We start from the raw sequence: 60,095 nt of genomic DNA, 5'->3' as shown, positions 1-60,095 counted from the left end.
TAAAGATTTTATTTTCTTTTCCTTTTTCTCCCCAAAGCTCCCCAGTACATAGTTGTATATTCTTCGTTGTGCGTCCTTCTAGTTGTGGCATGTGGAACGCTGCCTCAGCATGGTTTGATGAGCAGTGCCATGTCCGCGCCCAGGATTCGAACCAACGAAACACTGGGCCGCCTGCAGCGGAGCACAAGAACTTAACCACTCGGCCACGGGGCCAGCCCCAATCCCAGGGTTTTTGTGAGCTGAATGAGGACCTGCAAAAATGTCCTATGATTAGGCAAGCCTACTGTGAGAGTGAGAAACAAGCCTAAACTCTATTTCCATTTTGTAGCCTGGAATAAACCATATATGGTCAGGTGGCAGGGAATTGTAACATCAGAACTGAATTTCTCACTGGTCTGCTGAGAGCTGGGTTAGTAGGTATTTCTTGGGAAAGAGTGGCCAATTAAGATGGGAAAACTCTGGCTTAAACCATAGGTAAATTAAACGGGATTCTCTGCTTCAGCCCTAATCAGAAACTTTAATATGCTAGAATGTACATTCCCAAGAGGGTGGTCATCAAATGCAGGATTTCCGTGTTGACAAATAGAAATGGCAAGCAACAGGATATATTGGAGCATGTGAGGAAGCCATTTGGTGTAAACCTAATTCAGCCTTTGCTTTTCCAAAAGGGCCTGATGTGGCCATTAAGCATGCATTGTATATCTGCTTTAATCATTTACTACAGCAAGAACAAATGCCCTTAAGATAAAAGTGCAACTTCCCCCACATTGGCATTTCCTTAAGGATAAGCACCTCTTCCTAGGCTAGGAACTGATTGCTGCACTCATCTTTGACCACCCAGTTCATCTGTGACCACCCAGCTTGAGACAGCAGACCTGCCACCTTGCTGTGTCCACCGAGACAGCAGACCTACCTACCGTGTCCATCATCACTGTGCTGACAGAGCAGTCTCACGACTATTGTAAAAGGGACATTTCAGTCCTATGTGAGACATCCTCTTTGGGGGTATATAACCACTCTGTACACCCTACTTTGGTGCCCTTTCTTCCTTTGGGAAGGAAGGCCCCGGGCCACAGTCCTCACATTTTAGCTCAGAAGAAACTCACCCAAATTTTCATTTATAGATTGGTTATGGATTATTTTCGTTGACAGTGTCTTGACCGAGTCCTTTTTACTGAGAGCATCCCCTCTCTGGATTCCATGGAATACACTTTGGGAAATACTCATCTAGACTAATCAGAGTTTTACTGATGAGGTGATGGTGGCCAAAAGAAAAGGTGACCGGCTAAGTTAGCTGGTGGGGTTCCATCCCAGAACACCTGTCTTCCGGACCAATGCTTCTTTTCCCAGCATTCAACATCTAACCACAGGTACAAATCAACTATAGATTCTTGGGGAACATTCATAGGACTTAAGGAAAATTTTTTTTTTCCAATTTAATTTTGAGGGATTGCAGTGGAGGTAAGAGAGAAGGGAGTAACAGTGGAAGCCATTCAATGCCAAACCCACTTTTAAAGAGGATCAAGACAATTTTGGCCTCAAAATAAACACCATTTTTTTTCTCAGTGGACGTGGCACCCATGAAGACTAGACGTGCTCCTGTGTAGGAATGTTCCACCTGGTCCTTTTGAAAATATAACCTGCACAGGACAGGTGGGAACACCTGGGACCTCAACCCTCCCCGATTTACCTCAAATTGACCCTACAGAGCCAGGAGAAGCCCTACAAAACTGATTCTGTATATTCTGTCCAAGAAGTGAATTTACTAAAATTTGCTTGATCTCTGGGCCTCTGCAAGGAACTGAGGAGTCAAAGATGAAAGAGCATAATACCCGCTCTGAAGGGATTTCCTGTCTGGTAGGGAAACAGATATTGCACACAGCCAGAGTGTGACAGGGCTATATGACAAGGTGAATACAGTCCCAGGAACCGATGGAGGGCAGTGTTTACAAAGCCTTTCGAATTTCACCTTGCTAAGAAGCTTGCATATTTTAGCTTGTGGGCAATGGGGAGCTATGGAAGATGTTTTCAGTTTTAAACAGAGAACTCTGGCCCCAGAACGCTCTGTGACTCCGTTTTCCCATTATCAATTCCCCTTCCCGCTGCCCCCTCCCTTGACCTCTTCCTTGGTTAATAACTTCCCGGTGTGTCCACCCCTTCCCCCACATCACGAAGGGCCTTCGTCCTGGGAGGGGTCCTAAATCTGGCCCTACCCGCCTCCCCATCGCGGGCTCCGCCTCAGGGCTGGACCTCACTTGTAATGACCTCATCACCTCAACACAACTGTAACAGGAAATCGATGCTAAGGCTGCGGGTAGGTCCTGCCCAAGTTCTTAAGGACTGGGGCAATGGAACAAGTTCGCGGTGGCTCACCCACTGCCAGATGAACCAGCGTAAAAATTAACACAGTGGCCTTTAGGAGCCTACTCCAAAATTTAGATCATTTGGGGGTCTAGCAAGTCTCTCGACAGACGCGGGCTTACAGACTTCCATCAGCAGGCTCCACGTTTACTGAGCACAACTATCAGGCAAGGCGCACAGGAACTCCAGTGAGGTTACCCCACTCTACGGACGAGGTCACTGAGTCCCAGGGACGCAAAACGACTTACTCCACATCTCCGCACTAGTAAAGCGCTAAGCCCCAAGAACCTACAGGGGAGACCGTGACAGCTACTCTGACCTCGGAGCTGCGCGGCGGAAGTACCGAGGCAGAACTGAGCATGCGCAGCCTTTGCCGCCGCAGGCGGAGTCACGTGAGCGGGGCGGGCTCCCAGGCGGGCGGAAGCGGAAGGGTGACGCCGAAGGCAAAGAGCCCTGCCCCGGAAGTCCCGCCCGTCTTTGGAGCCCGTCCTCGGAAGTGGTGCTGTTTGTAGCGGGCGTGATGGCTTCAAGGTTACTTCGCGGAGCTGGAGCGCTGTCCGCGCAGGCCCTGAGGGCCCGCGGTCCCCGTGGAGTCGCCGCCGTGCGCTCTATGGCATCTGGAGGTACTCGGCCGGCCGGGCGCGCTAGCACCGGCGCCGTTGCCCTCACGGGGTGGGGCTAGAGGCGGCAAAGCGGGGCTGGCTGTTCAGCTCCTCGGAGCCCTGGTGACCGCTCCACGGCCCCAAGTGCCTCGGGCCCGCGGGCGTCTCCCTGTTATTCCCGGCCGCCTCTGCTCGCCCTCGGAACTGATCCTGCTGCGAAAGAATCCTAAACGGAGGTGCCGGGTCACCTTGGGGAACGGAGACTGCAACCGGGATGTGGGAGGCTAAGCCGCCCTTCAGATCTGCGCCCACCTCATGTTGGAGGATCCCCACTAGCAATCTGATTGATCTGCTTTTAGAAAAAAACGTGAAAAATTGGCCTCCGTGGTTGAAGGAAGAAAGATGCCCTGTGCTGCCACTTTTGGGGATCATGACTCTGGTCCTTAGGGGACAATGTGTATGGGTAGCCTTTAGGAGTTTATGAACTGTGTGCAAAGGTTTATGTATGTGCGTGTTCCGTCGTGAGCAGTTCAGACGACATCCTAATTCAGTATCTTCCTTTAGGTGGTGTTCCTACTGATGACGAGCAGGCGACTGGGCTGGAAAGGGAGGTCTTGATGGCTGCACGGAAGGGATTGGTGAGGAGAGACCTCTTTCTTTGTCTTCTTGGGAGCTCACGGATGGGATCAGAGCAGTCTCCTCTCTGGGAGCATTTGATCCAGGAAACCTGGCTTGTGGGAACAGTACCGCTAGCCTCCAGAGGGTAGAGGTCATTTGACATAACGGTTCAATTCTTGTCTTTTCAGGACCCATACAATATACTGGCCCCAAAGGCAGCTTCAGGCACCAAGGAAGACCCTAATTTAGTCCCCTCCATCACCAACAAGCGGATAGTGGGCTGCATCTGTAAGTACCTCACCACTGTTTCCCTATTCATTTATTTAATATATCCTACTATACAGGATGTCTACAAGCTGCTTCAAATCTTTTGTTTATGTGTATAAAGAGGATATGTGTGTAAATGAGTTATTCTAAGGGTCCTGGCAGTCAAGCCTCATTAGCCTGAGTAGGTCATCCTTACTGTAAAGAGACATAGACTGTCTTTAATACTGGCTCATTGGAGATGCAGCATGAAGGAGTGCTCATCCAGAAAATATTTACTGTACTTCCTCTTTGCCAGAGACCGTTTTAGGCATTAGGAATATATACCAGAATGGACTCTGCTTTGGGATTCTACATATGCAGGGGAACTGTTAGAACTATAGTGACTCTGATATGAGGTCAGTTTACTCACAGGTAAACTCAGGGCCTCAGTTTCTTTATCTGAAAAGTGGTGAGGAGAGCTTGAACTGATTCCTTAAGATGTCAGCCATAACTTTGTGTCTCAGAGGTGGCTGAGGATGAGATTAATATTGAAAGTCTCCCCTTCTAGGCTGGATGACCTTCAACCACCTTTTTCCTTTCAGGTGAAGAAGACAACAGTGCTGTCATCTGGTTCTGGCTGCACAAAGGCGAGACCCAGCGGTGCCCTAGCTGTGGAGCCCATTACAAGCTGGTGCCCCACCAGCTGGCCCACTGAATCTTTGCACTAACTTACTCAAAATGTGCTATAAAGTTTCTTCTTTCCAGTAAAGACTAGCCATTGCATTGGCTCCTTCTCCCACAGTTGGCTGATCTTCTTTCTTTCCTGTATTTTTGGGGAGGCAAGGATGATTCTTATATTGGGAATAGCTATCCGTGAATATTGGCTTGTCATCCAGTTGCGTACACTGAGATTGACAATCTTATAATACAATGATTGGGACCACCTGGAATGGGGAAGGTGTGGGTGTGGTGTCAGGTTGACTGGACTTGTAATAGTGGCTCCCTCATTTAACTTTGCCACTGGGGGCATGCTCTCTGAGGGTAGGTTACATCTACCAAAAAAAGATAAATACGTTCTGAGGTGTTAGAAGTAATAATAACACATATAAACACAGTGCCCTTGTGAGGAGAGTTTCAGAGACTTTAAAGTGGTTCATGGTTCATGGGGATACCATCAGCAAAATCTAGAATATGGGACAATTCCAGAAACCAATGACGAGTTTCTTCAAATAAATTGCATGGAGAAAAAAAAGGTAGAACCTATCAAGTGAAATGGACATGAGGGAGATACCAACCAAGAACAATGCAGGGACTTTGGATCTTGATGCGAAAAACCAACGGTAAAAAAAAAGAAGAAATTGAACTCTGGACGTGCAATATTTAGGGATTTATTAAATTTTAGATGTGTTAATGAAATTAGGTTTTTTTAATGCTTTAGAGATACATACTGAGGTTCTTAGAGGTGACCTATGACTGGGATTAGCTTTAAAACAGTGGGAAGAAGGGGGAGAGAGAAGTTGGTCCATTGTAGCCAGGTACAAGAGGGGTCATTGTTTCTACTTTTGTGTGTTTGAACTTGACTATAATAAAAAACAAACAAACAGAGTTGAGGGGGAAAGAGAAAAAAAATCCAATTCAGCCACTTTGTACGTGTTAACACCTTGGACAATTAACTTCTCAAAAATATTTGTAAAATGGAACTAGTACCTTTGCATTTTGTGTTGGGATTAGCCACAGAGGTGGCTTTAGTTACTGTCTCCACAAAATTGGTTCGAACTAGCTCTTTCACTTGAACTGATGATGAGAGGTGAAGAGAAAAGCCCTTTCCCCTAGTCTTGCCTTACCTGCTCTTAGAGTCAAAGCTGCTGCCTCCATTCCTTGCTGTCTGTCATTCTCTCATTTCCAGGAAATGCCCAGGCATTTATCTGCCATTCAAGGCCCTTCCCTTTGGGAGAGGAACACCCTAGATAGCCATCTGTTTAATCTGCCCATACCACTCCCACCTTCAGTGCTGTTCCAGGCGAGTTTCCCAATAACTTTATCATGAAGGCTGCTCTGGTGCTCTGCTCTGAATGCCTCCTGCATTCCTTCTTTTTCACTGCTTCCCTTTCCAATCAAAACTCTGCTTAGGGTAAGCTTTTGACCCCTACATCATTAATCTGGTCTGTCTTCTCCTCCTCCATCTCTAAGCCCCCCTTCTTTGTCTTTTTTAAAATTGTAACCAATTCTCCTCTAAAGAAAGAAAAATCTCCAGTACATTTCCAGACTGGTAGGCAGAATAACAGCCCCCTAAAGATGTTCATGTCCTAATCCTAGAACCTAATGGTCACGGAGTAAAAGGGAATTAAGGTTGCTAATCAGCTGACCTTAAAATAGGGAGATTATCCTGAGTCATCCAGTGGGCCCAGTAATCACAAGGGCGGCTGAAGAAGTCAGAGGGAGATGTGACTGGAAGAATGGTCAGAGAGATGCCATGTTGGTTTGAAGATGGAAGAAGGGGGCCACAGGCCAAGGAATGCAGCTAGCCTCTAGAAGCTGAGAAAGGCAAGGAAATGATTCCACCCTAGTCTCCAGAAAGAACTGCAGCCCCGCTGACACCTTGATTTCAGCTCAGTGAGACCAGTGTTGGACTTGTATAGAACTATAAGATAATTGTGTTGCTTTAAGCCACTAAGTGTGCAATAATTTATTACTGCAGCAATAGATCGGCTAACTCCTGCCTCCTAAGTTAGTGGGTCTCAAATTCAGCTGCACATTAGAATCACCTGGGGATGGATTACAACTCCCAACGCCCAGATCACACCCAGACCATTAAGCAGTCTCTGGGGGTGGAACCCAGGCATCAGAACAGTAAAGCTCTCCAGGTGATTTCCACTGCAGCCAAGGCTGAGAACCTCTGTCTTGGGCTAACCACTTACTATGAGTAGCTCTTTTCCTTGCCTCTTGGTAACTGGGAGCCCCAGGGGCACAGAGGAAATGTAATGTCCCCCACTAGGAGCACCAAGCCTTTGCTTTTTGCGTAGAAGTGGGCTTCATCTGAACCTTTGGCCACTTAGCAGTTTAGAAATTGGATCCCATCTCCCCTGACTAGGGAAGAATACAGGCCTCACTCTAATGGTATTAAACAATCTGCATGTACAGAATAAGAACTTTTTTTCTGGAACTACTTGAGTGTAAGTTGCTGATCTGATGCCCCCTCACACTTGAGTGTGTATTTCTTGCAAAGACATTGTCTTAAGTACCTACAATATGACCATCAAAATCAGGAAATTACAATTGATACATGTCTACCATTTAATCCTCATACCTTACTCAAGTTTTGCCAAATGTTCCTATAACATCCTTTATAGCAAAAGGATCCAGTTCAGAACCACGTGTTGCCTTTAGTTGTCATGTCCCTTTCATCTCCAGTCTGGAACAGTTCCTCAGTCTTTCCTTGACTCTTGAAAATTCACCAACACCTTGAGTTTGTCTGATGTTTCCCTCTTGATGGGATTCAGGTTATGCACCTTGGGTAGGAGTACCACGAGGTGGTGCTGCACCTTCTCAGAAGGCATGTCGTCAGTTTGTGCCACTGCTGATGGGGTTCACTTTGATCATTTGATTAAGCTAATGTCTGCCAGGCTCCTCCACTGTGAAGTTACTCCTTAATTATGAATAAGTGTCTTAGGGGGCAGTACTTTGAGATGCCAATACCCTATTCCTCTTTGAACTTTCAGTTTATTAATTTATATCAGTATGGACTCATGCTTTCTTATTGTATGCAGTGGATTATATTTCATAACTGCCATTATTTAGTTTTTGATGTTTAACCAAACTTGTCCAGTGGGAGCTTCTTCATGCTGGTTCCTGTGGCCTTTTGATGTGTCTCTATCATTCTTTGAGCACTTCTTTTCTGGCACAAAATGTCCCAGGCTCATCTTCCAGGCTGTCTGTAAACCCATGAGGTAGGTGCTATTATTATCACCCCATGTTAGAGATGGGCCAACCCTGGAAGAGCTCAGGATTATGCAGCTAGTTAGCTGTGGTGGCAGGATTGTAAATCCAGACCAGGTAGCTTCAGCCTGAGCTCTTTTTTCTCCCTTTTTATTGGGAAATAGTTTTAGATTTACAGAAAGTTTGCAAAAATAGCAGAGTTCCTATTTACTCTTCACCCAGTTTCCCCTGTTAATGACATGAGATGACTGAAACCAGGAGATTCATATTGATAGTGCTCTTCACTAATTTTGCTGGGTTTCCCAGTGAGGTCCTTTTCCAATCCAGGATCTCGCATTGCATTGTGCTGTCATATCTCAGTCTGCAATCTGTGACAGTTGCTCAGTCTGTCTTCAAGAACTGTCCCTTTTGAACAAGAGCATCGGTCCATTAAGTTGTAGAATGCCCACAGTCTGAGTTTGCCTGTCTGTTCCTGGCTACAGTGAGGCTACGCAGGAAGAAAACAGGTGACATTGGGCCCTCTCAGTGCATTGTATCAAGAGACAGTGACTGACTACTGGGGATGTAAACTTGGATCATGGGGTTAAAGTAGTATCCACTAGGTTTATCCACCAGAAAGTTACTGTTTTTCCTTTTGTAGTTAGTAAGTATTGTGGGGAGATAGTTTGAGGCAATGCAAATGTCCTTATTTTTGCTTGCTAATTTTTGCCTGCAACAATCACTACTATGGTGTTTGCCTAATGGTGATTTTCTTTTTCCATTATTCCTTCTACATTTATTAATTGGAATTCGATTGTAAGGAAGAACTGTCCCTTCTACCCCATGTACATATTTATTCAATTATTTATATCAGAAGGGACTCATGGATATTTTATTCTATGGCTTATAATCCATTACAGATTTGGCCACTGGGCCCTCCTTCAAGTTGGTTCCTGGGTCCTTTAGAGAAGCCCCCCTCTTTTTTGAGCACTTACTTACTTTGTGGTACCATAAGATATTCCAGGCTCATCTTGTTCTTTCTCTGCCCTAGATCTGGAATTTCTCCAAGGAGCTCTGGTTCCTTTTATTGAAGAACGGTATTTAGAAACCAAGATCTGGACACTATATGTGCTCATTGCTACCGAGGTGTCCCTGCCTCTGGGCCCTCCCAGCAGACAGGGCTAGCAAATATACACATATATTTCTAACCCTAGCACTCATACACAGATGCATATTTATTTCACTATCTATCTGTATTTATATGAAAAACCATGAGTCCATACCTCCCATCCCAGTCCAACACCACAAGGTTCATTCTAACCTTACCACCTTCTCATCTGTGGCTTTTCTCCAACAGTGAGAAACCTGGCAGGGCCAGAGTTCTGTAACCATACCATCCCTGCTGGAAGAGAGAGGAGTAGGGAGTATGTTGCATCATGCTTGGCGTTAAAGGATGGGATTTTGACACTCATTTCCAGCAGAGAGAACAGCATGCATAGAGGCCGGCAGGCAAAGCAGGCCATGACGATACATAAGCCTAAAACAGAAGGAACAGACCCCAAAGGGCCAGAATTAAATGCACCAACATGTAGTTCATGAAGGTGATTTCACCAGCATCACATCATTCAGTTTTATTTCACCAGGCAGTGGAGAACCGCTTGATGGTTTGGATTAGGAAGTGGCAGAACCAAAGCTACCTGGGCTTTAGATCCAAGAGCAAATGGAGTGGGTGGGGAGAATGGAGCTGTGGTCATGAGCTGGGATATAGTGGCCACCGTGAAAAGAAATGACAGGCAGGAAAAGTACAGGCAGAGGAACCAACAGGACTGGGTAACCGACAGAATGTAGAGAAGGTAAGCAAGAGGGAGGAGTCACAGCAACAAGGCTCCAAACCTGTGTGGTTGGGAGAAGGTGGTACCATGAACAGAACCCCTAACAAAGGGTTCTCTATAAATTGTTTCCCCTGTTGAGGGCAGGTACATGCCTAACTGCTCTATGACCACAAAGCCTCACAAAATGCCCTCAAAGTCAGGCCTGACTCAGTCATCTCTCCCTTCCTACCTGGTCTCCTCAGTTCTGGGCTGTTCCTCAGCCCCACCAACTCCAACTGCCTTTGACACACAGCTATAACCATCCTCCCATGGCTGGCTGGCCATCACCCAGGACACAGTTAAAAACCCTTTCAAGGCCCTCCACATGCTGGTCCCAATCTACCTTTCTGGTTTATCTTGCCTCATAGCCAGGGGAGACCACTTACCTTTCCATGCTAACTTGGCATCACACAGGTCCATGCCCTTCTCTCCAGTCCCAAGGGACCCCCTGCCTGGAAGACCCTCCTCTACCTGGCTAACCTCTCCGGGCCCCGGGCAAATTAGCCTGCCTCCCTGGCTGGGTTAAATACCCCTTCTCTTGGCCCCCCAACCTTTGTACCAAAATGACCCGTTTATCTTCCTCCCTTGACCTGTACATTTTTGGAGACAGATATGTCTTGTTTACCATTGGCCCCAAACACACAGCACTCTCCTGGACATACTGCAGGTGTTCAAATGATTGACAAAGAAGGAAAGGGCAGACACTCTCCCAACTCTCATTTCTCCCTGCTCCCTCTGCATCCACTGCCCTTCCTCTCCTTGCTGCTCCACCCCTTCCTTCAGCCCAGCTCATCAACAGCCTTGTCCATCTCCCCATCACTCTCCTTCCTGACCTGTCTGAACTCTGAGCCTACATCACTGTTGGTCTGTCGGCCTTAGGCACGTCTGAGCCGGGCAGAAGTACTCAAAAGCACAGGTGAGGATGTGGATGCCCGCCTGCCACAAGGCTCTGTCCAGGGATAAGGGAGAGGAAAGCAGCTTTGTTCTTTGTTTCCAAGTTCTCTGCTCCCAGTGGATTTCAGGAAGCAGATAATGAGGCTGGGGAATTCTGCCACCAGGTTGAGAGCCCAGCCTCCTGGGGCCTCCTGTGCCACTTTACCCTGCCAACCACTGAAACCTTCAGGCTTCTGAGCTGGAGCCAGTGCCAGGTGCGTCCTTGCTGGTCCTTTCTCTCAAAGTCTCCAAGGATGGATGAGCAAACAACAGCAGGAGAAACCATGAAAAAATAGCCACACACCAGGCCTTGTCCATAATTATTACTATAATGATTTACAAAAAGTTTTTTTCAGGCAACTGTGTTAAATTATTGTACATATCTGGGTGAGGGAGGTGAGGGTCCTGGCCACAGGCTAAGTGAAGACCTCTTTTGTGGGAGAGCTGGGAGAAGGAATGTGTCCCCCTCCCGGCCTCTAGGTCTGACTCCTGATGAAGTGGCTTCTCCTTCACAAATGAAGCCATTGACCCTTTCCCATCCAGGGTACTGTGGTAAAGGAGAGGGAGCGGCAAGTCCGTGAAGTGCTTTGAAGGGGAGAGCACAACAAACTGAGGCTGCCTGAACCCCGTGCATCCTCTGCCCTGGCTCCAAGGGGTCTGACCCTGGGTTAGACCCCCTCACTGGGGATGGAAGACTGCCCAGCCCTCAGTTTACACCAAGGCATCCACCCAGGAAGACAGAAGGACAGTGTGAAAGGTCAGGGATGCCTAGGCGTCACCCTCTGGGCTACCCCGTCGGGTCAGGCAGAGGAGGTGGCATAAGAGGCAATGGTGTACCAGGGGAGCTGTTGGCTGCCCCTCCTCCACCCCACGCCCCAAGGCTAGTTACACAGGCATCCAGGCACTCTGGCCCTGAGAGGGATCCTGTGGGAGGAAATGGGGGCCTTTGGGCGTCTGGCCTTCACCCTTGGAGAAGCAGCCCTGAGAGCCAGAGCAAGGAACCATAGGCCTAATGGCACTGCCAAGGGGGACCCCAGAACAACCCAAAGCTGGGCTCTTCAATTCCTATATTCCAGCTCAAGACTCCCATCCATGCAGCTAAATGTTTTCGTGTGTGTGTGAGTGTGGAGGGGAGGGCTGCAGGGAAGCACCGCTGCACCACCTGCCCAGGGTTCAGGGCATGCAGGGGACCCTAAGGCCTAGCAGGTGAGCCCAAACCAGAATGGTTAAGGACTCTGGCTCCCCTCTTCTCCCATTCTCCCAAGATGCTACATGCTCCTCCTTGGGCACTAGAAGGTTTTACGATGAATAGCTCGGGAGCCATCCTCTTCATACTCCTTTTTGGATACCCACATCTTCTTAAAAGTGTCCAGGGAGGCCAGGATGGAGCCACTGTGAGGAGGGAGGGATAGCATTCTTGTGGACCTGAGGCCTGAGCCAACCGCCCTCCCTGGGCAGTCAGAGCTCCATTTCCCTTACCTGGGAGGGAAATCCACCCACCTCCACCTGTCCTGGGCCAACCCTGGGAGAAGTGTCCAGGGCAAAATGGTCTCCTCCCAGAGCCCTCCCCGTGAACCCCGCCTCACCCGATCCACGTGGAGTACAGCCGTTCCTGAGGGGCGGAGATCTAGAGGAGCAAGTGGCAATGTAACTGCCCCGTCCCCACACAGCAGCCCCTGTCCCAGCCTTGGGGGCCTTTCTGCCAGGGCCGGAGGCCAGACAGCAAGTGCATCAGCTGGGAGCAGTGGGAACAGCTGAATGGGGAGAAGCAGGCTGCGCTGTGAGTGAGAGGGCGTCTAGAGGCAGCACTTGCCCTTTCCTCCCAGGGTCAAGGTTGCCCAGCACCCCCAGGACACACAGGGACTCCTCGTAACCTCACCTTGATTTTGACATCTTTTGGGGCAAGCTTCTTCACTTCACTTAGTAATCGGTCGCCGAAACCTGTGAACACAAGCTAGCTGAACCCAGGGTCCACATCTGATCCTCTTCCCACTATTCTCCCGTATCCGACCTCAGGTGCCCCAGCTGCTATGGCCCTTCTTCAGCAATTCTCCCCGGGATTACAGGCGGGCACAAGCCACTCCAAGGGCAGAAAAGATCAGCACTGTGCCTGCAGGGCCCAGCTTCCTCGGAGGCAACGTGAGATGGAACCCAAGGCCCACAGCTCTGCCTGACCCCTACCCTCCGCCTCACCCAACACTCCAAAGGCAAACAGCAAATCCAGAGAAAATGCTTGCCATTTCACCCCACCAGATGGGCAAAGAACACACAGCGGTGGGAGGCGTGGGGGACTCACATCCCTAACTGGTAGGGTGTAAGAGGCACAACTTCTCAGGCAGGATCTACCAAATACCAAAAGCACATGCCCACCCTCTGAGTCAGCAATTCTACCCCTAGACTTATCTTTTAGGTGTATTCCCATCATGCGAAATGACAATGAATGAGGTCATCGATTGCAGCATCTTTGTGATTGGAAATGATTAAAACCGTCCCAAAGGCCATCAGCAGGGCAATGGTTAAATGACACATACATTCAGTGAAATACCACTCAGCCATATCAAAGAATTCACACTGATAGGGAAAGAGCTCCCAGATATGGGGCTAAGGGAGAAATACACGAACCTGTATAAAACACTACATTCTGTGTAAAAAAGGAAGGGGGGAAATGCACATTTGCTTATATGCACAGAGATACTGCTGAGAACACACCAGAGACACTGATAGTCCTGTGACAACGAGGGGACCAGGTGCCTAGGATGGTGGAGAAGACTCCATCTAATACATTTTAGACCTCATGTAAATGTATCACCTATTTACAAAGTAAATAAAATTTAATTTTAAATCTCTCTTAAAAGAAAAAAATGCTCACTGACCACCAAAAAGCCAATAGAAAATGGGCCATGTCCCAGGCTGCAGGGAGTGGGGTGCAGTCTGAGGGTCCAGCTGCCCTTGGCCTCTGAAGTCTTACCACCATCTTCCAAACCACGGTACCTTTGAAAAGTGTGGAGCCACCCGAAAGCACGATGTTGGCAAACAGCGTCCGGCGAAGGTCCATGTCGGACTTGTGGATGGCGAAGGCCAGCACCTCATGGAGTCCCTCACTCTCATCCCCTATCAGGTCCGGCTGGAAGAGCAGCTCGGGGGCCCGGAATCGCGCTGGCCCCACCTTTGGAACACAAGATTGAGGCAGACAGGCCTCTTCCTCCTCCAGGTCCCAGCATCACCGCTGCCACCCAGCGCCACGCCTGGCAACTTACATCCAGGGTGCTGCCGTCCGGCAAGGTGTACTGCACCTTCTCTGTCTCCAGAGCCTCATCCTTCTGCGGGTTGATGGACAGGTAGCAGGCTCGCTGCAATGGGCAGGGACACAGCCCTCAGAAGGCTGCAACCAGGACACCCGCACCCCAGGCTCAACCTCATGCCTTGGTCCCGCCACCCCCTATCCCCAACCCACATCATCTCCACGCCTTCCTGCCCTTTGTCACCTCTTTGATGGTCCGGACAACCTCAAACTCAGCTGAGGTGTGAAAGTCAACTCCCTCTTTGCGTAGCAGTAGCCGGAGATAGCGGGAGACGTCGCGGCCGGCAATGTCCACCCGCATGATGGAGTGTGGCATGGCAAAGCCCTCGTAGATGGGGACAGCGTGAGTGACCCCATCCCCCGAGTCTAAAACCACTCCTGTCGTGCGTCCTGTTGCGTACCTGTTACCAGGTCAGCATCCCTTCACCTCAGCCATCAAGGCACGGGGACCTCCTCACCCCTGGAAGGGACCCTGGGACATTTGCATTATCTGGTCTGAAAAAGGGACACGAGAAGTCCCTAAAGGAAAAGTCATCAGGGGGCTTTTTCTACAGGCAAGTTGGACAGCTGGTCACTTCAAGCAGGAGCATGGCCATGGGGAGGATGGGGACTCAGGGGACCCCAGGGCTTAGGGACCACTCACAGGCTGAGCACGGCCTGCATGGAGATAAACAGGGCAGGCACATTGAAGGTCTCAAAAAACACCTCTGCTGCCTTCTCCCGGTTCTTGCTTGGGTTGAGCGGAGCTTCCGTTAGAAGAACAGGATGCTATGAGAGATGCCAGAGTTGTGGGAATGTGCAAAGGCAACATGCTAGGCCCTAAAAAGATCTTTTCAGAGAGCCAAAACCCCGCTGGGAGCACACATAGTTGTAGCCCGCTATCCTTCCCGAGGGCACTATCCTGTTATCTGCCAGCAGGGACTCTTCCAAAGATCCAGCTCTCTCTGGAAAACTCTGCTTGGCAGTACCCACGTGCACACAATGAAGAGGCAGCAGGCCCTAACGAAACACAGAGGAAACATGGAAGCCTGACCAGGAAGGAAGCGGAGCAGGGAGAGGATGCGGCTGGGAACTGAGAACCGGCGGGAGGGGCCGCCGCCACACCTCCTCCGAGAAGGTCTGCAGCTGATCCTTGGAGTAGACGTACTGCCAGATGCGCTCCATGTCGTTCCAGTCTCGCACCACACCGTGCTCCATGGGGTAGCGGATGGCCAGCAGACCCCGGTGCTCCTGGGGAGGAGGGGGGAAGGCCAGCTGTAGCACCAGGCCCCTCACTCAGCAACTGCTTTCTGCCTTCCTGGAAGCTGCCCCTTCATCTGCCCTGAAGAGAACCACTGCTGCTTACTGGGTGTCCCCATGCCTATGGCAGGTCCTGAACTCAGTCAGCACTAGCTCACCGGTCCAACAGCTTCTCAGGCTCTGAGCCCAGCCAGCTTCAACAGGCCAGGGACCAGAGAGGGTGGCGATGTGCTCCCTCCCATCCTACAGTCCTCCCCCTCCTCCCCTGGCCAGGCTTCCTGGGCTTCTCTATCCTCACTACCAGCATATGCTCCCCCTTCTCTCCTCACACACTGCCCAGCTTCCATCTCCACTTCACGGTTACTGCTGTCAGCACCAGCCTCCTCGTGGCTGACCCAATACAGTCTCCTCCTGCGGTCACTTGTGCCTACCGCTCCTCCCAATTCTTCAGCCAGTGCTCAGGTCTCTCGCAGGGAGCTGCCCTTTGATGTCCCCCCATAGCATGCCCCTTCTCACCAAACGCCTGGGCCTCTCACCCATAGCTGTGGATCCCACTCACCCCATCTCCAAGGAGCCCCATGCCTGCACCTCCAGCTCAGGCCTGCCAGACCCCAGCACCCCACACTGTGTTCCCCAGGTGCCTAAACTGCACTTGTATGTTATTTCCTGGCCTCCCAACATTTGCTCCTCCTCTGAGGGCCTCATCTGGCCATGCAGTCCCCTGGCAAGTCACCCCAGCTAGAACACAAGAGGTGGCCCCCACAGCTCTCATTTGGATCAGTCATCAAATCCAGGTGATTCAGACTCGTAAGTCACTTTTTAATCAGTTCTTTCCCTGTAGCTTCCAAGTAGCTTCTAAAAGATAGGGCATGAAGTGGTCTGTTTCCATCCAGGAACCACGGCTCCATCTCACAGAGCCAAGGTTCCACGGCACAGTACTTCAGAGCTGGAGCCTAGAGAGCCCAGGAGGGCACCCAGCAGACGGCCCCAGAGAACAGCGGTACTGCTCTGACCACCAGCCAATGCTCCCGGGACTATGAGGACCCCAAACCCAGGCAAAGGTAGGCTCCACAGGTATTACCTCTGCTTTTGGTCCGATGAAGAGGTCCCCCTCCAGGGCTCCAGCCATCACCCGCATGTGCTTAGGGCGCCCGACACTGTGAGGACAGGTAAAGTCAGCGAGGTGGGCAGGGGGCATGGCTGAGCCCAGTCGAGGAAAACTGAAGTCCAACCCCAGTGGTCAGGAGGGTAACTGGACTCCAAAGCATCGGGATGTGGCCACGGAGCAAAGGTCAGAACCCAGGCCTATGGGACATGGGACCACAGAGCGGGCCTTGGTGGGACGGAAAGCTCAGGGTCAGAAGAAAAGGTGTCCCTTCCATTCCCTACCCTCCCTCCCAGAGAGGGCAGAGGGCTCTGGAATGTTACCCCTCACGGCCCAGCCCTGGCAGTCAGCTTCTGCAGCCACAATGACTCAGCCCACACTCTCGATTTCAGGAGGGCAGGGCTGCCGCCACCGCCTGCAGACCAAGGAAGGATGGCCCCAGGAAGTCAGGTCGTGGATCCCTTGTGCACCCCTGTCATTCCTGCGTCTTCCCACTGCCAGGGCTTCCAGAATAGAGACTCACTTCTTGGAAGACTGGCCGAGCTACTATTCCAAAATTTGACCCAAGTTCCCTGCACATCAACAGGAACTTTTAATTACACCCAAGTGGAGCTCAGAAGAAAGCTGAAGCCCTACTGGATGCTCCATGCTGGTTCTGTCCCCAGACCAGGCCTGAGGTTCTTGGTATAGCCAGCCACTTCAGGGGCCTTAGGACGCCCCACCCCAGCTGAGGCCAGTAACTCCAAAGCTTCCAGATTTGGGAAGTGGCACTGCCAAGGGAAAGCTTCCCAATGGGCTTGAGTGGCCGAAGGAGCCCTCCAGCTTTCTCCGGGTTTGCCCCTCCCTCTTACTCCTGCCACCACTGGCACCATTCAGGGAAAGTCACCCCTGACTGAAACAAAATATTTTCTAGAGTCTGAAAAGACAAGCCCTGAAGAAAACCTTTCCTGGAGGAAGCAGTGGCTGTGCATTAACTCCCTACTCTTTCTCCTTCTCTCGGAGATGTCTCCCTTTTATCCTTGCTGCTGCTACCACGCCCTGTCCCCAGGGGCATGCTGGAAGCTTCTCCTCCTCCCTGACTCAAGGAGGGACCAAAATCAGAGCCTCCAAAGAGGAAGGGGAGGCCTTGTCTTATCCTTCCTGAGCCCTCGGCAGCTTCAGCCTCACAAATCTGGTGTTTTGCCTTACAGGTGGGGACCAGAGTTGTCCTCAAAGGGAACCGTGACACAAGGCCAATGTTCTCCCAGGAAGCAACGAAAGAGTCAGGACCACAGCCTGAGCAACACTTACTAGTTTGGGAAACAGTATTTGGGAATCTGGTCTCCTGCAAAGCCAGCCTTGATCACCCCCGAGCCCTGCAAGGAAACACAATGTTCAGCTCCCAACACTCCCCTCCAGATGAAAGAGTGCCCTGCAGCAGAGGGCTGGCTGCCCGACCACGCAGCCCCACCACCCCCACCACGCAGCCTGAGGTCCTGCTAAGTGGGCAAGATCACCGACAAGTACATCAGTGGCTCAAAACTGGAGGCGATTCCCTCCCACTCCCCCAAATTTGACAATGTCTGGAGACTGAGGAGGGGAGTGGGAAAACGGATGCTACTGGCATTTGTGGGTAGAGGCTAGGGATGTTGCTAAACATCCTGCCAGGCACAGGCCAGCCCCTCACAACCAAGAACTACCCAGCCCAGAATGGTACTGGTGTGGAGACGGAGAAACCATGAAGTACATCCTCCTCTGCACACTCCAGGGTCAGCTCCAGGCAGGAGAAATCGGCCGCACAAGCTACTCCCAAAAGCCAGCTAGAAGGGAGCCCTAAGCATAGCCGCCTTTCAACAGCTCCTGCCTCCCTCCCAAGCAGACATGGACTACATACAGGACACGCGGGGAAGATCTCTGGGTGCATGGGCCAGCTGGCACTTCTCCTCACGTGGCTTCCCCAAAGACTACAGGCCAAGGAGAACTTGGTCCTCCACTGCTCCAGCCTGGAAGCTGGACTCAGGATCTTAAAGGGAACCTGGCATCTAGAAACCTCCCACCCAAGGAAGGAATCAGTGTCTCAACTCCTCCTCCCACAGACCTTCATCACAACCCTTCCAGTCTGCAGTGCAGAAATAAACACCTCCCAGTTATACAGGAGGGCCTGGAAGCCCAGAGGGACCAAGCAGGTTGCCCTCTGAACTCATAAACTTGTTGATTACCATAAGCGAATTATTTGCTCAGCAGGAAAGGAAGTGGCCTGGTCCTTCCTGCAGCTGCTGGAGAGCATCCCAAGCCCAGTTTCAGCCTTCTTATTAAACATTCCCTGCTGTAACTCAGGGAGCCCACATGGGCACTCCAAAAGACAGCCATGCAGGGATTACATGGGGGTCATGTGGGAGGGAGATGGATCCCAGAAACAGAAGTGAGTCATTATCAAAAACTCCAAGGCTCACACATCAGAGGCAAACACCCAGCCAGGGGCAGACTTAGATCCCTACCCTTCATTTTCTTCTCAAGGACCAGAAATTTCTGAGAGCAGAAATCCTTGAAGAGCAGCTGAAAGCATGCTGAGCCCAGAGCCGAAGGACAAAGCCACAAGGAAGCCAGACAACTTCCCTCTGGTTTCCAAACAACTATCCCAAACTGCTTATGGATCCTGGGAACCAAGCAGTCCTGAACTCTCTCCACTGCCCTGCCGGCTGTGGAATTTCTGCTCGGCACAGGAAGCACTTAAGGAAAGGGTCAAAGGAGCCAAGTGGCCCACCAGGTGGTGGTGGATATGTGGTTGACAGAGCTCAACCTGCATTTTCCCCCAGTCCTAGGAAAAAAATGCAGTAGGGCCTGTACACTCTGGAGGTCCTGCCGAGGGCGCAGCCCCTTGGGAAGCACTGTTGTACAAATCACTAGGCCAACCCTCTTCAAAGGATAAGGCCAGCAATGTGCAAAAGGGCAAACGCCATCCCTCCTCCACTAGGAGGGGCAGCCAGAGCCCGAGGCCGCGGAGGGGGAAAAGGGGCTGGGGTGGAAACCTGTCCATGGCTTCCCTCTTAACCCAGAAGGGTCCGGGATGCGTCCCCGGGCCTGACACACAGCTGCACCCGCTGGGACGCCCGGTTGTACTCCAGTTCTCCCGATGCTGACCAAGGGCCGCCAGACGGATGGGATCCCTGCCTCTCCCTTTCCTCCCCGCCCGCCTCGGGGAAGGCTCAGGCAGTGGCTCCACGGCGCCGGCGAGGGGCTGGCCCCAAGGCCCGGGCTATAGGGCCGGGTGGCACGCGGGCCCTCGGCGGGGTTGGCGGGCGGGCAGTGAGCGGAGGGCCAGCGAGACGGGCGGGGGTCCCTCGAGGCGCCGCCGCGTGTGTCCCCAGGGACGAGGAGCCCGCCCAACCCCCGGCTGCCGGGCCTCACGTTGTCGACGACCACGGGCTGGTTGGCGATGATGTCGTAGGACTCCATGGCCGGGCCGGGCCGGCCCTGCCCAGCAGGGGGGCTGCAGGAGGGACCGGCGGGAGAGCGGGCGGGCGGAGGGGCACAGCGGCGGCTCCCGGCGCGATGCCGCGCCCCTCCCACTCCCAACGCGCAGCCTACGCAAGCCCGGCGGGGCTGTCTAGAGGGCGGGCCCCTGGCCAATCACCGCTCCCACCTGGGCAGATTGACGGCCGGCGCCCCCGGGCAGGATGCGGGCAAAGGGGCGGGGCCTCAGGGTTCGGGCAAGCCAATTGAGGCCGCCCGGAAGAACTGCTGCGAGGCTTCCAAGGTAGGCTGCGCCGTGTGCGTGTGGGGCGCAGGGGTGGCGGGCGGATGATGTCAGGACTCTGCTGTTAAAGGGGACGCGGTCAGAGTCAGGTGGCTTGCGGATTCGCCTTGCTGAAGATGGCTTTCCCGAGCCCTGGGACCTCCGACCACGCTCCTCTATGAGCGCGCAGTCCCCGAGGAGGCCGGTGCAGGGTATTTCACCCAAAACACTTCCTCATTGAACACTGAGGATTTTTCCTTGTAAAAATCAGTTTCGTGGTAACTTGGTAGCTGGCCTTAATGGAGCACCTGCTGTGTGCTTGCGGAGCACTTCTACCCACTTTACATAGACTATGTTAAATCCTTGCAAATACTCTACTGGGTAGTTGTATTATGATTCCCGTTTTACAGATGTGGGAATTGAGGGGTTACTTATGTAACTTGCCCAAAATTATCCAGCCGGCAACAGTTGGGACTAGCATGCGAGCAGCCTCCAGCGCGCTGGGGTCAACGGCTGCAACGGTTCAAGATCCCGAGTCCGAAGTTCATTCACCACACAGCCATAGTTACTTGCCTCTATATATACCTTTCCCACTAGATTGTGAGATTAAATTTCGTAAAACTGAAGCACAACATCATACAGACAAGTACAGAAATCATAAGTGTACTCTGCAGTTGTTACAATGTGGACGCACTTGTACAACCATCACTGAGTTTAAGAAACAGAGCATGCTCAGCATCCCAGAAGCGCCCCCATCACTCTCAGTCACTGCCCTGTTCCTCCTCTGAAGTGACCACTACCCTGAATTCTAACACTACGGGTTAGTTTTGCCTATTTCAGAACTTTACGCAAGTGGAATCATAGGTGTGTATTCATTTGGATCTGGTGTCTATGCATTCGTAAAATGGGTCAGTGTGCAACCGTTAAGGATAACGAGGGAGTTCTATATAATCTGATATGAAACACAGCAGGACATACCGCTCAATCAAAGCGGAGAAGCCAGGCCCCGTGTCCAGCATGTTATATGTATGAATGTCTCTGAAGAGTGTATGAGGCACCTTCAGCACTCTGTAATATGGGAAAAGGACCGTTGGTAAATGTGCGTGAATGAAGGGAGAATTCTTTTTACAGAATAAACTTTTGTATTGTTTTTAACATGTTCATGTATATTACTTTTTTTTTCATTTTTTTAATAAAGATTTTATTTTTCCTTTTTCTTCCCAAAGCCCCCCCAGTACATAGTTGTATAGTCTTCGTTGTGGGTCCTTCTAGTTGTGGCATGTGGGATGCTGCCTCAGCGTGGTTTGATGAGCAGTGCCATGTCGGCGCCCAGGATTCAAACCAACAAAACAATGGGCCGCCTGCAGTGGAGCGCGCGGACTTAACCACTCGGCCATGGGGCCAGCCCCTTTGTCTCATTTTTTTAATTCTAAAAAATACATAACATAAAATTTACCATCTGAAACATTTTTATTTGTTTATTTTTATTTATTTTATTGCAGTTACATTGGTTTATAACATTATTTCACATTTTTGTTTTTTAAAATTGAGATATAATTGACATATAACATTATATTAGTTTCAATTGTACAATGTAATGATTTGATATTTGTATATATTGTGAAATGATCACCACAATAAGTCTAGGTAACATCCATCACCATACATAATTACAAATTCTTTTTCTTGTGATGAGAACTTTTATGATTAACTATCTTTGCAACTTTCAAATATGCGATACAGTGTTATTAAGTATAGTCACCATGCTGTATATTACATCCCATGACTTACTATTTTAAAACTGGAAATTTGCATCTTTTGATCCCCTTCACTCCCCAACTTCTCCGCAACTACCAAACTGTTCTCTTATCTATGAGTTCAGGGTTTTGTTTTGTCTTTGTTTTTTTAGATTCCACATAAAAGTGAAATTATACGGCGGTACCTGTCTTTCTCTGTCTATGCTATTTCACCCAGCACAATGCCCATCCATGTTGTCACAAATGGCAAGATTTCCTTCTTTGATGGCGAAATAATATTCCATTATATTTACCACATTTTCTTTATTCATTCAACCATCAGTGGACACTTAGGCGCTTTCCATGTCTTAGCTATCGTCAATAATGCTGCAATGAACATGGGAGTACAGATACCTTTTTGAGTTAGTGTTTTTGTTTTCTTTGGATAAATATCAGAAGTGGGATTGCTGCATCATATGATAGTTCTATTTTTAGTTTTTTGAGGAATCTGCATACTGTTTTCCATAGTGGTTGCACCAGTTTGCATTCCCATCAGCAGTATATGAGGGTTCCCTTTTCTCCACACCCTCTCCAACATTTACTGTTTTTAGTCTTAGTTATTATAGCCATCTTAACAGGGTTAAGGTGGTATCTTAGTGTAGTTTTGATTTGCATTTCCCTGATGATTAGTGATGTTGAACATCTTTTCATGTGCCTACTGGCCATCTGTATATCTTCTTTGGAAAAATGTCTGTTTATATCTCCTGCCCATTTTTTGATCAGGCTGTTTGTTTTTTTGTTGTTCAGTTGTGTGAGTTCCTCATACATTATGGAGATTAACTCCTTATCAGATATATAATTTATAAATATTTTCTCCCAATAGATGAGATCTGAGGTCCCCTACTATTATTGTTTTGCTGTTAATTTCTCCCTTTAAGTCTGTTTTAGTTGCTTTATATACTTTGGTGCTCCTGTGTTAGGTGCATATATATTCCTAAGTGTTATGTCCTCTTAGTGGAAAGTCCCTTTTGTCATTATATACTGCCCCTCTTTATCTCTGATTGTCTTTTTTATCTTGAAGTCTGCTTTGTCTGATGTACATATGGCAACACCTGCCTTCTTTTGCTTGCATTTGCTTCAGTATTGTCTTCTATCCCTTCACTCTGAGCCTATGTTTGTCTTTAGAGCTGAGATGTGTTTCCTGGAGGCAGTGTATTGTTGGGTCTTGTTTTTTAATCCATTCAGCCACTCTGTGTCTTTTGATTGAATTCTCCAGTCCCTTTACATTGAGTCATTATTGATAAATGAGGGCTTAATACTTCCATTTTATCTCTTGTATTCCAGTTGTTCTATATTTCCATTGTTTCCCTTCCCTTGTATTTCTGACTGCCATGTCAGTTTTGTAGTTTTCTGTGATGGTTTTCTCAGTTTTTTCTTTATTTACAAATTGTGGCTCTGCTCTGATTTTTTGTTTAGTAATTACCATGAGGTTTGCATAAAAGATCTCATAGATGAGATAGTCCACTTTCTGATGGCTTCTTATTTCCATTAGCCTAAGCAGGCTCCATCCCATACTTCTTCCCCTTCTGAGTTACTGTTGTCTCAGATTATTCTGTTTTGTGTTATGAGTTTGTGACTAAATTGAAGTGTTTGTAGTTATTTTCAATGCTTTCCTTCTCTTTGCCTTTTATGTTATAATTATGTGTTTGCTAACTTGTTTTGATAGAGAGCTGCAGTTTTCTGATTTTGTCTGTCTATTTATCTTCTTGCTCAAAGCTTTGTAGACCATTGTCTTTTTGTTTTAGGTATGAGGGCTTCCTTCATCATTTCTGGTGGGGGAGGGGTCCTGTGGTGATGAACTCCCTCAGCATTTGTATACCTGGAAAAGCTTTTATTTCTCCATTGTATCTGAAGGATAGTTTCACTGCATAGAGTATTCTTGGCTGAAAGTTTTTGTCCTTCAGTATTTTGAATATATCATTCCATTCTCTCCTAGCCTGTAAGGTTTCTGCTGAGAAATCCACTGAAAACCTGATAGGGGTTCCTTTGTAGATTGTTTTCTTCTGTCTTGCTGTCCTTAGTATTTTTTCGTTGTTGTTAACTTTTGCCTATTTTACTATTATATGCCTTGGACGAGGTTTTTTTGCATTGAGGTAATTAGGAGTCTATCGTCTTCAAGTATTTGTAAGTCCAGTTCTTTCCCCAGGTTTGGGAAGTTCTCAGCTATTATTTCTTTGAACAAGCTCTCTGCTCCTTTCTCCCTCTCGAATACCTATAATACTTATGTTGCTTTTCCTAAGTCAGTCAGATATTTCTTGAAGAACTCCTTCATTTTTAAAAAATCTTGGTTCTCTCTCCTCCTCTACCTGAAGCATTTCTATCTTTCTATCCTCTATATCACTAATTCTGTCCTCCATAACATCAACTCTATTTTTTTTAGGATTCTAGGTTATTTTTTCTCATTGATTGTGTTCTTCATCTCCAGAATTTCTGTTTGGTTTTTTTTTTAGAGTTTTAATCTCTTTGGTGAAGTATTCCCTCTGCTCATTAATTTTATTCCTGAGCTCATTGAACTGTGTTTCTGAGTTTTCTCGTAACTCGCTGAGTTTCTCTATGACAGCTATTTTGAATTCTCTGTCATTTAGAATGTAAATTTCTGTGACTTCAGGATTGGTTTCTTGAGACTTGTAATTTTCTTCCTGCTCTGTATTGTTACTGTAGTTTTTCACGCTGGTTGATGAACTAATCCTTTGCTGGCGCATCTGTGGTAGTATCAGGTTGCAGATTCCACCTGCTACAGCTTGGGGGAAGCAGGAATTGTGTTTCTGACCCCACCCTGTCTGCTGGAAGTTGTGTGGGTATGGTGGGTGCTCCTGTAGGCTTGGATAGCATTTGCGCATGCACCAGATTGCCTCCACCTCCGCTTACGTTGCGCTGGCTCCTGTACTTGGTAGACAGGGCTTCTTTGCAGGGTCTGAGCTGGGGCCACTTGTTAGGGCTGCTGTGGCATGGTGGGAGCTCCTGCTGGCTGGGAAAGCATTCATACGTGTGCACGGGACCACCACCACCTCTTCTTACAGTCACACTGAGGTACATTCCCCCTGGTGGGGTCATGGCAGCACAGTGGGCACTCCTGCCAGCAGGGAAAGCATTTGCACATGTGTGCAGGGCTGCTGTCACCTCTTCTTACATTTGTGCCAAGGTGCATTCCCACTGGCAGGGCCATGGTGCCATGGTGGACACTCCTGTTGGCCAGGATAGTGTTCACCCACAGTCTGGGCTGTGTCTGCCTCCTCTGGGAGTAGTGTTGGTCACTGTGTGAAGACCTGTGACCTGGCTTACTGCTGCCTGGAAGGGGTAAGGGGTGCTTACCTATCACCGCTGCTTCCTGGAGACCCGGGCCACCCACTTTCAGATGTATAGCTGTGTGGGTCTCTCACGAGTCCTGTTGTGCTGGGTGGGTATCTTCCATTAGTCAATGAATGTCTGTTTACTTGTAATTCAGAGGAGGAGAGATAAAGGGAACAGCTCACTTTGCCATGTTGCTGATGTCACTCCTCTGTTTTGCCCATTTTTTAATTGGGTTGTTTGTTTTCTTGTTGAGTTTTAAGAATTCTTTGTATATTTTAGATACAAATCCTTTATTACATATATATTTTGCAAATATTTTCTCCCAGTCTCTGGCTTGTCTTTTCATTCTCTTAATACAATTACTTTTTAAAATATTGACCTTGTATCCTACAGCCTTGCTAAACTCATTTATTTGTTCTTAGGATTTCTTAGAATTTTCTACACAGATAATCAAGTCGACTGAGCATAAAGACAGTTTGACTTCTTCCTCTCTAATCTGTATGTGTTTTACTTCTTTTTATTGCCTTATTGCATGGGTAAATCCTTTAGACCAGTGGTGAATGACAGTTGTGAGAGTGGTCATCCTTGCTCTGATCCTGAGATTAGGGAGAAAGCATTCAAACTTTTACCATTATATAATGATGTTACTTGAGGTTTTTTATAAATGCCCTTTATCAAATTTAGAAAGTTCACTTTATTTTCTAGTCAATGGGAGTTTTATTCTGAATGGTTGTTAGATTGTGTCAAGTGCTTTTTCTGCATCTATTGTGAGAATCACATGAGTTTTCTATTAATATTGTAAGTTACATGGATTTATTTTTGAATGTTCAACCAGCCTTGCATTCCTAGGATAAACCCTGCTTGGTTATGATATATTTTCCTTTCAAAAATATGTTGGATGACATTTGCTAAAATTTTATTAAGAATTTTTGCATCTATGTTTATGAAAGATATTGGCTTATAGTTTTCTTTTCTTGTGATATCTTTGTCTGGTTTGGTATCAGGATAATGCTGGTCTCATAGAATGAGTTGGGAAGTGGCCCCTCAATTTCAGTTTTTCAGAAGAGTTTGCGTAGAACTGGTGATATTCCTTAAATATTGATAGAGTTAACTAGTGAAGCCATCTGGGCTTTGAGTTTTCTTTCTGGGAAGGTTTTTACCCACAAATTCAATTTCTTTAATATAGAGCTTTATTCTTTTTCTTTTCTTTTTTTTTTTTAAACATTCTCTTTATTTTTTTTAAAGATTTTTTTTTTCCTTTTTCTCCCGAAAGCCCCCTGGTACATAGTTGTATATATTTTAGTTGTGGGTCCTTCTAGTTGTGGCATGTGGGACGCTGCCTCAGCGTGGTTTGATGAGCAGTGCCATGTCCGTGCCCAGGATTCAAACCAACGAAACACTGGGCCGCCTGCAGCGGAGCACGCAAACTTAACCACTTGGCCACGGGACCAGCCCCGAGCTTTTTTCTTTTTTAAAAAGAAAAGCAATTTATTTTCTACAGAGCTGTTCAGGTTATTTGTTTCTTCTTGAGTAAGAATGTCAATTTGTGTCTTTCAAGGAATCTGTCTATTTTATCTAGCTTGTCAAATCTATTGGCAAAAAGTTGTTCATAATATACCTTTATTTTTCTTTTAATGTCTGTAGTATCTGTAGTGTCTACTCTCTCATTCCTGATATTGGTAATGTGTCTTATATCTTTTTCCCTGATCAGTATAGCTAGAGGTTTATATATTTTATTGATTTTCTCAAAGAACCAGCTTTTGGTTTCATTGATGTTTTTCAATGGTTTTTACATTTCTATTTGTAATAACAACAGACAAAGAAGATTTTGCAGCAGAGACATAGATGACTTGCAAAGCCTAAAATACTTTCTGTCTGGCTCTTTACAGAAGAAGTTTATTGACTCCTGCTCTAGACCTGAATGACTACATAAATATAGATGTTTTTCTTTCATCCCTAGATACTCAACGAATCTGCCTGGAGATAAGAGAACTCAAGCAGAGAAAGTCTGATGATCCCTCAAAGGTAATTGGTAGATTACACAGGAGCCCTACTGTGCACTCAGGTTGCAAAGCAGCTCATATTCTCTTCCTCTGGTGATGTGAGGAGATAGAAGGGAAAGGAAGAGCTAAGAGGGAGAGGAGGTGCTGGAGATTTTGGTAATGGGACTCGTTTGGGTTCAATAGAATGTTAAGGGGACTTTGTTGGCCTCTTATGTCATCAGCAGTAAAATGAAGGTGATGCTGGTCTGGTCTCCACTGGGGCAGTGGAGGCAGGCAAGGTGTGTGAAAATTGAACTGAGAGGATTGGATGTGTGGTGGGAGAGAAAGAGAAGCTTCTGGAACAAACACTGGATTTTGGCTTGAGCAAATGGAAGGATTGATTTTTTGTTGAGATAAGGAAGATGCGGGAAAGTAGCAGGAGTGGGCAGTGGGGATCGAAAGTTAGGTGGTCGTGGGACCAGCCTGGTGGCATAGTAGTTACGTTTGCGTGCTCCACTTCAGTGGCCCGAGGTTCATGGGTTCGGATCCTGAGTGTGGACCTACACACCACTCATTAAGCCATCCTGTGGTGGTGTCCCACTTACAAAATAGAGGAAGATTGGCCCAGATGTTACCTCAGTGACAATCTTCCTCAAGCAAAAAGAGGAAGATTTGCAACAGATGTTAGCTCAGAGCCAATCTTCCTCACCAAAAAAAAAAAAAAGTTAGGTGGTTGTGCATCTTGAGTTTGCAGTTAGCCTATTTCCCATTTCTTTAGTTTCTACTTACCCTCAGTGAAATCTCCCAGGGAAAAGTCCCCTAAAGGATTCCATCTCCACCCCATGCCCAGCCCACACTCAGCCTCTTCTAGGGTCTTTCTTGATTGAAGCCTCACCAATCTCCTTGCCCAGGTCTAGGGGTTAATATTGATCCACTAGGACACATTTGCAGCATTTCCACACACACATTGGGTTTTCTCTTTCTGGAGGAGATTTTAGACCTTTTCAGGCCACTGCGTTCCCTCTCGGCAGAGGCAAGTAGCAGAAGCCAGAGAGTTAGTGCCTGGGGTTAGGGTTTATTTTTCTATTTACTGGTAATTTGAAATTGGATATTTTCTTTCTTCTGCTTATGCTGAGGGTGTGAGTTTTGTGTTGTTTTATATGTTCTTTTTGTTCTGTTTTTTTAAAGATATTTCAGAGAAATAAGATTTTTGCTGCTGCCATTACCTAATGTTATGGTTTGACTTGTGTCCCCACCCCTTGAATTTATTTGTTGATGTCCTAACCCCAAGTGCCTCAGAATGTGGCTTTATTTTGAGTGTCTGTCTTTACGGAGGTCATCAAGTTAAAATGAGGTCATTAGGGTGGGCCCTTATGACTAGTATCCTTATAAGAAGAGAAACTTTGGATGCAGATGCATGTGGAGGGAAGACGACGTGAAGGTTCAAGGAGTAGATGGCCACTGACAAGCCAAGGAGAGAGGCCTCAGCTCTGCTGACCTTGATCTTGTACTTCTAGCCTCCAGAACTGTGAGACAACAGATTTCGGTTGTTTAAGCCCTGCATGTTGTGGTACTTGGTTATGGCAGCCGCAACAAACTAATATGCCGGAGCTACTCAGATTTATAACTGTATAACTTTTTGCGTTCTTTTTGTCTCCCAAAGATCTCTTCCATCCCCTGCCTGCATACTGTGTGTGAACACAAGGACTAAAGGGCAGGGCCGGCTACCTGATTTGTGGGATCCAATACAAAGTGAAAATGCAGGAAGAAAAGTGCAGTTAAAGGTGCTGACATATAAAGATATTTCCTTTGAAAATAGTTTAATACTTACAAAATGTCACAGGGGAAATCGTGACGCACGAGTGACAACGTCAACTCACTTCTGTTTATAATATTTTTGGTGTTATACTTTTATGTAATACGATAAAAAACAATACTTAATGTGATATCTTGATTTATTATAAGGTTTTTCTGGCTGCTCCAGCTATTCCAGTTTGCTTATGCTGGTTTAGTTGAGTTTCTGTCACTTGTACCTTAGGAGTCCTGGTTAGCAGCCTCCTGCCTGCAGGCTGCAGTGCACCCGGTATGGCGGACAGCTCTGTAGAGCCGAAGGGAGTGAGCGTGGAGGCAATTACCTCAGGGCTGCCAGTGTCCCCCTCCCGTGTCCCTGTCCACAGACACTGGGCCCTCCCCACTTCCCACTGTAGAACTGCGCCCCACCTTGCTTCTGGGAGTGACTTCACAGACAGTCGTGTTCCGCAGTAGCCTGGAGTCCAAGGCTGTGTCTGAGGACTTCAGGAAACTTCTTCTCTCTCATGGTGTACAGACTATGGCACAGGAGAGAGGAGCAGACACCCTCTTCTTTGTTCTTTTCCTGAGCTGTTGGCAAGGCACCGAGCCCCGCCCTTTCCACCTGATCAAAGGTACTGTCCCACGTACGTTGATGGAGAAGGGTGAGACTCACGTGAGCCTGGCTCAGGCGGGTGGTGGTGCTGTCCTCCACGGATCCCAGAGCGGTCAGCACGGGGCCTGGCCCACCCCATCTGCTTTCCCTCCCTGAATCTACCGTAGCGAGCTCTTGCTCAGAAGGGAGTAACTTTTACCTTTTTCCTAACTTGGAAGCTTTCTCAAAATCCAGAACTCCACAGGAGTGTGGCATACATGTACATTTGAACTTTTCATTATAAAAATTTTCAAACACACACAAAGTAGAAAAAATTAGTATAATGAACATCCATGTGGTAATCATACCAATCTTGTTTCATCTATCCCCTCATATATATAAACACATGATATTTTAAATAATAGCTTGAGATGTAATTCATGTAACATAAAATTTACCCTTTTAAAGTATATAATTCAGTGGTTCTTAGTGTATTTATGGAATTGTGAATAACCACTATCTAATTTTAGAACATTTTCATCACCCCTAAAAGTAATGTGACCCTCACTAGCTGTCACTCATAATTCCCCCTTTCTCACAGCCCCTGGCAACCATTAATCTACTATCTGCTCTATAGATTTGTCTATTCTGGATATTTCACATATGGAATCATACGATACATGGTCTTTTGTGGCTGGATTCTTTCATTTAATGTTTTTAAGTTTCATCCACATTGTAGCATGCATCCGTACTTCATACATTTTTATGGCTGAATAATATTCTGTTGTACGGCTGTATCACATTTTATTAATCCATGCATCAGTTGATGGATATTTGGGTTCCACATTTTGGATATCTGAATACCCACGTTATAGATGTTTTAGGAACGTAGCTTTTTCAAAGTGCACTTTAGATTTCCATGCTCTCTATTTAGGGTCTTAGGGCATTTGCAACCATATTTGCTATTTACTAAACTAACTGACTGACCATATTCTGGGAAATTCTCTCACTGTAAAGATATTGGGTCTGTGGAGAAAAGCAAAAGCAGCAGACACAATCCTTGTGATGTAGAAAGCTACAGTATTGTTCTCCAAAAACTAACTAGACATAGATCCAAAAACAGTGTCATGCGTCATGAAAGTACATTATGCAAACTGTCAGTCAGGGGCGACAGCAGGAAAAGGGGAGACGGTAACTACTCTTGTCAGGGCTCTTTAAAAACCAGAGGGTTTTTGTGAACAAATGTTTCGCTGCATGGCCTTACACTTCCTTTGTATTGATTCTTAGTGATTCACTGATATCTCAGCAAGAAAGAACTTTTTGTTTCTTTCATTTGCCAAAAGCCATTATATCTGGAAGGAATGTCCGTGCACCATTAATGACCTGATTACCAATCTTCCTGTAGAGTTGAAAGCCACCATGGGCACAAATTACTCAATGGCCGTGCAGATTGTCTGTCAGGAAGCCAGGTGAAAATCTGCATTGCCACTGGTTTTGAGTTAAAAGTTCAGATTCCGCAGACACTTCATGAATGCTCTGTGGCGCTCAGAATAGGTGGGCGCTGTGGCCCTGACAACCCCTTCATTAGGGGAAAGATTTCTCCTCCTTGGTGGTTTTCTCCCTCCCCTCAGGCTGGAACAAAGGGCTGGCCTTGACCTTGAATGAAGAAAATGTGTCCAGACAGAGACATCACAACCTCCTTAAAGAAAAGCCTGAAAATACAGCTCAGAATCTCCACAGGTTGCTACAATCTTTTAGCACAATTAATCCGTATCCACGCTATAGCCATGTGAGCATCAGCAGGTCTTGAAATCAGTCCGTGACGTCCGAGGGCAGATGGTTGACGCAGTCCGTTTCCATTTGCACCTTCATTTTCATTCGTCAATGACAGCATCAGGAGTTCCTCGTGCTCTTCCAACAGGTCAAGTCGGGGCAGCCGCAGGCCCTCCGAGCCCCTCCCTGACACAGACCATAGTGTGGATTAGTGCAGAGTGAGGTGTTGTTCCTTCCCCTCCAAAACGAGAAAGCTTCACGTTTCCAGAACGGCCAAAGTCACTGCTTGTTGGCATCATTTCCTATGGAAGGGAAAGTTTTCCTTGAAAAGACCCTGAGATGTGTGTCCATCCGTCTTTGTTCCCCCCAAAACTGGGCACTGAGCATAACCATGCTTGGAACTAGCGTCATGTATTGCAGAGTTCAAATTTTATCTCCCCCATCCTCACAGGCCTCCTGTCATTGGCACCTTCTCGTCAGTCTTCAGATGAGAATACCAAATCCTGCAGAACTTTACTTCCCAAGATCTCAAGGCACAAAAGGGTGGACTAGAACCCGCGTCAGTGCCCTTTCCCCTAGAGCAGGCCGACTGCATGATGCTCCTCTCACGATACCACACAAGAGAGTATTGAGTTAAAAAGATCGCATGCAGATCCAGGGAAAGATTTACAGCTAAGGTTTATTTTCCCCACAGGTTCAAATACTGAATTTTCCTCGAGTTCAAAAAATTTGGACGAAGGTTTGGCTAAAATATTTGGTAAGTACTCTCATGTGAAACTATCAGGCTGTATTTGAAGAGTCTCGTGCTTGTCTGTGGTGGTCTCCCAGATAACCTATTCCTGCTACTCTGATGGAAAGGAAAGTACTTTGCCTTGAGGCTAGAACCAGTTCCTATAAGTGTCAGAGTCCTAGGAAATTATTAAAAACATGGAAGATAAACACTTGGAAAGGATTCTGCTCCTCAAAGAGGGGTCCGTGCAATAGCTGCAGGGCCACCATCCTGGAGCTATAGAAAGTGCGGCATCAGACCCCAGCGAAGACCAGCTGCAGTGCATCTGCCTGGCCCAGGTGCAGCGCATCTGCCTGGCCCAGGTGCCCAGGAGCTGTCTGCATGTGCTAGAGATGGTGAGGCCCTGAGGCTGAGATAGACCTTCTCCCCAGCAGCACAGCCTTAACTGAGCTTGAAAATCCCCTGCGGAGATTGTTAAAAAGAGACACCCAGATCCACCCCACGATCAGGTTCCTTGGTGTGTGGTGAAGCCCTTGCGTGAATAGTTTTTAAAGTCTTCCAGGTGATTCTAGGCTGGGACTCACTGATTTACTCTAAGGCTCTCATTTAATATTTGAGAGTAACCAAAGAAGTCTTCTTCAGCAGAGAGCACCAACAGTGCACAAGGGTTCCCTTTTCTCCATATCCTCACCAGCCCTTGGTATTTCTTGTCTTTTTGATGGTAGCCATTCTAACAGGTGTGAGGTGATATCTCATTGTGGTTTTGATTTGCATTTCCTTGATGATTAGTGATGTCAAACTCTGTTTCATGTATCTGTTGGCCATTTGCATGTCTTCTTTGGAAAAATGTCTATCCAATTCCTCTGCCCATTTTAAAATCAGATTTTCTTTTTTGCTATTGATTTCTATGAGTTTTTCATATATTTTGGACTATATTTATTAACCCCTTATCAGATATATGATTGCAAATATTTTCTCCCATTCTGTAGGTTGCCTTTTCATTTCATTGATGTCTCTTTTGCTGTGCAGAAACTTTTTAGTTTGATGTAGTCTCACTTATTAATTTTTGCTTTTGTTGCCTGTGCCTTTGACATCATATCCAAAGAATCATTGTCAAGACCAAAGTCAAGGAGCTTTTTTCCCTATGATTTCTCCTAGGAGTTTTATGGTTTCAGTTCTTATATTTAAGTCTTTAATCCATTCTGAGTCAATTTTTGAGAGTGGTATAAGATAGTGGTCAATTTCATTCTTTTACATGTGGTTATCCAGTTTTTTCAACACCATTTTTTGACAGACTATCTTTCCCCCCAGTGAGTATTCTTGGCCTCCTTGTCAAATGAGTTGACTGTACATGTAAGGGTTTATTTCTGGGCTCTCAATTCTGTTCCATTGGTCTATGTGTCTATTTTTATGCCAGTACCATGCTCCTTTAATTGCTATAGCTTTGTAGTATAGTTTGAAATCAGGAAGTGTGATGCCTTCAGCTTTGTTCTTTCCCAGGATTGCTTTGGCTATTTGGGGTCTTCTGTGGTTCCAAATGGATTTTAATATTGTTTTTTCTATTTCTGTGAAAAATACCATTGGAATTTTGATAGGGATTGCGCTGAATCTATAAATGGCTTTGGGTAATATGGACATTTTAACAATATTGATTCTTCTGATCCATGCATATAGGATATCTTTCCATTTGTCTGTGTCTTTGTCAATTTTTTTCATCAATTTCTTATAGTTTTCAGTGTACAGATCTTTTATCTCCTTGGTTAATTTATTCCTATTTTATTCTTTTTGGTGCTATTGTGAATAAGATTATTTTCTTTTTCAGATGTTTCATTGTTAGTGTATAGCATTGCAACTAATTTCTGTATGTTGATTTTGTATCCTGCAACTTTACTGAATTTGTAGATTAGTTCTAACAGGTTTTTGGTGGAGTCTTTAGGATTTTCTCTATATAAGATCATATCATCTGCAAAGACAATATTACTTCTTCCTTTCTGATTTGGATGCCTTTTATTTCTTTTTCTTGCCTAATTTCCTGGCTAGGACTTCCAGTTCTATGTTGAATAGGAGCACTGAGAATAGGCACCCTTGTCTTTTTCCTGATCTTAGAGGAAAGGCTTTCAACCTTCCACTGTTGAGTATAGTGTTAGCTGTGGGCTTGTCATATATGGCCTTTATTATGTTGAGATAGGTTCTTTCCATAGCAAATTTACTGAGCATTTTTATCATGAAAGGATGTTGCATTTTGTCAAATGCTCTTTCTGAGTCTGTTGGGATGATCAGATTTTTATCTTTCATTCTATTAATGTAATGTATCATATTTATTGATTTTCATATGTTGAGCCGTCCTTGCATTCCAGGAATAAATACAACTTGATCTTGGTGTATGATTTTTTAAAATATGCTGTTGAATTCAATTTGCTAATATTTTGTTGAGAATTTTGCATTTGTGTTCATTAGGGATATTGATCTGTAGTTTTCTTTTCTTTAGGAGTCCTTATCTGACTTTGGTATCAGGGTAATGCTGGCCTCATAAAATGAGCTTGGGGGTGTTCCCTCCTCTTCTATTTTTCAGAAGGGTTCGAGGAGGATTGGTATTAATTCTTCTTTAAGTGTTTGGTATAGTTCACCAGTGAAGCCATCTAGTCCTTGGCTTTTCTTTGTTAGGAAGTTTTTGATTGCTGATTCAATCTCCTTACTCATTTTTGGTCTGTTCAGATTTTGTTTCTTAATGATTCAGTCTTGGTGAGTTGTATGTTTCTAGGAAGTTATCCATTTCTTCTAGGTTATCCAATTTGTTGGTGTTTAATTGTTCATAGTAGTCTCTTATGATCCATTGTATTTCTGTGGTGTCAGTTGTAATGTCTCCTCTTTCATTTATAATTTTGAGTCTTCTCTCTGTTTTTCTTGGTTTAGCTAAAGGTTTGTCAATTTTGTTTATGTTTTCAACAAACCAACTCTTAGTTTTATTAATCTTCTCTATTATTTTTCTGGTGTCTATTTCATTGATTTCTTCTCTGATCTTTGTTACTTCCTCCCTTCTGCTAACTTTGTGTTTAGTTTGCTCTTCTTTTTCTAGTTCTTTGAAGTATAAAGTTAGGTTGTTTATTTGAGATATTTTGTTTTTAAATTTATTTTATTATTATTATTATTTAAAGGTATACTTTTTCTTTTTTTGGTAAGGAAGATTGGCCCTGAGCTAATGTCTGTTGCCAGTCTTCCTCTTTTTTTTTTTCTCCCTGAAGCCCCAGTAAATAGTTGTATATCCTAATTATAGGTCCTTCTAGTTCTTCTATGTGGGATGCCACCTCAGCATGGCTTGATGAGTTGTGTGCATGTCTGCACCCAGGATCTGAACTGGCGAACCCTGGGCTGCTGAAGTAGAGCATGCGAACTTAACCACTACACCACCGGGCCGGCCCCTCTTTTTTCTTAATGTGGGTATTTTATTGCTATAAACTTCCCTTTTATAACTGCTTTTGCAGCATCCCATAGGTTTTGGTGTTATTTCCATTTTGGTTTGTTTCAAGATATTTTTTGATTTCCCTTTTGATTTATTCTTTGATCCATTAGTTGTTCAGGAGTGTGTTATTTAATTTCCACATATTTGTGAATTTTCCAGCTTTTCTCCTGTTATTGATTTCTAGTTTCATACCACTGTGGCCAGAAAAGATACTTGGTATGACTTCAGTCTTCTTAAATTTGCTAAGACTTGTTTTGTGACCTTTAGTATGATCTATCCTGGAGAATATTCTGTGTGCACTTGAGGAAAATGTGTATTCTGCTGCTGTTGGATGGAATATTCTATATATATCTGTTAGGTCCACTTGGTCTTAAATATGGTTCAAGTCCAATGTTTCCTTGTTGCTTTTTCTGTCTGGATGATCTATCCATTGTTGAAACTGGTTGGGGGAGGCTGGTTGCTCATCCTGCTCTTCCTTTCCTGGAGAGGGAAAGTCTTTCTAGCTGGGAAGTCCCCTCTTGGCACTAAGCAATGCCAGCTTGGGGGATGGGATGATGCCAGCACAATGAAGCTGTCTTCCTTCTCATCTTGTATGGTTATTCTCAGGTTTGTTGTTCCACTGTATGGCTGAGGTTTCTTAAGTGGACCCAGAGCTCTCCCAGGGCTGTTTTTGTTTGTGAATAGCTGTCTAATTGTTGCTCTTTGTCGGGAGATGGAGGCTGGGATCTCCTATGTCACTATTCTGGTGATATCACTTTCTCCATCCTCTTTGAACCCCCAGCACCTTGTGCAGTTTCTGAGCAGAGCCAGGGCTTGGTAAAAGCTTGTTGTCCAAATGATCCACAGTCTTCTGCTCTGTCCCAACCTAGATGGGCATTATGATTTTTAGGAACTTATGCTTGGTTCCTCCATATAATATTGGGTCATCAAAACTGAGTGGCCAGGATCCTCTAAGTGAAGGATGTCCAGGTATTGCCTTAGTCACTATGCCAATAAAGAAAGCACTTGGCTGCAATTACTAGAAGACCTGGGTTTAGTCACTTAAACAAGGAGTGGTTTATTTTCCTTCTGTTTCAAGTAGTCCAAGAGAGACAACTATAGCTTTGGTGCAATGCTGAGTGACTTCAGGTCAGGACCTGTTTCTCTGAGATCATCAGGGCCTTCCCTAGTGCTTATGCCTCTTGGTCATCAGATGGCTTCTGCAGCTCCAGACGTCACATCCACTTTCACAGCAGGAGGTAAAGGGGATGGGAAGGTGTAGCCCCAGCACTACTTTCTCTTCCATCCAGAGGAGCAAGCTTCTTCCAGGGTCTCAGGAGTCTTCGGAAGAACTTTGTGTGTCCCGTAGCCCTCCTCTGGGTACCAAGGAGGGTGGAAGGAAGTGTCTCTCTGAGGGCTGGCTCCTGAGGCTCCAATCACCCTTAGGCACAGAAGGAGGCAAAAATGGCTGGTGATGGAATGCCACAGAATCTGTTGCAGATCTTTTTTTTTCCTGCCGTGTTTTCTTGACATCTTTGCTTCCTTTGTGTTTTCTGTCTTTTTCTTCCTTATCTATGTATTCTTCCACTTGTGCAGGGTTCCAATGAGCAGAAAACAAGCAATATTTACTAACTGATCGGGGTTATTGTTATAAATAAGATGGTGATTAGCAGTTTTAAAATATTTAGCCTTTAGCATGGTCCTCACACTGGCACTATGTTCAGTGCTTTTACATGCATAGTTTTATTCAGTTATTGCAAAAGTTCTATCAGTTAAATAATTGTATCCCCATCCTACCAGTGAGGGAACCAAAGATCACAGAGGTGGAGCTGTTTGCCCAAGATCACGTTTCAGGAAACAGCAAACTCAGGATTTGGGTCTAGGTCTGGTGCCACAAAAGCTGGACTCTCACCATGAGAAACTTCCTAGGAGAGGCAATAGGTCTTAATGGAAGAAAACGATGCGCATCTTGTAGAAACAGGAAAGAGGTTTGTTCATCCAGAGGGACAGCTTGGGGACAGTCTCAGAGGTGGGGAGAATGACAACAGGAGCAAGAAGAAAAATTATGACATTAAATATCATGAGATTCAGAGAAAAAATTTCTAGCACATGTCTCTAGTGGGTAATGTTTCCTATCTGGGATATCTAGTGAAATCATAATTTTTCGGAAATGATTTAGATAGACCAAGTTCCCTTTCCCAAGACAAGGCATTCGGAGCATAACATATATCCATTGCGTTTGTATCATTTATTCTCCGTGTTCATAGACTACTTTAGGTGCTCACAGAGCAGACTCTATTAATTCTGGATTGCTGGTATTAACATGCCTGTCTTTGCTTCACTTGAGATGAAATTCTCCTGCAAGTGTTTTCCAACGTTCCCTTTGATGAAACGAGAAGAACAGCAGGCCAATCAATTACAACGAGTGACATGAAAGAAAGTAAGTATATGTCTTTAAAACTGTAAGTGCACATATTTCTAAAGGCCTATGTATTGTATTATTTGTACTACCCTATCATTTTGGCATTCTTTAAACCAGGTATGTATGAGGCAAATGCAAATTGAGATGTGGAGGAAAGAATTGTCTGAAATACTCTATAACCTCCTCCCAAGCCTATGGTCTAAAGTGTGAATATTCCTGTACTTGGGGTGATCTCTGAAGTTCTTGTGTCAGGCAGGGTCTCTCACTCTGGGGGCTGTTCACAGGACAGGAACCGGATTTGCAAGTGGCATTTACTGTTCCTGGTCACACTTGCTAGGTATAATAATACCTTTCTATTCAACGCTTTATAGTTCAATGTGCTTGAGTGCCCGAGGGACTAGTTGGGGGAGTGAACCCTTCTCATATCCCTCGGCATCACCTCCCCTATGCCAGCCTCTGGAAAGTATTTGCACTGGGGAGCAGAGCCCATCTCTCCCTTTGCACTGATGCTTGTATGCCAAAGCTGAAGGGAAGAAGCTGGTCACATATGCAAAAACTATGTCTATTAGTGCAAATCATGCAAGTGACAGAGAAATCCTTTAAGGTGGACACTAGTTGCACTAGGAGAAAATGAAAATTGGGTAATTAGTTATCAGGCATGTGTGTCATGTTGAAATTATGAAACTATTAGCAAACCAATGTCATAACTAACGACCCTGCCAATGCATTTCATAAACCACATGATTAAAACGGTGAATATTTTACTGTGTAATTGTGATGGTGCGCCCTGCACAGTGTTTTTTTATGCTCCCTTGGCTGACACAATGTGATGAACATGTTTTTAGCTAAGTGCTTGCATGATTGAGTGTATCTATTCCTAATGATTCACCAATGTCTCATTAACAGAGAACTGTTTGTTTTTTGTTTTTGGATCAAAGTAGTGATACATGAAGTCATTTGGCATACACTGTGGAGACTGTCCTACCAATTTTTTTGTATAGTTGAAACCTGTCACATGCACAAATTACTCAGTGGCTATGAAGATTATCTGTGAGGAAACCATGTGAAAACTGGTATTGTCGCTGATTTTGTATTAAAAGTTCAGATTCCGCAGGCACTTCATGAATGCTCTGCGGCGCTCAGAATAGGTGGGTGTTGTGGCCCTGACAACCCCTTCATTAGGGGAAAGGTTTCTCCTCCTTGGTGGTTTTCTTCCTCCCCTCGGGCCAGAACAAAGGGCTGGCCTTGACCTTGAATGAAGAAAATGTGTCCAGACAGAGACATCACAACCTTCTTAAGGAAAAGCCTGAAAATACAGCTCAGAATCTCCACAGGTTGCTACAATCTTTTAGCGCAATTAATCCGTATCCACGCTATAGCCACGTGAGCACCAGCAGGTCTTGAAATCAGTCCGTGACGTCCGAGGGCAGATGGTTGACGCAGTCCGTTTCCATTTGCACCTTCATTTTCATTCGTCAATGACAACATCAGGAGTTCCTCGTGCTCTTCCAACAGGTCAAGTCGGGGCGGCCGCAGGCCCTCCGAGCCCCTCCCTGACACAGACCATAGTGTGGATTAGTGCAGAGTGAGGTGTTGTTCCTTCCCCTCCAAAACGAGAAAGCTTCACGTTTCCAGAACGGCCAAAGTCACCGCTCGTTGGCATCATTTCCTATGGAAGGGAAAGTTTTCCTTGAAAAGACCCTGAGATGTGTGTCCATCCATCTTTGTTCCCCCCAAAACTGGGCACTGAGCATAACCATGCTTGGAACTAGCGTCATTTATTGCAGTTCATAATAGATAATAACCCTGAGATGTGATAAGGGGAGGGCACTTTTCAGTCTACAGACGACACCAGCACATTTTATCTCCCCCTTCCTCACAGGCCTCCTGTGGTTGGCACCTTTCCCACCAGTCTCAGATGAGGATACCAAATCCCACAGAATTTACTGCCTAAAGTCACAAGGCGTTCAAAGCGGGGACTAGAACCCGCGTCCAGTGCTCTTTCCCCTAGAGCAGGCCAACTGCATGATGCTCCTCTCACGATACCACGCAAGAGAGTATCGTGTTAAAAAGATCACATGCAGATCCAATAAAAGATTTACTCACAGCTAAGGTTTATTTTCCTGTAGGTTATCCTCAACAAAAGAGCTTGGAAAATACTGAATTTGCGTCAAGTTCAAATAAGCAGGAAGAACATTTGGCTAAACTATTTGGTAAGTACCCTCTTCATGTGAAACCATCAGGCTGTATTTGAAGAGTCTCGTGCTTGTCTGTGGTGGTCTCCCAGATAACCTGCTCCTACTGCTCTGATAGGAAGAAAAGTGCTTTTCCTTGAGTTTAGAGCCAGTTCTCTAAGTGTCAGAGTCCCAAGAAATGAAGCAAAACATAGAAGACAAACACTTGGAAAGGATTCTGCTCCTCAAAGAAGGGTCCATGTAACAGCTGCAGGGCCACCATCTTGGAGCTATAGGAAGTGCAGCATCAGACCCAAGCGCAGATCAGCTGCAGAACATCTCCCTGGCCCAGGTGCAGCACATCTGCCTGACCCAGGTGCATCACATCTACCTGGCCCAGGCGCATCACATCTGCCTGGCCCAGGTGCATCACATCTCCCTAGCCCAGGTGCATCACATCTCCCTGACCCAGGTGCATCACATCTGCCTGGCCCAGGTGCATCACATCTGCCTGACCCAGGTGCATCACATCTGCCTGGCCCAGGTGCATCACATCTGCCTGACCCAGGTGCATCACATCTGCCTGGACCAGGTGCCCAGGAGCTTTCTGCATATGCTAGCAATGATGAGGCCCTGAGATTGAGACAGACCTTCTCCCCAGGTCTTCAGCCCTAATTGAGCATGAGAATCCCCTGGGGAGGTTGTTAAAGAGCCATCTGATCAGATTCCCTATGTGGGATGAGACCTTTGCATCAGTAGTTGTTAAAGCTCTCTAGGTGCTTCTAGGCTGGGACTCACTGGTCTAGTCTAAGCCACTCATGTAACATTTGAGGGAAACCAAGGCCTAGATGGAAGACGGTGGGGTAGGACGCGCCAGAAATACATCCTCTCACCACATCTACAATTGAGCTGGCAAGAATTATCTTAAGCAACTATTTTGGAACATTGGATTCTAGTTGAATACTGGCATCATCCAGGGGAGAGGTTGGTGAAGAGACTGGTGAATTTTGGTGAATTTCAGTGTTCATGTAGATCCTATCAATCTTCATTCCCCAGCCTGTGGCGGGTAGCCAGGTGGTCAGCAGCCCACATTTTCAGTGTGACCTGCTGGTGCCAGAATGGACGACAGGGACCTTGTCCTCCAAAAATTTGGATGTGTGTTGATCACTGCGGGCTGGCTGTTGTTTCAACCCCATGGTCTGAAGAGGCTTCCAAGCAACTCTGTCAAGGGGATTACAAAGACCGTATTTTTTGTTTTTCTTCTTTTTGGAGACAGACACTTAAGGGAACCTTTGTCAGGTCACTGAGTGATTGCAAAGATAACAAACTGGAATTTCAGCACCAACACACAACAAGGAATACATATTTTGCCAAAATAGTTTGGAAAATCCACAAAAATATCACTCCAGCCCCCAACAAGCAGAAATCAGCAATCCCTGGGGAGTGGGAGAATTTGATTTCCAAAGTTACCAAAATATAATACTCAGAATGTTCAGCTCTCAACAAATAAATTACAAAACATACAAAGAAGCAGGAAAATATGGCCCATTCACAGGAAAAAAAAAAAGAATTTGACAGAACCCATCCCTCAGAAGCCTAGAAATTGGAATCAACTGTCTTCAAAATGTTCGATGAGTAAAGGAAATGATGGACAAAGAACTTAAGGAAATCATGAAACAGTGTTTTAACAAAGTGAGAATATCAATAAAGAAATAGAAATTATAGGGGCCAGCCCAGTGGCATAGTGGTTAAGTTCATGCACTCCACTTTGGCAACCTGGGGTTCACAGGTTCAGTTCCTGGGTATGGACCTATACACTGCTTATCAAGCCCTGCCACGGTGGTGTCCCACATACAAAATAGAGGAAGACTGGCACAGAAGATTAGCACAGATCTTCCTCAAAAAAACGAAAAGGGGAAGATTGGCAATGAATGTTAGCTCAGGGCCAATCTTCTTCACCAATTAAAAAAAAAAGAAATAGAAATTATAAAAAAGAGCTAAAGAGACATTCTAGAATTGAAAAGTACAATAACTGAAATGGAAAACTCATTAGAGGGATTCGACAGCAGATGTGAGCAGGCAGAAGTAAGGATCAATAAATTTTAACTTGGACAATTGAAATCATCTAGTCTGAGGAGCAGAAAGAAAACAATGAAGAAAATAAACAGAACATGAGGGACCTGCAAGATACCTTCAAGCATACCAACATATACATTATAGAAGACCCAGAAAGAAAAGAGAGAGAAAGGGGCAGAGAAAAAATTTGAGGAAATAATGGCCTCGAACTTCCCAAATCTGATGATTATACATATCCTAGAAGCTCTGTGAACTCCAGGAAGAAAAAATGCTATAGAGCCACACTGAAACACATGATAGTCAAATTGTTGAACCCAAGGGCAAAGAGAGAATTTCGAAAGCAGCAAGAGAAAAGCTACTCGTCATGTACAAGGGATACTCAATAAGATTAATGGCTGATTTCTCCTCAAAAATCATGGAAGCCAGAAGCAGTGATATGACATATTTAAAGTCCTGAAAGAAAAGTACTGTCAACCAAGAATTCTATATCTGAAAAAAATATTCTTGAGCATAAAGGAGAAATTAAGACATTTATGGATAAGCAAAAGCTAAGAGATCTGCCCTGTAAAACATGCTAAAGAGAGTCCTTCAGGCTAAAGGAAAGGACACGAGACAGTACCTCAAAGCCATAAGAAAAAAATAAAAAACACTGGTAAAGGTGACTACATGGGTAAATACAAAAGCCAATAGTACCATAATTTTTGTTTGTAACTTTTCTTTTTTTTCCAATATGATTTAAAAGGCAAATGCATAAAACAATAATTGTAAATCTATGTTAATGGGCATAAAATGTCTAAAGATATAACCTGTGACAATAACAATTTAAAAGGGGAGGAATGGAACTATATATGAGCAGAGTATTTGCATACGCTTGAAACTAAGTTGATACTATTCAAACTAGGTTGTTATAAGTTTAAGATGTTAATTGTAATCCCCAACGTAACCACAAAGAAAATAATTTAAAAATATGCAGAAAAGCAATGAAAAAGGCAATGAAAATGTAACATTACAAAAAAACAACTAACTCCCAAAGAAAAGTAGTAATGGAACAAACTGAAGAACAAAAAATTTATAAGACACAGAAAACAAATAGCTAAATGGTAGAAGCAAATTCTTCTTTATCAGTAAACACATTAAATGTAAATAGATTAAAGTCTTCTTAAGGGCAGAGATTAGCAGGTTGGATAGAAAAAATAGGATTCATTTATATGCTGTCTACAAGAGACTCACTTAGGGTAAAAAGACACAAAGAAGTTGCAAGTAAAAAGATGGAAAAAGGCATTCCACACAAATAGTAACCAAAAGAGAGCTGGAGTGGGTATATTATTTTCCAACAAAATAGATTTCAAATAAAATAAGTTTATGAGAGACAAAGAAGGACATTATATATTGATAAGAGATTGAATACAGAAAGAGGATGTAACAATTATAAACACATATGCACATAGCAACAAAGCCCCCAAAATATGAACTACTAGTAGACAAAATTGAAGGGAGAAATAGTTATACAATAGTTGGAGACTTTGGTACCCCACTTTCAATAATAGATAGGACAATAAGACAATTAATAAGGAAATAGAAGTGAACAACACTGTAAACCAGTTAGACCTAACAAACTGATACAGAATGCTCCACTGAATAACAACAGAATATATGTTCTTATCGAGTGCACATAGAACATTCTCCAGGATAGACCATATGTTGGCCATAAAACAAGTCTCAATAAATTTAAAAAGATTGAAATCATGCACAGTGTCTTTCCTGATCACAATGGAATGAAACTAGAAATCTACAATGGAGGGAAAACTGGAAAATCCACAAATCTGTGGAAATTAAGCGACACATTCTTAAATAACCAATAGGAAATTACAAATTACCTTGACATGATTGTAAATCAAACACAGCATACCAAAACTTATACAGCAAAAGCCACGCTAAGGGGAAATTCATAAATATAAATGCACATATTAAAAAAAGATGAAAGATTTCAAATAAATACCCAACTGTATACTTTAAGGAACTAGAAAAAGAGTAGCAAACTAAATTTAAAGCTAGCAACAGGAAGGAAATAATAGAGAATAGAGCAAAAAATAAATGAAATAAAGAATAGAAAAACAATAGAGAAAATCAATAAAACCAAAAATTGGTTCCTTGAAAAGATAACAAATTTGAAAGACAGAAAATGAGAGAAGACTCAAATTATTTATTCAGAAATGAGAGTGGGGACATTACTACTAATTATGGAAATAAAAATGATTATAAGAGAATACTATGAACAATTGTATATCAACAAATTGGACAACTTAGAAGAAATAAAGACATTCCTAGAAACACACAAACTACCAAAACTGATTCAAGAAGAAATAGAAAATTGGAATAGACCTATAATGGGTAAGGAGATTGAATTAGTAATCAAAACTTCTGAATACAGAAAAGTAAGAATCAGTTGGCTTCACTGGTGAATTCTACCAAACAAATAAATAAGAGAAAACACTAATGCTTCTCCAACCCTTCCAAAAAATTGAAGAGAAGGGAACACTTCCTAACTCATTCTAAGAAGCCAGTATTACCTTGATACCAAAGCTAGACAAAGACACTATATGAAAACTGCAGAGCAATATCACTTATAAATATAAATGTGAAATTCCTCAACAAAATAACTAGAAAACTGAATCCAACATTGTATTAAAAAGATCATATACCAGACCAAGCAGGACTTATTCCTGGAATTCAGGCATTGTTCAACATATGAAAATCAACCATTGTAATATGCTACCTTAATAGGATGAAGTAAAAAACCACGTGACCATCTCAATTGGTGTAGAAAAAGCATTTCACAAAATTCAACACTCTTTCATGATAAAAACACTCAACAAACTAGGAATAGAAGGAAACTATCTCAACATAATAAAAGCCATATATGAAAATCCGACAGCTAACATCATACTCAGTTATGAAAGAGTGAAAACTTTTCCTTTGAGATCAGGAACAAGACAAAGATGCTTGTCACTACTTCTGTTCAACAAAGTACTGGAAGTTCTAGCCAGAGCAATTAAGCAAGAAAAAGAAGCAAAAGGTATTCAAATTGCAAAGGAAGAAGTAAAGTTATCTCTGTTCAAGGATGATATGATCTTATATGTAGAAAATCCTATAGACTACACACACCCACAATGTTAGAACTAGGAAAAGGATTCAGCAAAGTTTCAGGATACAAAGTCAACACACAAAAGTCAGTTGCATTTCTAGACATTAGCAATGAACAATAAAAAAAGGAAATTAAGAAAATTTCATTTACAATAGTATCAAAAAGAAAAATATACTTAGGAATAAACTTAATGAAGAAAGCAACAGCCGGCCCCGAGGCTGAGTGGTTAAGTTCGTGTGCTCTGCTTTGGCAGCCCAGGGTTTCGCCAGTTTGAATCCTGGGTGCGGACATGGCACCACTCATCAGGCCATGCTGAGGCAGTGTCCCACATGCCACAACTAGAAGGACCCACAACTGAAAATACACAACTATGTACTGGGGGGCTTTGGGGAGAAAAAGGAAAAATAAAATCTTAAAAAAAAAAAAAGAAGAAGAAGAAAGCAAAAGATTGTACACTGAAAACTATAAAACATCACTGATGGGGCTGGCCTGGTGGCGCAGCGCTTAAGTGCTCACATTCCACTTCAGCAGCTTGGGGTTCCCCAGTTCAGATCCTGGGCGTGGACATGGCACTGCTTGGCAAGCCATGCTGTGGTAGGCATCCCACATAAAGTAGAGGAAGATGGGTACGGATGTTAGCTCAGGGCAAGTCTTCCACAGCAAAAAGAGGAGGATTGGCGGCAGATGTTAGCTCAGGGCTAATCTTCCTCAAAAAAAAAAATCACTGAAAGAAATTTGAAAATGACACAAGTAAATGGAAAGACATCCCATGTTCATGGATTAGAAGACTTAATTTGTTAAGATGTCAATACTATCCAAAGTGATCTATAGGTTTAATGCAATCTCTATCAGAATCTGAAAGGCAATTTTCTTTGCAGAAAGAGAAAAATCCATCCTAAAATTCATATGGAATCTTGAGAGACCCCAAAAGCCAAAACAGTCTTAAAAAACAAGAATGAAGCTGGAGGCATTATATTTCCTGGTTTCAAAACATATTACACAGCTACAGTAATCAAAGCAGTGTGGTACTGGCATAAAGACAGACATATAGACCAATGGAAAAGAATAGAGACCCCAGAAATAAACTTTCATGGATACGGTCAAATGATCTTCAACAAGGGTGTGAAGACCACTGAATAAGGAAAAGACAGTCTTTTCAATAAATGGTGTTGGGAAAACTGGATATCCACATGCAAAAGAATGAATTTGGACCCTTAACTAACACCATAAACAAAAATTACTTAAAAAGGATTAAAGACCTAAATGTAAGACCTAAAACTATAAACTCCTACAAGAAAACATAAAGGAAAAGCTTCATGACCTTGGATTTCACATTGATTTCTTGGATATGATACCCAAAGCACAGGCAACACAAAGCAAAAATAGACAAATGGGACTACGTCAAACTTAAAAACTTTTGTGCATCAAAGGACACAATAAACAGAGTAAAAAGGCAACCTTTGGAAAATATTTGCAAATTGTATATCAGATAAGAGGTTACTATCCAGAATTTATAACAAATTCTTTCAAACTCAACAACAAAACCCGAAATAACCTGATTAAAAAATGGATAAAGGACTTGAATAGACACTTCACCAAAGATGATACACAAATGACTGACAAGTATGTGAAAAGATGTTCAGCATCAATGATCGTTAGAAATGCAAATCAAAACCATAATGAAATATCACCTCATACCCGTTAGGATGGATATTAATCAAAAAGCAGAAAATAACAAATGCTGGCAAGGATATGCAGAAATTAGAAGCCTTGTGTGCTGTTCTTGGGAATATAAAATGGTGCATCTTCTATGGAAAACAGTAGAGCTGTTCCTCAAAAAATTAAAAATAGAATTACTCTATGATCCAGGAATCCCATATTTGCTTATATAGCCCAAAGAATTGAAAGAAGAGTCTCAAACAGATGTTTGTACACCCATGTTCATAGCAGCATTATTCACAATAGCCAAGAGGTGGAAGCAACCCAAGTGTCCATCAACAGATGAACAGACAAACAAAATGTGGTATCTACATACAGTGGACTATTATTCAGCCTTAAAAAGGAAGGAAATTCTGTCACATGCAACGTGGATGAACCTTGAGGACATTATGCTAAGTGAAATGAGCTAGTCACAGGAAAACAAATACTGAATGATTCTACTTATATGAGGTACGTAGAGTAGTCAAATTCATAGAAACAGAAAGTAGAGTGGCGGTTTCCAGGGGCTGGGGGTGGAGGAAGGAAACAGGACCTTGTTGACTAATGAGTACAAGTTTCAGTTTTGCATGATGACAAAGTTCTGGAGATCTGTTTTACAACAATGTGAATAAACTTAACACTCCTGAACTGTACACTTAAAAATGATTAGCATGGTAAATTTTGTGTTATGTGTTTTTTACCACTGTTAAAAACAAAACATTTAAAAATTCAACATCCTTTTGTGATAAAAACACTCAATAAACTAGGACCAGAAGGGAACTCCCTCAACGTGGGAAAGGCCATATGTGAAAAATACATGGCTAACATCTTACCCAGTGGTGAAAGAATGGAAGTTTTTCCTCTAAGATCAGGAATAACACAAGGATGCCCACTCTTGCTAATTCTATTCAACACAGTACTGGAAGTCTTAGCAGAGCGATTAGACAAGAAAAGAAATGAAATTGGAAAATGAGAAGTACAATTCTCTCCTTGTAGATAACATGACCTTATGTATATAAAATCCTAAAAAGTTATATTTCTATACTCTGCTGTGAATAGTCTAAAAAGCAAATTGAGAAAACAATGCCATTTACAGTAGCATCAAAAAGAATAAAATACTTAGGAATACGTTTAGCAAAGGAGGCAAAAGACTTGTACAGTGAAAGGTATAAAACATTGCTGAAAGAAATTGAAGAAGGCCTAAATGAGTGGAAAGACAGCCTGTGTTCATGGATTGGGAGACTTACTCTCGTAAAGATGGCAGTAGTCCCCAAAGTGATCTACATACTTGAAGCAACCTTATCAAAATCCCAACTGTGTTTTTTGCAAAAATAGAAAAATCCAACCTGAAATTCATATGAAATCTCAATGGACCCCAAGTAGTCAAGATAATCTTGAAAAAGAAGAACAAAGTTGGAGGAATCCTACTTCTTCATGTCAAAACTTACTACAAAGCTACAATTATGAAAACAATGTGGCACTGGCATAAGGCTAGACCTATAGATCAACGGACCAGAATAGAGAGTCCAGAAACAAATGCATACATCCATGGTCAATTGATTTTCAACAAGGGTGCCAAGGGGACAGAACAGTCTCTTCAACAAGTTGTCCTATGAAAACTGGATATTCACCTGCAAAAGAATGAAATTGGATCTTTACCTTACACCATATACAAAAATTAAAACTAAAGTGGGTCAAAGACTTAAATTTATGAGCTAAAATGATTAAACACCTAGAAAAAAAACATAGGGGGAAAGTCTTCATGACCTTGGATTAGGCAGTGGTATCTTAATTTTGACACCAAAATCACAGGCAACAAAAGAAGAAATACATAAACTGGACTTATCAAAATGAAAAGCTTTTGTGCATCAAAGGATACTATCAAGAGAGTGAAAAGACAACCCACAGGATGGAAGAAAATATTTGCAAATCATATATCTGATAAGGGATTAATATATAGAATATAGAGAGATTTCTCCTCTCTGGGGCCCATGTGTGGGTCAGGAGTAGACCCTGAGCATCGCCTTTGGTCTGAGAAGGAGCTCCCGGGAGTGTGAGTGCTGACGCTCCCCTCTGGGTCAGGAGATGTTGGATGTTCTGATCACAGAGCGAGCCCTCTCAGTCCTCCTTGGAAGGGGCCGTCTCTCTCCAGGGGATGTGGACCTTTTTTCTAGGGGCTGTCCCATATCAAGAATTCTGGGTTTGCCCTTCCTCCAGGTGTGCCATTAAAGAAGCTCCACTAATTCTGCACTGACTGTATGGCTGATTGAGTGACGGGCAGGTGACCATGACTGAATGAGTGGCTGGATGTAGATGGCTCTTGCAGTCCCGCTATCCGTGCTCTCAGGAATTCCCATCCAGGAATCAGAAGACTTTTCTCCTCCATGCAGGTGCCCTGTGTCTCTGAATCCAGCCCCACATGTATGGAAGGGGAGTGAGTGCATCTGAGGATGGGGTTCTGGTTCAGGGTTTGGGAGGGTCCCATCACCCCCGAAGGCCTTCTGACATGCCCAGTGCCATGCCAGTGTCGGCCTTGGCATTGGTGGGCCGCTGATAAACTTGCCAAGTTCTCTCTGAGCAACAATCCAAGAAGGTCAAGACATTCATCAAAGAAAGGGCTGGTGACAAGACCTCATCGTTTTGAATGGGTGAATGTGATAATTAATTTTTTTGTGTCCTTATCGTAAGCAACTATTCCATCAGGTGAGTAGACCATCCACCAATGTACCAACAGCCCTTGAAAAAGGACTCAGAATATATACAGGTGAATGAAATTTGGGTTGATTGTTTTCTGTGGCTTAGCAAAGTAAACGTAAAAGGAAAAATGAACTGCTGTCCCTAGGGAAAAGTAGTAGCCTGAAAACTTTAAACAGGAAGGAGAAATTAATATTAAAAAAAAATTAATCATGAAAAATTAGGAATAGTTTTATAAATAAAGAGCTTTCTGACTTTTAGAAATCTGTCCTGCTTTATTTTTACTCCCGCAGCCTTCACCCATATTTGTGGGCCATCTTGGGGAAAATCTCAAAGGCAGGTCAGAATGACAACAGGAGCCAGAAGAAAAATTATGACACTAAATCTCATGAGATTTGGGGCAAAATTTCTAGCTGTATATCTTTACTGCTCAGGACATCCGGTGCAATCACTTTCTTCCTTAGGAGTTAGGATTCCCCTTCCCAAGGCAAAGTATTTTAGAGTATAATTTCACGTATCCATTGGGCTTGTATCATTTATGCACTGTATTTATGGACTGCTTTAGGTATCACAGAGAAAACTATGTCAGTTCTGAACTACTCGTATTAACACACCTTTATTTATTTCACCTGAGATGAAATTCTACTGCAAGTGTTTTCCAAAGTCCCGTATGAGGCACCATTTGATGAAACAGGAACAGCAGGCAAATCAATTACGAAGAGAGCCATGAAAGAAAGCAAGTATATGTGTTTAAAACTACAAGCGTACATATTTCTATAGGCCTAGGGATTGTACTTATGTACCATGCTATCATTTTATCATTCTTTAAAACAGCTACTTGTGCGGCAGAGACAAATTGAGATATGAACGAAAGAATTGTCTGAAATACTTTCTATGACTTCCAAGTCTATGGTCTGAAGTGTGACTATCCCTCTATTTTGGCGTGATCCCTGAAGTTCGTGTGTCAGACAGGCTCTTGCTTTCTGGAGGCTGTTCAAAGGACAGGAACCAGAATTGCAAGTGGCGTTCATGGTTCCTGACAACAGAACCCCTGCAGAGTGTTATCACTTTGTGCCGGGCACGCTTTATACCCGCACGTGCATGACCTGGTTTGATGCTTAGCTCAGCCCTTGGTGAGAGCTGGTGCAGTCACAGTACCTCATTCCATGGATAAGACCAAGGCAAAAAAAAATCACTTGCTTTAGGCACATCCATAGAAATAAAACTGAAGAATATCCTCTTCCAAAAAGTAGCCTCATATTCTTATTTTTTAAAAGTAGCACTTTGAGAATTAAGAAAGGTATTTGATCACAGGTCCTGAGGATGGAATTGTGTATCAGAAATTGCCAGCAGTGGACGGAAGTGCCCTGGGCAGCAGCGGGATGAACACAGTGTTGGAATTTTGCATACAGATGTGAATTCCAGTTCCTGGGGTTCATTTCCCACAGCATCATCCTGGGCCCCACCTCTGCCATCAGCAGTCAGCTGGTGCCTCTCTCTACACTGACACATAAACTTTCAAACACATATTTCCAAGTTGACTTCTATATTAACATTTCAACACTTAAAGCAAAATACGGGCCTAAGGTGCTTGTAAGTGGGTACTGATAAAAACTTCTCTCTCTCAATTTTTTTCATGTGTTTCATCAAAGGAGCCAGTGTTGCTGCTGGGAATTCTGCTGAACCAGAATTTTTCCTTGGCAGCATGGACAGAATTTCCAGTAATGGTAAATGCAGATGGATAAAATTGGAGTTTGGGATCAATAAGTAATACCTCTTCTTCCTCTTGCCTGAGTTCAGAACTAAATGTGAGACTGAGCTAAAGGTCCGGCAGATGGAGTTCAAACTGTCTTCTCGAGAAATATTTGGCTGAATAATCTGGGTGCTTTGCCCTGAGCCAGGCAGAAGGCCCTAATCTCTGGTAATGTTTAGGATACCCATGACCTCCCCAAACCCCAACCATGAGAGTTTGCTTCTGTAAAATTCCCAGCGTCGAGGGCAGATTGGGAGGTTTGCTCTCTGCAGGCAGACGGATGCCAAAAAAGAGAGAAACGAGCTAGCTACGGCCACCCAATTCCTTCTCCCAAACTTACCAGTGAAGTCCCATTCTCCCCCTGGGCCGCAGCTAGTGAGGTGTGAGCACATTCCTGAGCGATACCCTGAAGACCTCTCTCCATCCTCAGGAGGAATGTGGGAAGGCACCCCCTTCCGCTGATGAGCAAAGGCTCCTCTTACAGATGTAGCTGTGGTGAAGGCAGATCGGCTCTGAAGACAGGCTGAGGAACTAGAATCCCATGAAGCATTTCTTCCCTCAAAAGATTTAAAGATTTAAAAGGAAAAACAGACCAATATGTCACTGTCTGGGCTCGCAAATCTGTGGTCTTTCCTGGGCATGGGAATATGAACTAGGTCAGTGGTATGTTGCGTTATCATTATGCCCCCATTTTACATACGTGGCTCCTGAAGTTAAGTAAGTTGTCGCAGGTCAAGCAGTCGGGGAGGAGACAGTGCTGGTGTTTGAACTCAGGATGCTTGTAAGAGACGCCAGTTATGCCTGCATAGTGTGCCCATTTTAAAACACCTGGAAGAACTGTTAGGCAGAAAGAGTTTCACAGACATCACGTAGAGCAATGATGTGATGACGTAGATTTCCTAACTAGACCAGATGCCCAGTGTCCCCAAGGCAAGACCTTCAGCCCTTCTGTCTTCTGCTGAGCGGGTTCCGCCTGTGCTGCTGGTGTGCTTGAAACAGTGCCGGTGGAGAACAATGAGGGTAACATTTTCCTTTCACGTGGTCACTATGTGAAATAATTTTCAAATACAGAAGCTGACTGTGGGCACTTCCTGCCCCCCTGTTGTGACACTGGAAGGGGCCGGGAGTTCCTGGCGCCCCACTGAGCTTGAGCTCCCTGGAAAAAGTGTGGCATCCCCTCTTAGACCTCTGTAGCATGTCCCAACTTGCCATGTTGATAGATTTCTCTAGAACTTTTGCTTGTTACCAAAAATGACATCAACTTTTCTAAAACTGTCTTTCCATAATCAGCTGTATTGATTTTTCTCCCTGTAGGAGCTTGACTCAGTGCTTGAGCACTTTCTAAGTACAAAATGGACTCACTTTCCTCTGTCTTCCCAGACCCCCAATGTGTGCAGTGATCAATATACACTGGATTTGAGCTCAATTCCATATATGTTTTTAAACAAAGGATCACAATACAAACTGATCGTTACACTCATCTTGATAATCCATGGTGTTGGGTTTCTAGGAGCCTCAAGATTAGCAGAAATATGTAGATTAGAAAACTTCTCTTGGGACTATAAGTTAGGTTGAATCATTTGAACTTACTGTTCTTGTAGATCAAAAGTAGTCAAATATCTCCAATTTCATATGGCTCAACCTAATATCTTGGAAATCATTCAGGGATCTCTGCTTAATGGTGCAGGTCAAATACTCAAGTCAAGTCTTTCTGCAGAGTGTAGATGCCTCTGTAAGGGTGTCACTTTTCTCTATCCATAATTCTTGCATAAAACTAGAGATAGCTGATTGAAGTCCTTATGCTCATATAGACACAAGCAAATGTTTCCTTTGTTCAACCGTCTTTCTTTGAATTTCATTCCTACTGTGGTTCTAAAATATGTCCACAATTCTTTGATACCCTCCCTTCAAAGGGTGGAGCTTAATCTCCCTCCACTTGAGTGTGGGCTGGACTTAGTGACTTAGTTCTAATGAACAAAACATCTTTCAAACTCTCCAAAGAACCTTAGGTAAATGAAAACTTAGGATCATATTGATGATAAGTATAAACAGTGTCTCCTAATTCTATTTTTTTTGTTTCTGTGGTACAGAGACAAGGAAAGTAAAAATTTGTGTGCAAGTGACAAGTCTATCTTTTTTACAACTTTACGAAAGAGCAAGGCAAACACAGCCCCTTAGTGTTATAACCCTCTATGTTATCCAGAGATTTCTGTCTGTGGCTGTTACTCAGTTGACTCTGATTTGACAAGCTGGCATTTCCAAAGTTGAGTAATTATGAGTCACATTAACTTGGGAGTTTCCTCTCTTTTCTAAGCCAAAGTGAATAAGGAACACATTTCTTTCTTTCCCCAGAAATAATTAAGATCTCATGAGGCTGTTATCACATACTCCATGACAGTCTTAACCACATTGTCTCATTGTCACCCCTTTAAGAACTAGGCCAAGGAAGATTCGCCAGACTCACCCCAAAACTGCCCCTCAGCTCTTGGAGGTCTCCCCTCTGGGACTGGGGCTCCAGCCTTGAAGTCTTCTGAGGTCACACAATTAATTAGTCCTCACTTTCCATGTTCCCTTTTTGATAGCCCTACTTTCTAACTGCTAAACAGTTAATCCAAACAGATTTCTCTGGAGCTCCTTCTCATTGGTTCCAGTTTGCTCCCTGGAGCTACTCAGAACATCTCCCAGCCCCTCTGCAGGGCCATTCCTGTGTTGGGCACAGACAGCTCTCCTGGCTCCCCAGTTTTCTACAAGCTAAACTCACTCAGGCCTTTTGACAGGTCTCATAAAAATGAGTCAAAGATAGCCAGTGGTAGAGTTAGGATGCAAATCTTTCTGATTTTCAACCCTGTTTGTTTATACTAAACCATTCTGCAGTCCCTCTACCCATAAGTGAATATTTCAGTGTAATTAATTTTTCTGTCTTGCCTTTGCAATTCAAGAAATGTTTTTTATAGTACTTTGTGGTTTATAAATTGTTATCATGAATGTTACTCCATCTGTGAGGTCGGTCTTATTATCTCTATTTTATACTAGTGGAGATTGGGGTCAGAGAGGCTCAGAGACCGACTGAAAGGTCCTGGGTAGGGTCCCTGGCCAGCAGCATCAGTGTCACTCAGGGTTTGTGAGAAATGCACATTCTCAGGCCCTTCAAGACCTACTGAATCAGAAACTCTGGTGGTGGGCCCAGGGATCTAGCTTTTAACAAGGCGTCTTGGTGATTCTGATATACACTCAAGTGTGAGGACCACAGCCTCAGTCTACGGGTGGGTCCTCTGTAGAAATTTGTTAGATTAAAAAAATAAACAGAAACAAAACACTGATGTACACTTGGACGCTTCTCCAAAATCCTCCCTAACTCCTCACTTTGACTCTAGAGGAAGTTGCTTTCATCATAAACCCAGACAATTACTTAGATTCCCTGAAATAAGACTGTACTGAACGCTTCATGCAAACAGCTTGTAGAAGCATCTTTATGTGTCTTTAAACACTTCGCTACTTTCATTATAGAGTGCGTATTACTTAGATTCACCCAAATAAGACTGTAATGAAAGCATCTTTCAAAAGAAAAAAAAATTAAACAAAACAGAACTAATCACAGGCCAATGGGTGTTTTTGTACAAACACATTTTGTCTTTTGTCTTTTGTAGATCACATTTCAGAGGCGGAAAGAGATGACGAACCCCCTCTCTTCAACAGGGCTGTGAGTGAGCAGTTAACTACTGCAGATAAAAAAACACTTCAGGAAGCAGTTAGTCCAGGTAATCTACATAGCAGGAGCTAAATAAGATACTTAAATACAGGGGCTGGCCTGGTGGCACACTGGTTAATTTCAGCACGCTCTACTTCAGCAGCCCCGGGGTTCATGGGTTCGGATCCCGGGAAGAGACCTACACCATTTGTCAAAGCCATGCTGTGGCAGCAGCCCCAAAACAGAGGACGATGGGCACAGATGTTAGCTCAAGGCCAATCTTTCTCACCAAAAAAAGCCCACAAAAAAACAGATGACTTCAGAACGTGTCTGTTTGCCTTTCATGGTATTTTAACAGAATAGATGTCGGCATACCTTCAATTCACCCTCAAAAGCATATGAACTGCAGTTAAAATTATAAATTAAACTAACTCCAGGAATTTGACCCCCTTTCACAAAGATACTACTTTTACGTTGTTTCTACACAGCCATGGTCACTCAAAACATGTGCATCGTCTTCTGAGTCCCTGCCATGACTGGGCACCGAAGCTTGCTGACAGGCAGGAGACATTAAGTGCCCGGTGTTAACCTAATCCCTGATCTTCAACCTTGGATCACTTGAGCCTGGGCCCGTTCAGAGTGCGAAGAAACTTGCCCATTATGTCAATGTGCTGGGACCAAGCCCAGTTCACTCCCTCCATGTAGCCACCTGCTGTCACAATTATACCTGGTTGTCACTTCCTAACCCCCCAAAATTGAATGCTGAATCATTCCAACAGAGCCCTTAGAGTGGCTTGATGCTGCTGCCTCTTGACGTGGCACAGATGAAGGCAAAAATTGGACATGCACAATTTTTTCCCCATAGCCTAAGAAGACCCTTGGCCAGGGTTCTCCAGCCTCTATCACTAAGCTCCCCTCAGCAGCTCTCCACACTAAACCATCTGATTCCTGTCATTGTACCTCTGTGCTCTCTTTCCTTGAGTCCATTTGCTTTTTTGGTCACAATACAAATGGGGTGATAGAAGCTCTAGGAGTCCCCGATGTCAAGTAGGGTCTAGCTAAGATTGCCTTGCGCTCCAAAGCCCACATTCAGCAGCATTCCAAATCTACCTTCAAGATTTCTGCAAGTCCCCGGAGGGCTGTAAGAGCTTGGGGTCATCTCTGGCATTATGTTTGCCTTATGTCATGAAATTCTCCCAAACCTATACACATCAGGCAGATCATGTGCCCGGGAGAATTTCTAGAAGCTGGAGGAGCGGAGGTTGGGGGGCTGGGGAGTGGGAGAGAAAAGGTTGTATCAGTGCCTGTGAAAAGCTTTAAACCAAATATTTGACTCTAGTCTTCTTAAAAAGCCATCACAGCAGGACTTTCTGCCACGTCTAATGCCCCTGCCTCCTCCCATCTGAGCTCTCCCCTCCTCTTCCCTCACCTCCTACAAACCGTGGTTTTTTCAACCTTCTTTTGGCTGCTTTACTGCTCTCCAGCTCATACCCTCAGCATCTCACCTCCACCACCAACCAGCATCTCCTCTCACCTCTGAATGCTTTCCTAAATGAAGCTGGTTCCTTTCCCAAGAGGTTTTCGGGAGCCAGCAGCTCAGATGCTAAGGTTTTCATTTCTGCTAGAGGCAGAGCTCACAGGTCATCCCTGCAGATCTGTATGGGGTCCTCTCCCTCTGTTTACTCTGCCACGTGTCTTCTCATTTAGGTATTCGAAACGGGAATTTGCCGTGTGCGCAGCTTCTGCACTTCCTGCAGAGGAACATCATCATCGCTGCTGTCTCGGTGGCGGGAATCCTCGTGGTCACAGTGGTGGTGCTCCTTGGGCTGACCGCATGCATGAGGAGGAAACAGTGTTTGTGAGTGGCTCTTAGCTCCCACCTTCCTTCCAGGAACTCATAGGTGACTGTACCAACGTTGCCCCAGAGCTTCCTGCTGATCCCGGATTTAGGAGGCAGGCAGGAATCTCGAAGCCTGGCTGTGCATCAACCTTACCCAGCATCCTTCGTAAAAGTATAGGTGACCCGGACTGCTGGGTTTTAGGCACTGCTTTGGTGGTTCTCATGCACAGCTGGCTTGGGCCATGCTTGTCTCTAAAGCCCACTGCAGATTAGGTCACACCTATTCCCATACTGAGGGCTACTGAAAGAGGAGATGGTACAGCCTCTGGCTGAAAGACTGGAGAATAGGAGTATGGATGTAGAAGAGAAAGGAGGGGTCCAGCTCTGCAGGGGCGGGGAGGGATGAGGCTGTGGAGGAGACGAGAGCAGGGCTGGTACTCGGCCTGTTCACCTTGGCATAGCAGCACTGGTTAGAATATTGAAAGATGCTCTACTGGTTGGCGAACAGCCCTTTTGCAGAACCTCCCACCGATGTCCCAGTCTTCCTCATGCCTGCAAATGAGGCCTGGCTCAGCAGTGGCCCTCAAGGGCTCTGCTCCATCAGTGGCCATTTGACTAGTCAGTGCCTGTCTGTACCAGTTGTTAAATATTTTGATTATCCCCTGGTGAGAGGACTCACGCATAGTGACTTTATCCATGAGTAGGCACTTAGAAAGCAAATTGTTCACAAGACTGTGCATTTGCAGTAATTGCGCCTTGAAAGTATGTGCCTTGATCTGCATCCCTTGGGACACACATTCCTGATGAGGAGGAAGAGCAGCTCCCCACGGCCCCTCAGGTCCTGCCCGACATTGTGTTGGGTGCTCGGCTTGTCCGCAGAGAAAGGGGGCTGTGGTGTATGATGAGGGGTGAAGTGTCCATCCTCTGTCCACCCACCCAACTCTGAGGCTGCAGTATTTAAATTTCCCCACACGTGTGGCATTGCTAGGTGTCCTTTAAAATGCCAAGGCTCCTGGGACTGGTAACACATTCCCAGCCACTACCACCTCACATCTAACTTCTTCCTCTGAGACAGGAATGGGTCTCCTGAAGCCAGGGGGAGCCCCAAAGGGCCAGAGAGAAAAGATTTTAACAGTTCCTGGAAATAAGCTTGACTCACTTCACAATTCTGACTGAGACTTACCCCATAGGATTCCCCACTTCCCTTCCATGCCTGTTGGAGGTATCAAAAGAAGCGGTCAAGACTGTGGCTCCATCCCACAGAGACGGATCAAAGCTGTGGAGAGCCTGAGTCATGAGAAAGTGGGGGGAAAGGAGTTCCCCGGGGGCTCTGTGCTGCCCAGAAGCAAAATGAATTTCACAACCGCCAGACCTTCCTGGTGGGAAATTAGCAGCCTCAGCCCTCAGAAACATCAGCCTCTAGCGCCACCCAGCGAGCGGACAGTAGGAATTTCTGTACGTTTCGTTGTGCAATATGGTGTCTGTGTGTTTTATTTTAGATCCCCTCCGGCCAATATGACATATAATATTTTTATAATGAATGGAAAGAGTTTGTGGCAAAAGTCTCAAGAAAAGAGCCCCACAAAACATGCAGGAAAACAGAAACAGTTGAAGTGCAATTCCTGTGTCTAAGCCAGGTGGTGGGGCCAGCCAAACCACGAGCCAAGCCAGGACTAAAGCTATGATGCAAGGCGATTCTCCATCCCAACACCACGGAGAGACAACTGGATTTCTGGCTGGGAGGTGTGCTTACAAAATGCCGACCTTCTCCTCTCAGTCTGGAATGGACCGAGAAAAAAATGTGTTACCACAGGATCCTTACAGTGGTATGGCATGAACGACTAGAATAGGAGACTCCGCACATCCGCCCGAAGACAAAACTGACAAACACTGGATTTTTTTTTATTTATTAAAGCATTGATTCATTTATTCAGCCATTCATTGAACGGATATTAATTGAACCCCTAATATGTACACAGTAGCACAATAGGAGGCAACCAAAGTTATCAGAAGCAGGTATGGCCTTCGCTGGCGTCTGAGGAGATGCCGACAGCTGGCTGAAGCTCTTTGGTAATCGATTTACGCCTTTTGTCCCGATTGCTAGAGGGGCTAAGGATAGCCAGAGGGGAAAGGAGGGGTGTGGGAAGGCACACCCGTGTTGCAGGAGCAAGCGGCCCTTGTAGCTCAGACAACACCAGCCTCTACCTTGGAAGGCGGGGTCAGGAGAGAAGGGGCGGTGCTGCCACCGCACGTGCAGCGGCAGTCGCCTCTCGGATCCACAAGCTCCAGGTCCCATCCACGCTTTCCCGCCTCAACTCGAAGGAGACGCGCACCCTCTGGTGGCACCAGAGGGGAGTTGCGGATGGGGCGGCGCGGAGAGTCCGGCTCCGCGCACACCCGCGGGCTGGGCGGCCCGCCCCTCGGCCCCGCGGGGGTCTCAGCCCCTCTGGGATGCGGCGGAAAGGTGAGGACAGGAGCCACATCTGAAGTCCTAGTGAGGCAGTGGTCAAGGGTGTGGCCTAGGCAAAGGGCCACCACCAAGGAGGGGGGGAACTGTCCCAAGGCACGCATGAGGGGCGTGGCCTGAGGGCCGAAGCACAGGGTCACAGCTGGAAGGGGTTCGGGGTGGGGTGTGTTAGTCGCGGAGGGAAGGGGGTTCTAGGGCGGGGGTGGCCTCAGAAGGGAGGGGACACACTGGGGCGGGAGCTGCGGACACAGGGCGAGACCAGAGCAGAGAAGAACCCGGGCGTGGTCCAAGGGCCAGAGGCTTGGCCTAAGGGCCAGAGGCGTGGCCTGAGTATAAGGGCGTGGCCTGCGCGCGCCCTCTTGGATACTCCGTCCGCGTGCTTTCGGCTGCTGGGATGGTGCCGGCGAGGCACTGGTTGGTTTTGCTCAGACACCCACAGTTTTCCCAGCTGCAGACCTCCTGCAGGCAAGGCGCCCGCCCAGGCTCACCTGCCCTCCGGCTGGAGAGGACTCAGGGCTCCCACTAGCTGCTGGTCTCGCTCCTTTCCTAGGTCTCAACAAGTCTCTTGGGTCACCTTGCAGGCTTCAGCCTGAGACCCTTCCTCCGCCTTAATAAACTGCACTTACTGAGAATCTGCTGTGTAGGTAAACGCCTTTAGGCGTGATTATCTTATTTCCAGTGAGAAGGAAGGCTCAGACAGGTAAGGTCATTTGCTAGAGGTTACAGAGCCAAGAGGTCAGCCTGGGCTCTAACCCAGATCCGGGGGCTGTGCTGTAACCATTGCACAGCCCAGTCCCTGCCACCTCCTGAGTCTCCAGAAGGACCCTTGGGACCTACT

At 45.1% G+C, this 60,095-nt stretch overlaps 2 protein-coding genes and 1 non-coding gene across 7 annotated transcripts; 2 read left to right on the top strand and 1 right to left on the bottom strand.

Moving 5' to 3' along the window:
• Positions 1 to 2,285: 2,285 nt before the first annotated feature.
• Positions 2,286 to 4,628, top strand: COX5B (cytochrome c oxidase subunit 5B). Its single transcript, XM_014859150.3, has 4 exons — positions 2,286 to 2,984; positions 3,528 to 3,601; positions 3,770 to 3,869; positions 4,430 to 4,628. The coding sequence occupies exons 1-4, from the start codon at positions 2,882 to 2,884 to the stop codon at positions 4,540 to 4,542; spliced, it is 390 nt and encodes a 129-aa protein (XP_014714636.1). The 5' UTR covers positions 2,286 to 2,881; the 3' UTR covers positions 4,543 to 4,628.
• A 5,936-nt stretch (positions 4,629 to 10,564) lies between these two features.
• Positions 10,565 to 19,861, bottom strand: ACTR1B (actin related protein 1B). Of its 4 annotated transcripts, none has more exons than XM_014859151.3 (11): positions 19,579 to 19,861; positions 17,482 to 17,546; positions 16,168 to 16,243; positions 14,952 to 15,077; positions 14,491 to 14,615; positions 14,032 to 14,248; positions 13,804 to 13,896; positions 13,538 to 13,712; positions 12,426 to 12,487; positions 12,133 to 12,173; positions 10,565 to 11,938 (listed from the first exon to the last, which is right to left on the bottom strand). In XM_014859151.3, exons 1-11 carry the CDS (start codon positions 19,624 to 19,626, stop codon positions 11,836 to 11,838), a joined length of 1,131 nt encoding a protein of 376 aa, XP_014714637.1. In that variant the 5' UTR covers positions 19,627 to 19,861; the 3' UTR covers positions 10,565 to 11,835. The 4 variants fall into 4 exon arrangements, 2 of the variants coding, with proteins under 2 accessions (XP_014714637.1, XP_070367789.1); XM_070511688.1 differs by having other exon boundaries at positions 16,168 to 16,391; positions 19,579 to 19,744; XR_011503865.1 differs by having other exon boundaries at positions 11,901 to 11,938; positions 12,047 to 12,173; positions 19,579 to 19,840.
• On the top strand, positions 19,798 to 58,730 carry LOC123286720 (uncharacterized). Of its 2 annotated transcripts, XR_006529491.2 has the most exons (10): positions 19,798 to 19,927; positions 26,954 to 27,018; positions 28,639 to 28,759; positions 31,826 to 31,888; positions 37,648 to 37,740; positions 39,852 to 39,935; positions 51,162 to 51,236; positions 54,910 to 55,020; positions 56,658 to 56,808; positions 58,290 to 58,730. It is a non-coding gene; the product is annotated as an uncharacterized protein (transcript). The 2 variants fall into 2 exon arrangements; XR_006529492.2 differs by lacking the exon at positions 28,639 to 28,759.
• Positions 58,731 to 60,095: the final 1,365 nt, after the last annotated feature.

This window comes from Equus asinus, chromosome 6 (assembly GCF_041296235.1).
Source record: "Equus asinus isolate D_3611 breed Donkey chromosome 6, EquAss-T2T_v2, whole genome shotgun sequence".
NCBI classification, from domain to species: Eukaryota; Metazoa; Chordata; class Mammalia; order Perissodactyla; family Equidae; genus Equus; species Equus asinus.
Note: the sequence above shows the minus strand (reverse complement) of the source record. Positions and strands in the feature narration are given on the sequence as shown.

Excerpts from the sequence above, each read along its gene's own strand:
- COX5B (XM_014859150.3), top strand. The coding sequence starts at position 2,882 with ATGGCTTCAAGGTTACTTCGCGGAGCTGGAGCGCTGTCCGCGCAGGCC. Across the intron at positions 2,985-3,527 it reads GCGCTCTATGGCATCTGGAG|GTGGTGTTCCTACTGATGAC; the intron begins GTACTCGGCCGG and ends ATCTTCCTTTAG. Across the intron at positions 3,602-3,769 it reads TGGCTGCACGGAAGGGATTG|GACCCATACAATATACTGGC; the intron begins GTGAGGAGAGAC and ends TTGTCTTTTCAG.
- ACTR1B (XM_014859151.3), bottom strand. The coding sequence starts at position 19,626 with ATGGAGTCCTACGACATCATCGCCAACCAGCCCGTGGTCGTCGACAAC. Across the intron at positions 16,244-17,481 it reads AAATACTGTTTCCCAAACTA|TGTCGGGCGCCCTAAGCACA; the intron begins GTAAGTGTTGCT and ends CTGTCCTCACAG. Across the intron at positions 11,939-12,132 it reads CTGTACTCCACGTGGATCGG|TGGCTCCATCCTGGCCTCCC; the intron begins GTGAGGCGGGGT and ends CCCTCCTCACAG.